At 39.5% G+C, this 72,089-nt stretch overlaps 1 protein-coding gene across 1 annotated transcript; it reads right to left on the bottom strand.

Moving 5' to 3' along the window:
• Positions 1-16,033: 16,033 nt before the first annotated feature.
• On the bottom strand, positions 16,034-19,931 carry LOC123817911 (carcinoembryonic antigen-related cell adhesion molecule 21-like). The gene is made up of 2 exons (XM_045837698.1): positions 19,809-19,931; positions 16,034-16,314 (listed from the first exon to the last, which is right to left on the bottom strand). Exons 1-2 carry the CDS (start codon positions 19,891-19,893, stop codon positions 16,034-16,036), a joined length of 366 nt encoding a protein of 121 aa, XP_045693654.1. The 5' UTR covers positions 19,894-19,931.
• Positions 19,932-72,089: the final 52,158 nt, after the last annotated feature.

The raw sequence follows: 72,089 nt of genomic DNA, 5'->3' as shown, positions 1-72,089 counted from the left end.
GCCCTGAAATGATGGTGCATCTGAGACCAACCAAAGCTGGGATCTGCTATAAAATGTAACCTTAAGTCAACAAAAATGACAATGTCAACTTTTATTATTGAGTATTTCTTGACTCAATGCAAGTCTTCTAAAAATTTTCTACTTCCACAATTAATCTATTTAAAAAGTGCAAAACGCTTATTCAGAGTTTAATAACAGGTGAGGAAATAAGTATAATTTGTATTTAACACCAAGTTTGAGGGGCTCACCTTCAAAGAAACTCTGGGGTTGGTGCCATCACACTGATAATTCCCACACCCTTTCTCCTGACAAGGTCTATGTGAAGGTTCTGTAGACACAGGACTGCTTCATCCTCTTAAAGAGCCATAGGCTATCACTGTTGTAAAATTGTGAGCGGAGCTCACAACTGTGTAGCAGCCAGCAGAACAGTGTCCTTATGCTCTGTGACTGCAGGGTTGCTGGCTAGAACCTTAGCACTCTCACAGGCTCTGTGGAGAAACAGAGGGTGTACCAGATAGAGAGTAGGCTTGGGACCTGGGGCCACCATGCAACTTCTGACATCACTGCCACTCACAGTCCACAGTTAAGTTTCTAAAAGTCACCTGAGGATGATCTAGATCTCTGCAGAAAAGTGATTGCCTTTGTTGAGGTGACAACATGTAAAGAGTGCTAGTCCTCCCTCTGACCTCCTTATTTGTACATTCCATGATGTTGTAAATAGAAAACCTTAAAGATCCACCAAATAAATGAATTAAGCAACATAACAATATAGAAAATTAATATTCCGAAATTGGTAACCACTCTATTGAACGGTAATAAACTATCAGAAAGGGACACTAAAAGACAACCCCATTTACTATTGCAAAGACAGAAATAACAATAGGAAAAATCTAAGGTAAGTAGAAAATATGTAACCAAGGAGGTAAACACCTATTCCATGAAAACTAAGGGAAATTGAGAAAGAAAGGGACACTGTATCAAGAAAGATAGAAATAACTGGAAGTATATACCATGTTCATGTAATGAGAGAATTAACATGATGTAAATAACACAGGTAACAAGAGAAATCTGGGAATGTTCAATGCAATTCTTATTATAACAACAAGGGCATATTTCACACTTTTAGACCATATATTCTGAAAATGAATATAGAACAAAAAGTGAAAGAATCCAAATGGCTTTAGAGAGCTCAAGGAAAGAACAAAGTTGGAGAGATTACAGTACATGAAATGAAACTATAGTACAAGGTCAATTTAATCAAAAGAGGGATGTACTGTTAGGAGCAGGCAGATGAATTAATGAAACAGAAGAAAGAACCCAGTACTTAACCCACACGTATGTGAAAACCTAATATTTAATAAAGGAGACAAAAGCATACAAAGGCATAAACATAGTACTTTTAAAAAGTGGTATTGGGAAATATGAAAAGGTGCATGCAAAAAATGAAAATAAGTCACCAACTTATACTGCAGAAAATAAACATAAAATGGATAAAAAATTTAGTGAAAGTTGCAAAACCATAAAAATCCTAGAATGAAACATATGAAGTAAAATGTCATATATGTCTGTAGCAATGCTATCTCTGATATGTCTCATAGGGAAAGGAAGAGAAACAAAAAATCAACAAACGAAAGTACATCAAATGAAACCCTTCTGCTAAGCAAAAGAAACCATCAACAAAATGAAAAGACAACCCACTATATGGATAAACATATTTGGCAATGACATTTTGAATAAGGGATCAATTTTCAAACTACATAAGGAATTTATACACCTCAACACCAGGAAGACAAACAGTGAATTTATAAAATGGACAAAGGTCCTGAATAGACACTCTCCAAAGAGGACATGCAGATGGCTGAGAGACTTATAAATAAAGGCACAGTGTGAGTAAGCAGATGGACGTAGCCACTGTGGGGAGAAATCTGGGGTTCTTTCAAAAAATTAAAATGAAACTGTCTTTGATGAGAGACCACATTTCTGAGAATAACTATTTTTTAAAAGATGTTTGAAAATTCTTAGAATACACTCATGTTATTGTATGGGCAATAAGACAATCAGAAAAAATAAATCCCCTATGATCTCACTTATTTGTGGAAGCTAATAAACAAAATAGAAACAAAGGTACAAGTACATGGAAAACAATGACAGCTGTCAGAAGGGAAGGGAGGAGGAACTGGAGAAAAGAAGGTGATAGAATTAACCAAAAAATATGTATACAGAACCCATAGACCCAGACAACAGTGTGGTGATGGCCACAGGAAAAAGGTGGGCACTGTATAGAGGTGGGACCAGAAGGGAGAAATGAAGGCATCAGTAATAGAGTGAACACTCAAAACAAGTAAACAAATAAAATAAAAACAATGTCATTTTCAGGTGAGGTATTGCAAACTGGTAACAATGATTGTGTTTTAATTACTGTGGTTTAATTAAATATTGAGTGAAGTATCTGAAAATTCCAGATTGCCCTGAAATGCTTAAGTGACAAAATCATATTGGAATTAAATAGTGCTTATGAATATACAACATTATAAATGTACTTAACTGCAAAAATATTGTGCCTGTAAAAATGATCACAAGGGAAAATTACATTCATGTGTATTTTATCCCAATACAAAAAAAAAAAGATAAAAATTATGACTCTAACTTCAATGAGTTTGACACAACTTATAGAGAGTGGCAGACTGAGGGTAAGTTGACACTTGTGGGATATGCTTTATTGGGAGTTTGAGAAGACAAAGTCTAATTTCCAATCCCTAGATTCAGTGTAATTGAAAAAAACTGAAGTAAGTAAACGATCAAAAAGAACATAAATTCAGAAAATTGTCACTTTAAGTTTAAGGAGGTAGATGGTGGCCAAGACTGCACACACAGGGTCTTCTGAATGCTGGCAATGAGCTGTTCTTTGACTTGGTGCTGAGTTGTCAGCTTGATTCTGTTTTGTTATTTCCTGGGTATGTGGTATCAATTTTTTTCTTTCTTCATAAGTGAGTTAGCTTAGGAATGGATGTTCTTGCTTTTGTTTCATAATCATCTTGGCTTTGAATGTAATTGCTTTATCTTTAATATAAATAATATTTTTATAAAATATAATGTCTCATTTTCAATATATGAAAAATTGCCATCAATAAAGCCATTTATTAAAATAATATTATGTTCTTTTCAAACAAGAATATAATAATATTTATTTAAAATTTTTATACTCATTGTTTTCAAAGTAATGAGCTTGTCCTTAAAGAGTATAAAATGGTCATGTCATCTTATTACTTGTAAGGACATTGTCCTTTGAAAAATGTAATATGCTGTTAAAACTGTAATGGCCTTTCAAAATATCTAGAAAATGTCTTGTAGACAGCCAATGATCCTGTCTTTACTGAATGTGTCCTTTTTTGAGGAAGTGTAAAAATCTAGCCCTGATGTCAGAGAGGAAAATGACCACTTGTGTCAACTAGGATGTGACTCAAAGACATTATTCAGTAAAAAGTAGAAAAACTGATCCATGTGCCTAATCTATGTAGCATGTGTAGGCAGGTACAGAGGACAACAGAGGAGTTCAGCAGGGTCTTGTGCCTTGTTATAGGACAATTCCACTGTGAGCCCTTTATCTCTGAAACACAGAAGGATAAGAGTGCAGATTCCTCAGGGCCATCCCAGAGACTGAGTAGAGTCATAATAACCAAGGAGGACAGACTCTTAAAAGCATCCCAGTGTCCTCTCTCTAGAGAACTTCACCCAGTATTTTGTGTCTTTAGTACCTTGTGAAAGAAATGATAATTTCTCACTGTGATTGAATTTGTTTTCAGGTTATTCACTGTGCCAGTCATGGAACATTTTATGTTTTGTGCCTTGTGTTACATCCCCATTGATATCAGAAAGGACACTCTTCCTTACATGATTTCTAGAGGTTAACAGTGCTGGAATCATTCACATTTTACATGCACTAAAACTGAAGACATTTTACTCACTTTACAATATGCAGTTATTAACAGGCGAGTTAAATGCTTTTTTAAACCATTAGTTCACAATCTGCCCAGGATTATACAGAATGCAGAGACACAAATTTAACCTGACAGTTCCCAGCCCAATGCTGCTGATTTATCAGTGATGAGGTAAAATAACAAAAAAAAAAACCAAACAGCATTTCAGATAGTGATAGGTCTTCTACAGGATGAAATAGTTGGACAGAGGAGATACAAATGGGTGGGTTTGGGGTTATTTTCATATGTAAGATGGTCTGGAAATTTTTTATGACTATGTGACACTGGAGGAAGATATGAAACAGGGACAAGTGGATCAAGGAGATTTCTGGAAAAGTTTATTTCAGGAAGAGAGAATGGCTTCTGCAGTAGAGCTGGACCAGGGGGTTGCTTGCTGTACTTGTAGGTCAGAAAACCACTGTGGCCAGAATGGATGGGACACAAAGAATGACAGGAAACATATAAACAGGAACCAGATTTCCAGGGCAGTGCTATTAAATAGTGATTTCTATGAAATTAAAGAGCCTGGGACAGAAAGAAGACTAAGTACATCACTTAGTGCCCCCTTTCTAAGTTTACATGATCTTCACTGCAAGGCTTTCTAAACCAAAGCACTGACTTCCTTGATAATCTGGTAAAAACTTTGTGTTCTGTGTACATGAGCAGTTTGAGCAGTAATAATGTGGGACCTTTTGGACTGTGGTAAAATAATTGGAATTTTTTGTGATTGAGATGCAAGTGACAGGAGGGCTTTGGGAACAAACAAAGAAACAAAAAATGACCTGGCTTGGCTTTTAAAAGAATTCATCTGTAAAGACTAACAGGTCTTTTTCTGGTGTGATTGATTGTATTTGTGTAAAGGAAACAGCAGAAAGGTCTATTAGAAGACTATTATATTACCTCATGTAGAAGCAATGTTAGCTTGGACCTTAGCGTTGTGGTTTTATCTACACATTGGAAAAAAGACTGCATTTGTGCTGATGGATTGATTAGAGGTGACTGTGAGAGCAAGAGAGGCACCATCAATAATGCCAAGATTTTATTATACCTGAGTGTAGAAAGGATGGAGTTGACCTTGGCTGAAAGAGGAAGAATCTGAGAGAATCACTTGAGAATTTGGGAGAATGAAATTCTTGGTTGTACACATCTTTCATTCAAAGTGCTCAGGGCACTCAACTGAGACTGGTCTCCCTGTGCTGAGTTACTCACATCAGACTTATTCTGAGTGCAGTGACTGTCTGCATAGCTGAAAGTTGGGAAGGGAACTGAGATCTTAACAAGTTTATCTGCATTCTCTGTGAATCCTGCATTAAATGTCAAAATTCAACCAGAAACAAAATGCAGTGAGGTAGAGTCCAGGATTGTCAGTCCTGTGTGTGAAGCAGAAATCACCCCACCCAACACCCAGAGGTCACACAGCAATCACTCACGGTATACATTAAGCCGTTCGAATGCTATTTCTTTTTGTCTCTTAATCTTGAAGGAAGGTTCTACCAAGGTGTACAATCCTACACCATTCATGGTGACCTTCTCTATCAGCAAGGGCCCATCAGAATTTATGATCTCTAGTTTGCTGTATGTAAGTCCTATTCTATGCTGCCTTGATCTTAAGGCAATAAATCAATTACATGATTTCTATGTGGGCCATACCCCCACATGAGAACATCTTACAGCATCAGGAGGCTTATTGTGTACACATAGAACTTTGGCAGCAGTGGTAAACACAATGGGGAGTTGGGCTGTGCGTGGTACACCCCAGATTAAGACTGAGACTAGGAAATAAGAAAAAATCAATATTTATATCTATGTTTTGGTATGAAAAGATGAGGCCCTGAATACTGAGCAGGTCTCATTATCTCTCAACCTTATTCTACATGTGAGTGTGTGTCTCCCATAGTTAAGGTCAAGAGCATGGCCTCCATTACTTCAGCACCTCTGAAACTTATTTTTTCTCTTTCAAATACTCTTCTGCAGTTGTTTGTCTCACTCACCTCCTCACTGTGTGCTCAGACCCCTTCCCACACTCAGGACTGTCTTAGAAAGAAACCTTTGTCTCTAAAGATTGTTTTCACTTTCTGACTTGCCCCTGCTCTGCTTTTTTTTTTTTCTTCATGGCATTTTTGGGTACCCGACATTACTCTAGATCTTTCCTTGCCCCTCTCTCCTCCATAAAACATGGGCTGGAAGAGAGGAGGGCTTGTCTGATTTTGTACCTCCAGTGACTTCAATAGCCTGGAAGTACATGGTGTTGAGTGAATGACTCCTGGGGTTTACTTACCCATTTCTGTGGTTTGTGGTAAAGACAATGCCTGGTTAATTATTGTTCTTGTGTTTCCTGCCATAAATCATTATTATTATTATTTTCAGTTTTCATAATTTAGTATTCAATGATGGATAATAGGAAGAGAGTAGCAGTTGGGGTTTTCCTGCCTGTCACCACTTCCAGATTATAAGATTTGCCTCTTTCTGAGCAGCCTTCCTCATACTGCTCTGCTCTTTTGTCCTTTAGCTTCAGGTCCAATCAAAAACCTTCCCTCTTTTCTCAGAGCACTGGTCTCTTTAGCAGATCCCAACCAGTCTCTGTGTCATATCCTTAGTCTACCACAAGGAATTGTGCCCTACTTACCAACCAGCAGGAGCCCTTGCCAGTGGACAAATCCTATGTGGGTAGAGATTGAAAGAGACTCCATGTTGTATGATGTCCTTTTTGTGGCTGTCTCTTTGAGAGAAATGTGAGGATGTGTAAGGCTCACAGGCACCTCTGTCTGGAATGGTGTCATCTGCTGTGTGTCCTACATGAGCACTGAGCTTTATGGGGCAACTTTACCAATCTTGTCATGAAAGGTTGGAGCAGAGTATGTGCATAAGACTTTCCCCTTATTTTCCCTCCTCATTGTGCCACCCTTGTCCCTTCTTACTAGTACTAATCCTCAATATTTTGGTTGCCTGAGAACTCCTAAGGAACCACACACACATGCACACATGCATATGAACACACAAACATCCACTCTCATGAGCAATTTAGAAAAACACAAGCCTTGGTTATCCAGGTTTTAGGCATTCTCCACAGCTCCCTGTCAGGTGCACAGTAGCCTTTGCCACATCCCTCTCTCTTTCACATTTGACTTGAGCTAAAAATCAGTTAATCTGTAGCTAAACAAACAAACAAAAAATCTGTAACAAGGATGTGACCATCTACTGTCCTTTGTATAACCTGTGAAATTTTGCAAACATTTCAATGCCCAGATGACACCTTAAAAATGCAGCTTCAGCATGTTTCCTGCTAATGTGGATGCCCATTCAGAGCGAGATCTCTTAATGTAAAAGTAGAATCAATTCTCCTGCACTCCTGTGCACAGGGAAAGTCTCCAGGTTCTCTTAAACTGGCAATTCCTACTGGGTACAGTGGGTCAGAGACTGCACCTGACAAGCTCTCAGGAGAGGTGGATTCTACTGACCTGTAGGGTACACTTGCAATTACAAGGATGATGGGGCATGTGTGTCCCTTGCAGGATGAACCACTCATGCTAGCATTGCACTCTGCAGTGAATAGGTCTTGGGTCGTTCATTACCAGAGATCTCTAGTTGTCCTGAAAAAATTGTGAACATTTATGTCTGTGACAAAGAAACCAGCTGGGAATCCAGGCTGCTTCATGTTCTCAAAGGCTCTGAGAAGGTTTTATTTCCTCCCAGCAGGAATCTGCAGAGATGACTCTGTGGATGAGAAGGGCTCTCTTCTTTTCTCTCAGGCTGTCACCAGATTGCCTGTCCTCTGGCCCAGAATCTGGAGCATCTCCATGTGAATACTCAAAAAGGGTCCCTGTGGGTTTTTTCTTAGGGGAAGAGAGGTTCTTGTAGAATCCTTGGCACTCTGACATGGAAGCAACTAGAGATTTTAGGTTTTCCTGTACCATTCCTCACAGGACATGCCCTTTATTTCCCCAGACATCATGAAAGATAGATGACTTCGGAATAAATAGGCTCCTTTCCCACAGACCCTGATTCTGGGAAAGAAAAGTCATCCCTGATTCTTATAAGGTAATTCCTCACCTGGTAGCAACTCTACCAGGGAATGAGGACCCACAGATTCTATCAGGTCTGATATCTGTGAGAACAGGAAGAACAAAGGTCTGGAATGATGAGACATAACTCCCAAGATGGGCCTTTGGAGAGCTGTGATTGTGGGGGATACAAAGTGGGCAAACCCCCTCCCTATCAGGAGGTTCCTTTCCTTTCTCCTGACTGTATGAGAACTAAAAACTTACCCTAGGATGTCCCCAAGCAGGTGGTGGCCTCCTCTCATGCAGACACCTATGTTTATCTATTCACCCCTTTATGGACATTTGTGTTGTTTCCAATTTTAGGCTCTTACAAGTAACCTGCCATGAACTTGTGTGCAGAAAAGACTTTAATAAGAAGAATCAGCACTTGTAAAACCACTGAGTAGCTGTAGAAATAGAAGATAGATAGTGACCCTGGAAGTCTGGTCTCAAGGCTGCATGACCTCAGCTCCACATAGAGGTACAGAAACACCTGCTTCTTCACATGAAGCTGTGTCTGCCACTGCTCACCCATCAGTCAACAAAGTAGCAGAAATAATGGCCCAATTTCCCTTCCAGCTCCTCAAATATGAACCAGTTCACCTCACAGACTTCATTTAACTCACACCTGGATTCTTAAGCACTATGCTTTGGAGAAAATTAGCCTTTCCCCATTCAGTTCCTCTGATACAAAAAAAAAAAAATGAAGAATAGATTGTCAGGTGCCAAAGATAATACCTAGCATGTCTGAGCCCACATGCAGGCAGTATGACCCTGGGTGACTGACTCTGCCTCATTAAGATTTAATTCTTTCCTGTGATGTCATAAAAAATATGTTTGGTGTTCTTTGTTGGATTTTAGTAAAGAGCAACTAAAATGTTTGAAATTTTCTAAGGGATGAGGGTGATAAGTGTTCTTTTTGTTGTGATGACACAACTCTTGGGAGGCCTCTGGATACTTGCAGAGTGAGGGCAGGTCACCAGAAAGACCAAATTCTGATCAGAAGCTTGGAATTTTCAGCTGTCAAAATAAGAAATGCTTCAACCTGAAGATAATTTTTATGAGTTCATTTCAGGCAAAAATGATGGTAATTGCTGGGAAGAAAAATCTCAATGAATTGAGAAAATACTCTGAAGAATGTCAATTTTTCATCTCATCTTGTACAGAACTGTCAAAGCCAGGAGTGCAAGAGCTTACATGAACTCTGTTGGCAATACATTAGGAATGTAGAGAAAAGAAAATTGCAGAAATTTTTGAGATTGTGTTAAAAGTAAAACAAATAAACTCATACAAATAGTAGGTTGGTCAGTACAGGAAAGTTTGCAGTTAACAGCAACCACAATAACCATAGTATTGAGAAGGTATGTTGTATTCATGATGGTGCAGTCTGGGTTTTGGAAATGAAAATTACCCTGACATTTTAAGATATGTTATTGTAGAGGCTAGAAGAAACCCTCAGTTGAGGTTAAGTTTGACCTTTGCCAAGAAAGATGCTGGCCTTAGAACATGATTATGCAGCATCACTTGCTTTTGGTAAAAAGTTTTAATTTAAAATTCTTCTACTTGGTTATTTTAGGTTTCTGAGTTGAACGTGGAACCTTTCAGGCCTCCTTTGAGCTTATCAGTTTTAGTAGGTGGCCCCTTTTGTGTCCACATTGCACTCTTCTGTAATAAATGAACCTAAAGGATGCATTGGTGAGACATCTTATAGTTAGATAACATTGTGTCACAGTGCTAGGAAGGGCTATTTAGGAAGTCTAAGTATCAGTATTTGTCTCGTTGAACCATAAACATTTGGTGATGCAGCAGAAACTTAAACTTGGATGGAAGTCAAAGCCAAATGTTCTCAAAAGTGAAAACCAGGTAAATGGGAGGCAGGTGGTCCCACAAACCTTGATTTGAAAAACACTCTGGATCATTTCTAACCTATAAGCTATTATGATCTAAATTTTCCTGTCTCATGTCTCAGTGTTTTGCATCTTGTATTACATTTACTGACAGTTTGAAGGCACACTATACACCAATCCTGTTTTAATCATCAGTCTGTGAGATGGGTTCTTATTCACTATGGCCAAACTGGTATTAATTATTAATCAGATTTCTTCTAGCTGTAGTCTGAAAGATGTAACCTTAAGATTTGTTGGGGGACCAGGCTATGTTGTAAAGTACAATTACCTTCTAAAAGTTCCATGGATTAGGAGGACCATATGAGTTTCATAAATACCTTTCCTCAGCTTCAGCAGCAGGTAGGAAGGGTCCTGTTTTATAACCACTTCAGCTTCCCTTTAAATTCATATAATGAGTAGTCGTTGTTGTGTTTCAGTAAAAGGACACTCATATAATCAGATTTTAGCATTTATTCATAAAATCCATTTCTCAATATTTTTCCAGTAACCTTCTACCACCTCCCTTGATCTTAGACTGTCTCTTCTACTCATTCAGATATAACTGATTTATAAGGATAAACTACACTATTTTTACCAATTTTAAAACACACACAAACATCACTCTTCTTTGTTTTGCAGTTGCATTTCCTCTGAATTTCAAAATATTACCAGAAAGGGGACCTGGCTCAGGGCAGGTTTGCTGATGGGGAACAAGTCGTGCATTGATTCTTGACTCTGTGCAGGAAGAGTTGCCCAAAGTAAGCCCAGGTGATCCTGAGCATACTTGTATTAAAACTGGGGAGACTGAACCAAGGGTGGGCCTAGAATAAAAAGGGTAGCAGAACAATGTGGGCACACAGAACAATGTGGGCACTCAGGATATCTCCTGATGCAGATGCCAAGACAAAGGTGAAGGAAGAAAATGTAAATCATTCATTTGAAAGATTGTAGCCAGATGAAAAAATTAATTGAAGGTTGGAAACTTTGAGCAGCATTGACACAGTGACTAAAATGACAGAATTAGCTAATTGCAGGTAAGTGTTGGCCAAGTTTAACAGGAGTATAACCAATTTAAAAATGTAAGAAAAATATTATTCAAGCCCACTCAAGATGGCAGTGAGAATGAGCTCAAAATTTCTGAAACAGAAGCCTGGAAGGAATTTAAGAAGAGCACTAAGCATAGGCATCTGTGTTTCTTAAATGGCTCTACACAAAAGAAAATTAAAATTTCTTATGAAACCCTGAAATGAGGTCATTTTACATCTTGGTTGTAAAGTTTCCCATACAAGTTAGGCTTCTATCTTTTTTCAGAGACTGGGAAACAAGAACCCCAGCAGAATTCATTTCAGAAGGATGAAACTAAATCTTCTAGACAGATAGAGTAGCAAGAAACTTTGGAGGATACCTGTGTGTATTTCAGAAGGGCACAGCAAGAATCTGCAATTACAAATTGCATGTCCATTTCCAAAGAAAATGCTCTAAAAAAGGAAGTCAAAGGCCTGTAGTCAGAACGAACATGTCCAATGATTAGTGAATTGGAGAGAACATTCAACCCTCTAGGTCCTAACAAAACAGCTTTTCACACAGTGTGGAAGAACACAACTAAATCTCTTTCAGCCAAGACTCAGTTTGCATTTCCATCAATTCCTGCAATGTATGAAGAGTTCCAAATTCACAGCCTTTAATAAACAGGTTCAAAAATATTTGAGAGGTAAGATCTTATCTTCCAGAAAGCTGTTTCTTAAGTTCTTCATAGAAACATTAAATCTTTTTCTGTAGTGACTTTCCCTTTGATCAAATGTCATCTCCAAGAAAGAAAAGTATTTTTGATCCTACATCATGGCTGGGGACACTGGATTTTCCCTGGTTTGTCACTTAACTACACAGGAACTGACATTCATCCTATAGTGTACTCTGACAAAACTTATTCTTATGCAAACTTAGATTGGAGCTTTTTACAGCCTGTTGAGGGTAGGAAGAAATACCCTCACACTTTACCTGCAGTCTCTCTAGCTTTGTGGAATTCCCTCTTCTCCTAAGAGATACCAAAATACCAATCAGGTCAATCTTAGCTTTTTAGAAGGTGAGGTCATTTCTAATTATGTGGCCATTGTTCTTAACTAGGACATTGGAGCCAAAGCCTTGGTTGTATTAAGAAAGTTTGCAATTATATCCTATTAACAAAGAGTACAGAGTCATGCTGAACTCATGAAAATAATTCTGTTGCTGTGAAAACAGTGTAGCTACCCATATGAGTGTTCTTTAGTTTGTTTCCATTGTTTAAAACAGTGCTCATGTACCCTCCATACATCCACAAGTGGAAGGGTCTGAGCTTAGATTCCTGTGAGGTTATCATGTGCCCCTACCAGTCATCTCAAGACCACTGCTTGTTTTTGGAGAAACTCAGTGTCACTTCCATGGTGAAGATTGTCTTAGAGGAACCTGAGATGGAATCTGATGTGGAATATGACTATAAGTCACAAATATGACAATGTCAGCTCACATTTTTGGGCTTTTACTGACTCAGTGAAAGTCTTCTAAGGACTTTCCACCTCAACAAAAAATCTTTTAAAATGTAAAAAAAAAAAAACCCACGAAAAACATATTCTGAGTTTAGTAACACAGAGGAGGGAGTGGTATCACTCATATATTACATGTAATTTGAAGGAACTGATGTGAGGAAAGGTCACACTGGTAATTCTCAGCATTATTTATTTGGCTGGGTCTTTGAGGAAGATTCTGTTGTGCCAGTGTAACAGAGTAACATGACCAGTGTTGTAATAAAATTTTTGCCTTGGCAGAGCCAGAGAGATGGGCATGGCTCTAAGCCATGATGCAATGTAGCCAGAGGGACTTTCTAAACCTTTAAGAGCAGCTTAGAGGCAGTTTGTGCATCATGGGGCTAGGCATGCTGAGATTAACTATTCCAGATGAGGAAGGTAGAAAGTATGGGAGTGTTAGTAGATGTAGCCAATTGTGGAGGAGAATCCAGGCTAGGATTTAAATGAGCAGGCTGTCTTCCATGTATGATGGGGAGAATGAAGGACCTTGCAGGACCACGCAAGGGAAGAAGGGGTGAAAAAGACTCTCAACAGCTGGCCATGAGGAGATCCTACATGGAATTGGACTAAGAACTGGAGATATCTGCAACATAGCTGATGGTGTTGGAAACTGAGGGAGACCTGCCCAGACAAGCATGGATTATGGGGAGGAACCAAGAGAAGTGAGCTGCAGACTTCAGTTTGTTGTTGTTGTTGTTGTTGTTGTTGTTGTTGTTGTTTTTCTTCCGGAAAGCGGTACTTCGACTGGCATGCTCTGAGACTGGCCTGACTAGACAAAGGGGAGAGGGCATAACAGTGTGTTTGTGGGTCTATTTTTGCATTCTGAAGGGAGTGAGATTTAATGGCAGAATTATGCCATTATTCTAAACCAGTATTTCTTTTAATTAAATACTTCTTTTACTTTTTACCATACTATGGCAATGAGAGCCACACTCCTGAATACAGTAATGGGAGAAACCTAGAGTAACAAAGACCCTGTGGGGAGTAATTTCTGTAACACCAGGACAGATTAATTCTCTCCCTGAGCTTCAGACTCATTCCTTTGAATAATCATTGTGTGGAAATAACATTTGTGTAACAGGTCATGACCATGGGATCCTTGTATTCTGTGACTATAGTTTTGGTGACTAGGAGGATGGTTATTTTCATGGACTCTATAGAGAAACATATGATGTTACTTTTTCAGAGTGGGCTTCGCACCTGGGGCCATGCTGCTTCCTCAGGGATCTCAGCCACTCATAGTATATAGTAGGCTCTGTAAAGTTCATGAGGGCTTGGTCCTGACATGGCAGAATGACCATGGTCATTATTGTGATGACAGTGTATAAACAGTGGACAGCACCTTCTCTCTGATTTGAAATGACCCCAGGGTGACTCCTGACTTGTTCCTGTGAACATCTCCTTAGTACCAGGACAGGAACCACTTCTGGCTCAGGTGTCATACACACTATCAGATGACATATTTTTCTGATAAGCTCTTATTGATTCTGTCCCAGAAGTTTCTTAGACTTCAAAAATGTGCAAGTCAGAATCCTCATGTAAACTTCCATAAATATCAAAGAGGGCAAGATTACCACCTGTATGTCTCTGGGGTCAATGAAACTTCACTGTAATTGAAGAGACATTTACCTCTCATTAAATAATTTATGAGGAAAGAAAGAAAAATCAACCCAATATTCATAATGTTGGATTTTAAGAAGTTTCATCTAAATAATTTCTCAACTCTATGAGACTTTATTTTCTTGGGCAAGGAAATGAATGTCACCCTCAAGTAAAATCCCTAGAGACAAGTTGTTATGATTTTGATAAAAGACAAGTACTGTAGAAATAGAAGGAAATGACTCTATATGTTAAATGCCATGCTTGAAAGCATACAGGTAGCACAATACTATAAGGAGAAACACCAAAATGTTCCTAAGATCATGAATCATATTGAGGGCGGAAGAGGAGATATGTATTGACTGGGTGGAGTGGTGATAGGAAAAGAGACAACTGTTTTTTGAACAATAATAAAAACAAGATGAAAGATAATGTTTAAACACAAACATGTCAGTAATTTAAATAATTTTAAACAAATTGAACCTCCTATTAAAAGAAAAAGATGAAAATGAAACTTTTGTTAAAATCTTCACAGAAGAACCTCATACATCATGGTTGTACAGGTCTTCACCCAAGTTACACTTGTACGTCCCACAGAAATCGAGACATAGGGACACTGGGATGACTAAATTTTATGAGATTGGCAAAGACCCTTTTGATAGATAATCTCTGAATCATAACACTAGCAAGATAATTTTAAGGAGACTCATGTGTATTCCAAGTGGCAAAAAAAGTCTGTAATTACAAACTGCAATTACATTTCTAAAAGAACCCTAAAATGTGGAGGTCAGAAGCCTGCAATCAGAAGGACCCTGTCTGAAGGTTAACAACTCTGAGAGAATTTTAAGGCCTCTGAGTTATAACCAAACTTCTTTCTGCACAGTGGACAGAAACACAACTATATCTCTTGCAGCCAAGACATAATTTGCATCTGCATCAGTTCCTGCAATTTATCAAGAGGTCACAATAACTGACACTCCCTGAACAGAGCCAGAACCTCATCTCCCAGAAGGCTGTGCTTCTGGAGATTTCCATTCAGACATTACATTTATCTCTACAGTCACTTTCCCATTCATCAAAATTAATCATTCAGGGATAAGTGTGTTCTTGACTCTGCAACATGGCTGGTGACACCTTATTCAGCCTGATTAGTTAGTTACCTAAGTTCAGAGGAACTGACATTCACCACACAGTTTGCTCTGATGAGGGTTTTCCATTAAAAAATATTATGGGAGTATTAACAGCCTCTTGAAGTTAGGAAGCGGTAATCAAACACTTCACATCCAATTTTAATCACTTTGGGAAATGTCTTTTCTGCAAGAGGTAACAAAAGTCTGAAGATGTCAAGCTTAGCTCTATAAAGTGTGAAATCATTTAAAATTCCATGGGCATCAATCTGAACTACAACATTTGAACTAAAGCCTTGGTTTTATTACCAAAGTTTCCAAATATACCTAATTAACAAAAAGAACAGAAATGTACTGAACTCATACAAATAATTTTACTAGCATAGAAGGAAGAATACTCAAGAGACTTCAGAAATCTTTTGAAAGACATCAAAGAGAAACACAAGAATCAGTGTCGCTACTCACATTATTGTCCTCTTGTCCATTCCCATTGTCTAGAACAGGTGCCCTCCACATGTGTTCATGGACAAGACACAGAGCTCAGATTCTCTAAGCTCTTTAACTTCTCTCATTTTTTATTACACCACTACTGCTCATCCTCTGAGGGACACACTGTTACAATGACCCCTCCACTGTGGACATGGTACACATGAAAGCAACCCAAAGTGGGGTTTGGTCTGAAATGTGACCTTAAGTCAACAAAATGCCAATGTCAGCTCACATTTTTCTAGTTTATTGACTCAGTGGAAATCTTTAAGAACTAATCACCCTCAAAACAAGTCCACTGTAATGTTGCAAAAAGTACTTTATTTAGAGTTTAACAACATAGAGGTGAAAGGAGAATCACTCAAATATCACATCCAGTGTAACATATGCACTTTCAGCAGAATTCATGGGGTTGGAGCCTTTGCACTGATAATTGCCAGCATTCCTTCTCTGGACAGGGGCTATGGTGAGGTTTCTGCGGTCAAATGACAGCTTCATTCTGTTCGTGTACTGCAGATTTGTGCCATTGAACAACCACTCAATGATGTCAGCGTTTGTGTGGCAAGTCAAGATCACAGCATCCTTATTCTCTGTGACTCTGGTGTTATTGGCTAGCAGGATGGGCACACTCACAAGAGCTGTGAAGAGACAGAGAAAGTGATTCATTGAGAATGGGCTACAGACATGCAGGCACATGGCTTCTTCAGGGATATCAGCCACTCACAGTTCACAGTGACTTATGTAATGGTAAACAGAGGGTGGTCTAGGCATTTGGTGGACAATTTTCTAAGTTCAGGTGAAAATATTAAGGAATGAGCTACAACTCCTCTCTGTTCCCATATAACCACAGGGAAAATATTACCAGAGACTCTTAAACAAAAAACAAACTGACCATAAACAGGGGAAGGGGGAGGAGAATAACAAGGGAAAGAAGGAGGAAAGTCATCAAGGAACATGTATAAAGGACCCATGGACAAAAACAAAGGGGAAAAGGATTGTGGGTTGTAGGTGGGGTTGGGTGGGATGGTGGAAAGTGGTGGCAGGAAAATAGAGACAGAGATACTTGGACAACAACAAAAAAGGATTAACTAATTTTAAAAAGAGAAAAGGCCAGGATTTCATTGGAGAAAATACGATCTTTACAATGAATGGTGTTGAACAGCAATATCCACATACAAATTAATGATGTGGATCCCTATCTGATACTACAAACAATTAAGTCAAAATTATATCAAAATTAATTTCATATTAGTATCAAAACTAACAAAAATTAAGTCAAATTATATCAAATTCTGAAGGATAGACCTTACCCTTTAAGATGATTATAAAAATATTTAAAGAAGCATTATAATATTGAATTTGGCAATCATTTCATGAATGTGACACTAAGAAGACAGGCCAAAAAATAGACAATTTGGATGTTCTCAAAATGAAAATTTCTCTTCATCAAAAAGGACATAACACATTGAAAAGTGACCAATGAAATGTGAGAAGATATTTTGCAAATCATATGAAAAGTAAAATGTTAATATCTAGAAAACACAAAAAACCTCTACACACAACCACAAAACCAAATAATCTGATTTAAAAATGGAACAAAACACTTGAATAGACATTTCTCCAAAGAATATACACAAATGGCACATAGTCACAGAAGAAGATGTTCAACACCACTATTATATACAAAATTTAAAATTAAAGCTCTCAAGGTTGAATTTGTTGCTTGTGATCCTGGTTGTGGTTAACTTTGCTCTGCAGGAAAGAGAACAAAATGCTCCATGTGGTACTTTTGATATCTTGAAAAGCTTCTTCTATCAGAGTCGGTACCTCATACCTCTTAGTCAACTTGAGTATTAGAACTAACAAGGCAGGTTAGCATATCACAAGAACATGTTTAGGAATCAGGGCATTCAGAGAATGCATGTCCTCCAGCTATATGTCTGGGGGAAACTGCAGACTTTCTCATGTGTCAGTTCAGTATCCGTGTTGGAAAGACATAAGACAGGCATTCAGAGAGACCACTGCAATTCTCCTGGTTCTTCACTGACCACCTGAGTGCCTGCCTGACCAGAAGCCATTCCTTCCAGCTGCACAGACATCTATTGCCCAACTGAGGTGTGTTTCTATGAAACTCTATTTCCCAGGACATCCTAGACACTGGGTGGGGTTTGAGCAGAAATAAAACATAGAGACCAGAAACAAGCTGATGATAAGTTGTCTACTCAGGCTCTGGTTTAAGTGGTAGGTTGGGTCCTTCCATGTAAATGTGACTGAAAGGAGTCAGTGAGATGATGAATGATAGAGCAGGGTCCAAGAAATTATTTAGAAAACAGGAAAAAGAACAGGCAGAAGCTGATAATGGCAGCAGAATCATGTGTTTTTCCCCTGACCATAAAAGTCATTCTCTCTCTCCTGAGGGCAGGTGAGGACTTGTGCAAATGTAAAATCAGTGCCTTAGAGTAAGTGGGCAGCATGGACTTGCTGTAGTTCTAGCACTTTTGGACAATTTGTGTTAAGTGGATGTGAGATAAAAATTGGAAAAAAAAAACCCTGAAAATTCTTCTGTGTGTGAAAATTATTATTAATGCCCCAGGGCCTAATACCAATAGCAAGTCATATTTCATTAGAGAAAAGAAAAGGATCTGAGATGATGATCTTAGTTCCTGGGACTACGAAAGACTATTCCCTATGGTGAGGATTCCAAGGACTCTGCATCCACATTCCAGGCTCTGAAGAGATTTTGGATCACTCATTCATTCATTCAATTACCATTTATTTCTTCCTAATTCATCAAAAACAACTGAGTGCTTGTTAAAATTTCTTCCTCGAGCTGATTTCAGAGAATAAGAATGAAAAATCATTTATTTTACATCTGGTGGGAGAGATTGCACCAGAACAGGAAACAAATGAGTTATGTCAAGTCCAGTGAGGGAAGGTGTGGATGGACCACCTGAGAGGATGCCTGGGTAATCTACACTATGACTGTGATTGTTACTGAAGATAATGTTTTTCTAAAGTAAAAATAGATTGCCTCCATTTTTTCCCCTTCACAGACCAAAATGCATTCCTGTGACTGAAGACACCTAAGAGAAAATGATCTGAACCACTCTGTTGGTTTAGGAATCCAAAGACTCCCTCATAATGCCCCAGACATAGAAAAATTAATTCTGTGGATACACACAGAACTCTAGTGACACTGATCACCTGCTCATGGACTGTGTGACTCTCCTTTACTGACCATATCTCCCTGTTTCTCAGTTTCTTCTCAATTAATATTTGGCTGCTGGGTGTCAGGGTAATGACTGTAAAATATTTAGAGTATCTGACCTAAATCTTGAAATAGAAGAGCTGGTCAAAGGAGGCATCTCTTATCGATCGACTTCAAAAGAGGACTCCTGGCTGATCCCTGGTGAATGAGGAGCTTCCAGGAACATCTCTTTTTCTCAGTTTCTTTTAAAGGATTCTGACCTTCTTCTGTACTTTCCTGAGACCCCCAAGTTAGACAGCTATCTACAATAACATTGTCTAACTCCACTCTTCACACAAAACTCAGGTGAGGATAGACCAAATTCCATTTCTGACAAGATGGATTTCTTGGTCAGGAGACCTAACTAGTGACCACCTCATAAGCCTTGTGACTTGGGCACCCATTGAACTTTTACACACTCAGCTCTTCTGAGGAGGCCAAATCCAACCTAGCACAGAATGCATGATGCCAGTAAAGCTCCCTGGGTCAGGGTTCTTGGGAAGGGTTTCTGAGCTGAGCTGTGAACAGAATTCAGGGGACCTCTTAGACTATACTCTGATGAAGTACAACAGAGTCATTCTCAAGGTCAAGTGAATAGGGAGGTGCTCAGGAGGCCGACATTAGCTGGATCTTCCCCTGCTGACATATTCCCATCAAGCTGATCCTTCTGTCTGCATTGACAGTGTGGGAGGGTGAAATTTGAGAAAGGGACTGAGGTTTTAGAAAGTTTGTCTGCATTCTCTGTGCATCCTACATTAAGCACTAAAATCCACCCTGAATCAAAATGCCAGGAATAAAGGAGGTAGTGTTCAGGGTATATTCGTCCTGTGTGTGAAGTTGAATTCACCCCACCTGACACCCAGAGGTCATAGAGCAATCACTCACGGTATACATCAAGCCATCCACATGATATCATTTGCTGGCAGCCTTCTTGTAGGATCAATATTGTGTAGATTCCTGAGTCTTTCATGGTGACATTCTGTAACAGCAAGGACCCATCATCCTCTACTATCCCTTGTCCATTTGGAGGACCTCTTATATGGCTGCCAGAGTTTACTGAAAGATATGCAATAGTATTATGGAAATCAGTGGTTTCTCCCCTGTACCACATGAAGCTTGCTGCATTTTGAGCATTATGGCGGATATGTAGAGTCACATTAGTCCCCTCGAGAGCTTCAGTTGACTCAACTGTCACTTGGGCTGTGGTGGGCTGGCTCCAGAAGTTTAAGAATGAAACTAGGAAATAATAAAAAAAAGCATCATTATTAATATCTACATTTTGGGATGGAAAGATGAATCCCTGAATCCTGAACAGGTCTCTTCATGTCTCAGCCTTGGTCTGCACATCAGTTTGTTTCTCTCAGGTCAAGGTCAGAAACATGGCCCTCTTTACTTCAGCACCTCTGAAGCTTTTATTTTGGTGAGTTTCAAATACTCTTCTGCAGTTGTTTGTTTTGCTCACGCCTTCACTTTGTTCAGGCATCACCTCATACTCAGGGTCATTTTTGAAAGGCACCATGCTAACCACCTTATATAAAGGTTCTCTGCTTTCCATTTCTCACCTGCCCTACTCTCTTTTTTCATGGCTATTGTGGGTACCTGACATCACATCTAGGCCCTTCCTCGTTCCTCTCTCCTACATAGAACTTGGGCTCGATCACAACAGGGCTTGTCTTATCTTGTACCTCAGTGACTGCAACAGCCCGGAAATGCATGGAGTTGAGTGAATGCATGATGCCAGTGTCATGTACATCTTGGAATCTATTGGCCCATTTCAAAGGTGGGTGATAAAGACAATGCCTAGCACTCCTTGTTAAATATTTCTGGTACTTCCTGATAAACAAGTATATCAGCAGGACAAATAACAGAAAATGCACAGCAAATGAGGGTTGTCTGCCTCTCACTACTTCCAAATTATGAGATTTTCCTCTCCTTGAGCCCCCTTCCTCATCCTACTCTGTTCATTGTTCCTTTAGCTTCAGGTCCAATAAGAAGCCTTCTGTCTTGTCTCAAGGTACTGGTGTCTTCAGCAGACCCCAGCCAGTCTGTTTCAGATCCTTAGTCTACCCCAAGGAATTGTGTCCTACTCACCAACCAGCAGGAGCCTTTGCCAGTGGACAAGTCCTCTGTGGGTAGATATTAAAGGTGACCCCATGGTGTGTGTTGTCTCTTTTGTGATTGCCTTTCTGAGAAAAGCTTGAGGTTGTTTAAGACTCACAGGCACCTCTGTCCAGAATGGTGCAATCTTCTCTGTGTCTTACCTGTGCAATGAACTTTATTCTGGGGAATGTTTACTACTCTTGTCATGTGGGCTGTGGGCGGGGTCTGTGCACATTACCCTCACTCTCCCAGCCCTCATTTTTGCCACCCTTGTACCTTGTAACCAGTACTGTTCCCCTACTTTGTTCCCTGAGAAATTCTAAGGCCTCTCAATACCACACACACACAAACACACACTCCCATGCTGTTTCATCAAAAGCAAAAGCCTGGGGTGTCTGGGTTTCAGGCATTTCCTACAGCTCCCTGTCACGTGTACAGTAGCCTCCCAAACAGCTCTCTCTGTTTCACATTTGACTTTTCCCTTCAAAGCAGGAGTTCTAGAGCTAACTCTGAAAAAGCTTTCAAAATGATTTCACCTCTCTTGTGCATTAGATCCCCTTTGAAACTTTTTCAACATCTCTATTTCTAGGTGAAGTCTTAAAAATGCAACTTCAGCAGATCTCTAGGTAAGGTGGGTGCCCATTCAAATTGTGATGGTTTCATATGAAGTTAGAACCTCTTCTCCTGGTCTCCTGTGCACAGGGTAAGTCTCCAGATCCCATTATACTACACTTTCTGAGGCACAATGAGGTACTGCATCTGACAAGCTATCAGGAGAGGTTGATCCAACTGGCCTGTAGGGTACACTTGCAATAGCAATGTTGATGGGGGCACATGTATCCCTAAGAGGATGACACACTAAGGGCAATATTGACCACTCCTGAGACTTGGTCTTGGGACTGTCAGCAACACTCAGAGAGCCACAAGTGTCCTAAAAACCTGGATTATTTTTGTTTGTGACACAGAAACCCAGCTTGGCACTGGGTCTTCTCCATGTTCTCTGATGCTCTGAGGTGTTTTTTCCTCCCAGCAGGAAGGTCACAGAGATGATTCTGGCTGTGAGAAGGTGTCAAACTTGGTGATAATTGCACAGGGGACCCTTCTTGTATCTCAAGTTGTCACCAATCTGGCTTTTGCTTCCCAGGACAAACATGTAAATCCAGGAGTCTCAGTAGGACCTGCAGTTTTGTGGTGTGAATTGGGATGTGTCCTGCATGTGCCAGGAAGAAAGGAGTCTGGGGAATGTTGGGTGGCTACGGGCTTTCTGTTTTTCAGTGGACAGCTTCATGTAGACCACCCCTCTCTATGTCTGTTTCTTGGATTTGTCCTTGTGTTGCCTGGCTGTTAGAAAAACCTCTGATTTCTGCTTGGCAGGCTTTCTTGTGGTCACCTTGCCTTGCCATAGGTGATGCCATTCTTGAGGTACAGAACAGCACAGAACCCTGTGAGTGACTAGGTGCTCCAAGACCCTCTCAAAATAAAATATATATATATATCCAAACTTATTGATCAATTTAATGAATTTATCTGAGCCAAACTGACCTCATATGTCTGGTAGTGAGGTATCAAATCCTGTGAATGCAGTTTTGTGGCTTATTTTATACATAATAATCAAAGTAGCAGGTGCACAAGGTTACATAAAACCTATTCAGAGGTAACAGAAAACATAGCAGGGAAATCTCCAGAATTGGGTAAAAGGCAAAATGGAGAAATATACCTTTTTATCTTGATGAGTAATTCACATTTATGCTAATTCACATGATATGCTAGTTCACCTTTACAGGACACAGAGAAGGTGTGCAGGGGATCTGATAACATAAAGGGTCTCTGGTCTCATACACTTGTTCCAGACTCTGTGCTATTAAATGGTCCAGTGAAGAAAATCCCTCTGATATGTCCAAGTTATGCTATCCAAGAGGGAAAGAAAAAGTAAAAGAAGTCAAGGCTCACTGAAGGTAAAGATTGACCTTTGCTAAGGAAAATGGAGTCTTGTGATGTGTCAATCTGCCATCACCTGCCAAATTAGAAATTTCTGATCGGAACATCCTATGAGGCTGCTCAGGTCTTCCATGCAGCCCCCTCAGCTTGTCAGGGTTACTGCACAGTCCCTTTTTATCAACTGTCTCTAGAAGTTACAGGTGGGACAGAGCAGACAAGAGGGAGGGCCGAAGAAAGGCCTGTTGAAGCAGCAGATGAAATCAGGCTACTTCTCCATCTTAGCCAAATCCAGGTTCATGTGTCTATTTCATGTTTGTCTCAATATTGCTCCCTAGAGGACAGAGGTATACCTGTAGCCAATGTCATGTGCTCCACAGAGATGTTGTGGAGTGTAAGGTGAGCTCAGTGAGAAGGCAGGCATTGACCCGAATATTATGAGTGCAGTGTCAGAAAAACTATCCCACCGGGGGATATACTGTTTTTCACAGAGCTCTCTGCTTTCAAGTGTTCAAAGGAAGGGTCTGGTGAAGATTCTTCTGAGGCTTCTGGAGGAGGGTGCTGGCCTGGAAGGCTGATCCCCAAAATGCCCTGTGTGTCCATCATCACTACATTGGGATATTGAATATAAGTCAAATCTGTGTCCCTGTGTGCCCACAAGGCTCAGAAGCTGCAGCATCTCCAGGCGAAGACTCAACCACGGGTCCTGTGTGTTCTGTTAGGGGAAGAATGTTTCTTGTAGTAATCTTAGCCCCTCTGAGATGCAAGCAACCAGAGTTTTGGGGTTCTCCTGTTTGTTACTGCACAAGAAGCTCCCCTTGCTCCCCAGGACATTATGACATACAGAGATGTCTTCAGAAAGAACAGACAGGTGTCCCACACACCCTGAGCCTTGTGAATGAAAATTCAGTCCTTATTGTTATCAGGTCAGAGTATGCTCTCTCCTTCCCTGACAGTAACTCTTCCAGGGGTTGAGGATCCAGAGTTTCTGTCCAGTCATGGATCTGTGAGAACTTAAAGAATACAGGCCTGTGGTGATGAGACATAACTCATAAGGTGGGATTATGTAGGGATATGATTTGGAGGAGAATAAAAAGCAGTCAAACCACTTGCTGTTAGGAGATTCCTTTCCTTCCTCATGACTGTATGAGACAAAACCTGACTCTATGGTGTCCCAAAACATTCGGGGGCCTCCTCTCATGCTGACACCAATGCTTGTGTGTCTATAAGAAACATCATTTGACTGCAAGTGTTACCAAGGGTGACAGTCTTCCATTGTGTGATTTACTTTATTGATTTAATGAGTGTTTATGGAGCATCTGTGACATGTCAGGCTCCTGGCTGGGTCCTGGAAGCTCCAAAGAGAATAAGACATATGTGGACCATGTGCTTATTGTGTTTGTTGTAACAGATACAGGGTCTCAGGCAAATCATGGCTCTAGGGATTTACTTATAATCCAGTGAAGGGCAGTGAAGGAGAACTTTGGTTGCATACCCAACATGTACTTGAGTCTCAGCTGGTCTGGAGATCACAGAGAACACTTCTGAGAAAGTGATTTCTTGGCTGCAACCTGTACAGTTAGTGGCCATTTCCCCTTTGATAAATAGAGGGTATTAAGAAGAAACCAGCCTACAGTAGACTTGGGGGTGATGGTTTGATTGTTGGTTGGATGGAGGAGCAGACTCAGCCCACTGTGGGGAGCGTGGAGAGCTAGACAGACTGTAATAATTGATGCTGGTGAGGTTGGGCTTGGCTTGGCTGTGGGTTGTGGTGAACAGGGTCAGCATTGTCCAAAAAAGAATTTAGCCTGCAGGGTAATTCTGCCACACACTGTGGGCAAGCAGAAAAATTGGCAAGAAAATGTCATGTTATAATTAAGTATTTTTCCTTTTAGTGTAGTACTTTTTATTCAACTTATACTTTATGTAATATTTCATGTCCAATTTTATATATATTTATTGGATTATAGTTGAATATAATCAGATTAACACATTGAAAGTATACAATTTATGAAGTTTTCTCAGATCCATGCACCAGACCTGTTTTACCACGAAAATAGAGACCATGTCCCATACTATTAAAGTCTCCTCATGCCCTGTTGTAATCTCCTTTTTCTTCACCTCTACACCTCCTTTTTAGTGTTAAGGAAAGTCTCAGTGGATTTTTTTCACTATAAATTCCTTTGCATTTTCTGAAGTTTTCACAGTTTTTATCATAAAATGTATAATTTTGAGCTGAGATTGGCTTCTTCACTGAATACAATTGTTTCGACATAGCTCCTTCTTTTTATGGTCTAGTTATATTTCATTCCACGGGTGTATTAATTTTGTTTACTAATTCACCATTTAATGGACATTTGTGTTATTTCCACTTTGGGACTATTACCAGTAAACCAGCCATAAAGATGTGTGCAGAAAACTCTATAATGCAAACAATTATTAATTATAAAACCAATAAATAGGTAGAGAAATGGGAGGTAGAGAATTTACCCTGGATATGTGGTTTCAAGGTCGCAGGACTACAGCCCAACCCAAAGGGACAGAAAAACCTACTTCTTCACATAAAGCTGTGTCTGCACAACCTGCCCATCAGTAAACATGGCAGTAGAAATAATGGTTCCATCTCCATTCCACCTGTTACGGAAAAGACGACTCAGATGGCCTCAGAGTTTGCGAAGTGGGATTTACTCACACATGCGGACAGAGAGGAAATAAAAAATCCAAATTCTGGGCATTGAGCTCAAGCTGGAGTTTCCTTATATGCTTGTTACACAGGCAGAAGAAGGAGGGGAAGGAGTGCAGCTGCTAAAATGGGGGTTAATGTACGACTTTGAGATAACTGCTTAACTGGGAATGGCTGCTGTCTGGGAACGGCTGCTGATCAGCTCCTACCTAAGAATAGCTACTGCTCAGATATGTCCTGTCACATTCCCTCTAAATTTTGAACCAGTGAACCTCAAAACTGCATTTAATTCACATCTGGATCTCAATCACTAGGAATAGAAGAAAGATAGTGTTTAACTTTTAATCCCTCTGGTACAGGATGAAACCTAAAAAAATGAAGGATATATGCCAAGTGCCCACAGATAATACATGACATTTGTGATCCCACATGCAGGCTGTGTGACTCTGGGTGAGTGACCCCACCTCAGTATGCATCAGTTGCCTCATGTGATGTCAGAAAAATATGTTTGGACTTCTTTCTTGGATTTTAGACAAGGACATCTAAAACTCCTAGAATTTTCTAAATGATATGGGTGCTGAGAGTGCCTTTTCTTGTGATGAGACAACTCTTAGAAGGCCTCTGGATAGTTGCAGAGTGAGGGCAGGTCACCAGAAATACCAAGTTGTGATCAGAAGATTAGAAGTTTCAGCTGTCAACATAAGAAATGCTTCAACCTGAAGAGAATTTTTATGAGCTTATGCCAGCCAAATAGGATAATTGCAAGAAACAAAATCACAATAGATTGAGAAAATGTTCTATAAAATGACATTTTTGCACCTTATTTTATGGAGTACAGTGAAAGGCAGAGGCCTGCATGGTTATATTAAATCCATTGGAAAAAGATTAGGGAGGTGGGAGAAAGCAAAGTGCTCAAATCTCTGAGACTGGGTAAAAAGTAAAACAAATACACACATACAATTGTTAGGTTGGTTGGTACAGACTCATAGTGGTTAACAATGAAGACAATAACAATAGTGAAGCAAAGTTATATGATCTCTGCCATGGTGCAGTGGGGGTCAGGAATAAAAATTCTTCTCACCTTTTAAAGGTACGTTATGCTGGAGGCAAAAAGACAATAACACACTCAGTAACATAAAGACTGAGCTTTGTCAGGAAAGATACCAGCCTAGGACATGACTACCCACCATGAGTCACTTTGGATTAAAAGTTTTAATTTCAGACCATTCTATGTAGTCACCTCAGGTTTCTGAGTTTGTAAGTCCCACCATGCAGGCCTCCCCTGAGCTTGTCAGGTTTAGTATGTGGGCCCTTTTTTGTCCACACTGACCCATTTGGTTATACATCAACCTAAAGAATGCATTGGTGACCAATTTTTTGGTTAGATAATATTGTCACAAGTGCTAGGGAGGGATTCTTAGGAAGTCTTGGTGGCAGCTTTTGTCTAGCTGAACCACAAACCATTGGTGATGCAGCAAGACTTCAACTGTGAATGGAAGTAAAAGACGAGTGCACTCAAAGGAAAAAGCAGGTAAATGGGAGGCAGTCATGTCCCACAGGCCTTATTAGACACACTCTGGAACATTTCTAACCCATAAGCTTTCATGATCTAAGTTAGTGCTAATGTGCTGTCTCATTTCTCCCTGTTTTGCATCTTGTATTACTTTAACTTGTAGTTTGAGAACACACTATACACCAACCCAGTTTTAACCATCTGCCCCTATGATGGGTTCTTATTTACTAAGACCAATCTACTTTTAATTATTAATTATTAATCTGATTTCTGCTAATTCTACACTTGGAGGGTGGAACCTTAAGGTTTATTATGGCAGCAGGCTATAAGAACAGAACACTCTCACAGCCAATTACCATCTAAAAGTTCCACAGATGAGGATGTTACAGAATGGACCTGGAGGTTATGGGGTCCCTCTGTCACTGTGGATTCTTTGCCCACCACCATTGAATTAGAATTATGACTCTCAATGCCAGAGTTTGGTGGAAAAGAACGGGACTATTTATTACAAAGTTATACAGACTTAGAGTAATGACTTAATGTCTGCCTTAAAATCCCAAAGTTCCTTAAAACACCCACAAACACATACAGTCCTTCCTTCCCCCTGGTAAGCAAGTGTCAGAATCTGACAATCAGAAGTATCCATCATCTAGAATTAAAAAACAAACAAACAAACAAATAAACAAACAGAAGTCTATATCTCACTTCTCCCAGTTCCTCTCAGTAATCTCTGCTCGGCTGACAGATCTCCCCTTGTTCCCAGCACCATCAGTGGTATTGCCTAGATCTCCAGTTTTTAATCCAAAACCATATGACACCTTCTTGTGGCCCACCAGCAAGAGTCCTTTCACCCCTTTCTTTCCCTGCAAAGTCTCGCATTATCACTGTCCCTAGCCCTTCGTTGTCTCTCCTGCTTCCTAAGCCATGTAGTATAAGTAGCTCCACACCCCTATATTTTTGGACACCATGAGTTCTGTACTTCATTAAAAACTGCTCTTTAGGGGGACCTGGATTCACCCCATTATAAGAAATACAGTAAGAGTTTCATACATAAATTTCCTGTGCTTAAGCAGCAGGTATGAAAAGCCATGTTGTGTAGCCACTTCAGCTTTCATTTGAATTAATATAGTGTAATCCTTGTTCAGTTAGGGTATAAGGACATTCACCTCATTAGGTTCTAGTATTTACTCATAAAATTCTTTTTTCAATTTTTCTATTCTAGCAAACTTCTACAACTTCCTTTGATCTCATTTTGCCTCTTTTTACTTACTGGGACATGACCAACTTATTAAGACAAAGCATTTACTTTTCATGCCTCTTAACACTTACACATCTCTTTACTTCTTTTTTAAATACCATTTCTTCTAAATTTCAAAATGTTACCAGAAAGGGGGCCTGGCCCAGAGTGAGTTTGCCTAAGGGTAGCCAGTAGTGCAAGGATTCTTGACTTTGTGCAGGAAGAACTTCATGAAACAAGCCCAGGTAATTTTGAAGGTATGTTCATTAAACCTGGAAACACAAAAAACATGGATGGGCCAGAATAAAAGAAGAAGCAGAAGAGAGACTGGGTGGGGCTGCTGTGGCTCTCTGACAACACTATGGGAAGGATGTGAGACTAGGAGTAGCTGCTGTCAGCTTATTGCAGAATCACATAGATGATTCTGCAATCATCTTGTGGAAAGATCTAGGGGGTTTGTCTGGGATGAGCTGCTGCTGCCCATTGGTCTCCTGGTTGCAAGTCTCATGGAGAACCCTTAGAGATTAGAAGAAAGATAATTTATCTCCCAAGGAAAATATAGAAAGGACCCATGGAGATAGCCCAGGAAGGGGTAGGGTTGAGGGTGGGAGGTGGGTGTGGGTGTGATGGAGGAAAATGGTGGCAGGAAAATGGAAACAACTATAGTGAACAACAATAAAAAAAAAGAATTCAGTAGGTGTGCCTCAAGAAGAGTACACACTGATTTCTTTGTCTTGAGGAGTTTTTTTTTGGTTTCAAAAGGTAAAAATTTCAGGTGAGGTCTCAGGGAAGATCTACATCAAGATAATATTCATCAGCTTTTTCAGGTGTGCCCTTTCAGGGTTGTTGTCTCTTTTCTGTCAGAGTCACTCAAGAAACCAAAAAACACAGTTAAGAAGCAAGGTTTATTAGCTGGCAATAAAAGGAAAAATGTAGCCAACCTAGGGGGCTTGGGGAGCCAACCAAGGGAGGATAAGACTTGTTTGGTTGTTCTTAGGGCGGGGTTTTTAAGAGTGAAAATCCAGGAAGGGTAACTGGTTGGAGTGTCAGAGTCTGATTGGGCACAGCTGGTTGCTGGGTGCCATTTCTGCTGACCACTGTTCTTGATACATCTTGTCAGGCTCAAGTTACAGCTGCATTCTGTTACACCAAATAGACCGACTCCAGACCCCATTCTTAGCCTGGCGTGTGTCTGCCCTGGGTAGGTCGGTAGCCAGTTTCCCAGGCAGGCATTTTTCCAAGCTACAGTTTCCCACAGTACTGTTTTATTGCTTGGTGATTTTCCATTCCTCCTAGGCCTACCTAGGTCTGTCACTCCTCTGACAGCCACAAGGTGCTGACAATACTGGACCAGAATCTCCAGGAGAACATAAGGACATCTGGGCAGGATCCTTCTAGTTTGTACCAAAGCGGCAGTGGCATAGAGAATTTACATAAACCTAAAAACTCCAATGTATGTGAGGCAAAATAGGGTATATAAAATGATTTGGACAAAGGAGAAAAAAAGGAGGAATGGCATCTTCTATTATTTCACAAGTCACAGTGAGAACTTTACAGGTAGTTGAGAAGATTAGATCCTACAAGGCTAGAGGATTTTTCTGGGCAACAGAGAATTAGTGAGACACAAGGGGTATCTAGGCAACAGGTACCTTCCTGAAGCCCTTGTATTTATCATGGCATCCTCACTTCACCACAGGTGCCCCAGTGGCCCCTCCTGCAAAAGGTAGGACAGACCCTCACTCATATTATTCAGCTTCATTCTGAGCTTCCAAAATAAACCCTCCTGCATGGCACGTTTAAGGTCCCTGGAAACCATAGAATGCCTAACACCATCTTACCCCCCAGGCTTTACAATTTCTCATCTGACACTGAGTAGAACCGATTCCTCTATGACTTCACTCTGTGTTCATCTCTTCTCACACACAATCCACCTGTGGACAGGTCCTCAAGGATCTCAGCCAAATACAGGACAGGCTACAGGGATCAGGAAAAAAATTGAAATAGAGAAGAGATTTATTATCCATTTGCTAATTCTGGTGGAAGGATTTGAGGACAGGCCTGTGGAATTGGTTAAAAAGGAAAAAAAAACACTAAGAATGAAGACTATATCTGCCCTGAGCTGCACGTCAAACAGGGCTTGAGAGCAGAAACCTGCATGTTCCCTGGAGTAGTTGAGATTAATGGCAGAATATCTTTTCAAATCTCTGTGATCTTGTTTCTTGAAGACGTATGTGGAATGAGTACACTGTTGATGCTAAGGGCGCTGTGGAAATGTGCCCTTTCATTCTGGCAAGTCCCCATGGATTCTGAGGCAAGGCTGCTTTGAGGCAATGTGGGTCTCCAGAAGAATCTGGGAACTCACGTCATCTCCTGCTGTGAACATCAAGTCAGAAGAGAGGGAGAAAATTGCAAACCTATTTTTAAAAAATTAACAAGATAAGGAAAACATTAGAACATTTGAAAATGTGTTAAGGATTGACACTTTGAGTAAAATGTCAAGATCAACTAGTACAGGGAGGTTATGTTAAAGAGAAACTTTCATAGAATCAGTTAAAAATAAAGATAAGACTTTATTAAAGACAATGCAATAGGGCAGTGAGAGAGAACTCAACACCCCTGATACAAAGCCTGGAAGGTTTTACAACAGAAGAAACCATGGGAATGTGAGTTTGCTATCTGACTTTAGACAGAGAAAAGCATAACTTTGCATGTAACCTTAACAGGAGGTCCTTCTTTGTTTTGGCTGAAAAGTTCCTCAACTAAGGTAGGTTTCTTCTCCTCCTTAGAGACTGCCACACCAGGAAGATTAAAAATCAAAGTAATGGGACTGGTGTTTGAACAGATATTCTTCAGTCTTAACACTGGCAAGAAGATTGCAAAACCACTTAGGTATGTTTCAAAAGACCAGATACAAAATTGACAATAACCAAATTGCTATTAAATTTGTAGTGAAATGGTCTAAAAAAAAGACAGATTTCAGAGGCCTACAGTCAGAAAGAACCTGTGTTAAGATTCAGGACTCTGAGGGAACATAAGGGACTCTGTTCATAACACAAATCCTTTCTTCACAGTGGAGGGACCCACAACTAAATCTCTTTCAGCCAAGAGCCAGTTTGCATCTCCATCATTGCCTCATATTTATCAAGAGGTGTCAGTTCCCAGCAATATAGGCAGAGGGGCTAAATAGCTGGGAGTCCTTGAACAGAGCCAGGATTGCATCTCCCAGGATGCTGTACTTTTACATATCTCTGCACTCACCTTTTATTGCTTTTGTTGTTGTTGTTGTTCACACATCATTCAAACAAACAAGTGTATTCTATCCCTATGACATGGCTACTATAATTTGCATTGTCCTGATCAGTTACTGAAGGGAAGAGGAACTGACATTTACCACATAATTTGTTCTGCTGCAGGTTTTTCTATAAAACATAATATGGGAGTTTTAACAGCCTCTTCTTTTTATTTTTTTAAAGATTCTATTTATTTATTTTTAGCGAGGGAAGGGAAGGAGACAGAGAGAGAGAAACATCAATGTGCGGTTGCTGGGGGCCGTGGCCTGCAACCCAGGCATGTGCCCTGACTGGAAATCGAACCTGGGACACTTTGGTTTGCAGCCCGTGCTCAATCCATTGAGCTACGCCAGCCAGGGCCTTAACAGCCTCTTGATGTTATAAAGCTTCACTCTCACAACCCACCTGCAGTAACCCTAGTTTCGGGTGATGGCCTGTTCTCCAAGAAATACCAATATAAACATCAGGTCCAAATTAGCTTCATAAAGTGTGAGGTTATTTTTACTGCTGTGGGCATCAGTCTGAACTAGGACATTAGAACCAAAGCTTTGTTAGTATAAGAAATAGTTTGACTTATATTCTATTAATAAAAGGGACACAGTCATCCTAAACTTATGCAAATAAACCTACCGCCATGTAAATAAGAAGACTCAAGATGTTAGAATTTAGCAAAAGAAGTCAAACACAGATAAAGAGATCAGTGTTATTACCCACATAGGTGTCTTTTAGCTTCTTCTTGTTGTTCACATAGTGTCCAGGTACTCTCCACATGACCCCTAAAAAAGGACAGAACTTGAATTTCTGCAAGCTCATCACATGTTTCCACTGGTCATCACATGACAACTGCCCATCCTCTGAGGGGACTCAGTGTCTCCTGCACTGTAGAGATGGTTATCATTGAGCATTTTGTGACTCAATGCAAGTCTTCTAACAATTTTCCACTTTCACAACTAATCTATTTAAAAATTGCAAAAGATTTATTCAGCATTTAATGAGAGGTGAGAAAAAAGTATCATTTATATTTTACACCTAGTTTGTGAGTCTCACCTTCAAAGAAACTCTGGGGTTGGTGGCATCACACTCATAATTCTCATATCCTTTCTCCTGACAAGGTCTATGTGAAGGTTCTGTAGACAGAGGACACCTTCACCCTCCTAAAGAGCCGTGGGCTGTCAATGTTGTAAAACCCTGAGTGGAGCTCACAACTGTGTAACAACCAGCAGCACAGTGTCCTTCTGCTCTGTTACTGCAGTGTTGGTGACTATAACATTGGCACTCTCACAGTCTCTGTGGAGAAACAGAAGGTATGACAGATAGAGAGTGGGCTTCGGACCTGGGGTCACCATGCACCTCCTGATATCTCAGCCACACACAGTCCATAGTTAAGTTTGTAAAGTTCACCTGAGAATGATCTTTACCTCTGCAGAAAAGTGATTGCCTTTGTTGAGGTAACAACATGTCAAGAGATGGTTGGATCTTGCCTCTGACCTTACTATTTGTACTTTTCATGATATTGTAAATAGAAAACCTTAAAGCTTTTTCACAAATAAACTAGATCAAATAAATGAACTCAGCAAAGTAAGAGAATACAAAATTAATATTCTGAAATTGGTAACAACTCTATTGAACAATAATAAACTATCAGGAAGAGAAACTAGAAAACAACCCCTTTCACTTTTACAACAACAGAAACAAAAACAAGATAAATCTAAGGTAACTAGAAAGAATGTAAGCAAGGAGGTAAAGATGTCCAGGAGATAAAGGTCCAGTGAAATTCTTATTACAAGAACAATGGCATCTTTCACACTTCTAGACCATATATTCTAAAAATGTGCTCTGGCTGGTGTAGCTCATTGGATTGAGCACCGGCTGTAAACTAAAGAGTCGCAGAATTGATTCCCAGTCAGGGCACATGCCTGGGTTGCAGGCAAGGTCACAAGCGGAGGTCACATAAGAAGCAACCATACATTGACGTTTCTCTCCCTCTCTTTCTCCCTCCATCTATCAAATATAAAATAAAATTTAATTTAATTTAATTTAATTTAATTTAATTTAAAAATGTATATAGAATCAAAAGTGAAAGAACCCAAATGGCTTTAGAAAGCTTGAGGAAAAAAGAACAAAGTTGGAGAGTTACAAAATCTTAAATAAAACTATAGTATAAGGCCATTTTAATTGAAACAGGGATGGACTGTGATAGGAGCAAAGAGATACATTAATGGAACAGAAGAGGGAGCCCAGAAATTAACCCACACCTATGTGAAAAACTAATATTTAATAAAGGAGACAAAAGAATACAATAGAATAAAGATAGTCCTTTTACAAAATGGTGTTGGGAAAACTGAACAGGTATATGCAAAAAAATAAAAATAAGTTACCAAATTATACCTCAGAAAATGAACTCAAAAAGAAAAAAAAGACTTTAATGAAAGTTGTAAAGCCATAAAAAAATAGAAAAAAAACATAGCCAGTAAAATGTAAGATATTTCTGTAGCAACGATTTCTCTGAAATATATCATAGGGCAAGGAAACAAAAGAAAAAAATGAACAAATGAAAGTACATCAAATGGAAATGCTTCTGCTCAGCAAAAGAAACCATCAACAAAATGAAAAGACAACCCACTGTAGGGATAAACATGTTTGGCAGTGATATATTAGATAAGGGATCAATTTTCAACTATATAAGGAACTTATACACCTCAACACCAGGAAGACAAACAATCAATTTAAAAAATGGACAATGGTCCTGAATAGACACGTCCCCAAAGAGGACATGCCGATGGCTGTTAGACATATAAAAAAAGGCTCAGTCTGAGTATGCAGATGCAGGTGACTACTGTTGGAAACAATCTGGAGTTTCTTCAAAAAAAAAAAAAATGAAACTGTCTTTTGACCAGAATCCACACTTCTGAGAATACTTATTTTTTGACTAGATGTTTGAAAATTCTTAGAATAAACTCATGTTGTTGTGTGTGCAATAAGACAGTCAGAAAAAAACAAATACCATATGATCTCACTTATTTGTGGAAGCTAATAAACAAAATAGAAATAAAGGCACAAGTACACGGAAAAGTCTGATGGCTATCAGAAGGAAAGGGAGGAGGAACTGGAGAAAACAAGGTGATAGAATTAAATGAAGAGTATGTATACATAACCCATAGACCCAGACAACAGTGCAGTGATGGCCACTGGAAAGAGGGGGTTATTGTGTACAGGTGGGACCAGAAGGGAGAAATGAAGGCACCAGTAATAGAGTCAACAATCAAAACAAGTAAACAAATAAAATGAAAACAATATAATTTTCAGGTGAGGTGTTGCAAACCAGCAGCAATGATTGTGTCTTAATTACTGTGGTTTAATTACAAATTGAGTAAAATATCTGAAAATTTTAGATTGCCCTTAAATGCTTACGTAACAAAATCATATTGGAAATAAATAGTACTTATGGATACAAAACATTTCAAATATACTTAACTGAAAAAATATTGTGCCTGTAAAAATGATCACAAGGGAAAATTACATTCATATGTATTTTATCCCAATAAAAATAAAGATAAAAAGAATGACTCTAATTTCAATGAGCTTGACACAACTTAATAGAGAGTGGCAGATTGAGGATAAGTTGGCACTTGGTGTGGGATATGCATTATTTGGAGTTTGAGAAGATGAACTCTAATTTCCAATTCCTAGATTTAGTGTAATTGAAAAAAACTGAATTAAATAAATAATCAGAAAGAATATAAATTGAGGAAATTGTCACTTTAAGTTTAAGGAGGTAGATTGTAGCCAAGACTGCACACACCGGAACTTCTGAAAGCTGACAGTCAGCTGTTTTTTGACTTGGTGCTGAGTTGTTAGCTTGACTCTGTTTTGTTAATTCCTGTGTATGCAGTATCAACTTTTTCTTTATTTATAAGTGAATTAGCTTAGACATTGATGTTCCTGCTTTTGTTTCATAATCATTTTGGCTTTGGATATAATTGCTTTATCTTTAATGTAAATAATATTTCACAAAAATATAATCATTTCAATAAATGAAAAATTGCCCTTAATAAAGCTATTTATTAAAATAATTTCTTGTTATTTTCAAACAAGAATATAATAATGTCTATTTAAAATTTCCATACCCATTTTTTTCAAAGTAATGAGCTTATCCTTAAAGAGCATGAAATGACCATGTCATCTTATTAACTGTAAAGACATTGCCCTTTTAAAAATGTAATATGCTCTTAAAACTTTAATGGCCTTTCAAAATATCTAGATCATGTCTTGTGAATAGCCAATGATCCTGTCTTTAATGAATGTGTCCTTTTTGGAGGAACTTCAAAAATCTAGCGGTGATGTTGGAGAGGAAAAAGACCACTCGTGTCAACTAGGATGTCTCTTAAAGACTGAATATTCAGTAAATGTAGAAACACTGATCCATGTGTCTTATCCATGTAGCATGTGTAGGCAGGTACAGAGGACAACAGAAGAGTTCAGCAGGGTCTTGTGCCTTGTTATAGGACAATTCCACTGTGATCTTTTTATCTTCAAAACACCATGAGAGAAGAGTGCAGATTTCTCAGGGCCATTCCAGAGATATAATAGAGTCATAATAACCCAGGAGGACAAACCTTTAAAAAAGCATCCCGGAATCCCTTCTCTTAAGAACCTTGACCAGCATTGTGTGTCTTTAGTGCCTTGTGAAAAACATAATAATTTCTCAGTGTGATTGAATTTGTTTTCAGGTTATTCACTATGCCAGTCATGCAAAATTTTAAGTTTGGTGTCTTGTGTTACCTCATCACTGATATCAGGAAGGAGGTCCTTCCTTACATGATTCCTAGAGGTTAACAGTACTGGAATCATTCACATTTTATATGCACTAAAACTGAAGAGATTTTAGTCACTTTACAATGTGCAGTTATTAACAGGTGAGTTAAATGCCTTATTAAACATTTAGCTCACAATCTGCCCAAATTATAGAGGATGTAGGGACACAAATTTATTCTGACAGTTCTGGGCTCAATGCTGCTGGTATTTCAGTGATGATATAAGATAATCAAAAAATAAACAAATGGCATTTCAGATGGTGACAGGTCCTCTACAGGTTAAAATAGTTGAATGGATGAGATAGAAAATGGGTGGGTTTGGGGTTATTTTCATATGTAAGATGGTCTGGAAAAGTTTTCATGACTATGTGACATTAGAGGGAGATATGGAACAGGGACAAGTGGGTCAAGGAGATTTCTGGAAAAGCTTATTTCAGGAAGAGAGAATGGCTTCTGCAGTAGAGATGGACCAGGGGGTCGCTTGCCATACTTGTAGGTCAGAAAACCACTTTGGTGAGAATAGATGGGATACAAAGAATGACAGGAAACATAAACAGAAACCAGATTTTCTAGGGAAGTGCTATCAAATAGTGATTTTTATGAAGTTAAAGAGCCTGGGACAGAAAGTAGACCAAGTACATCACTTAGTGTCCCCTTTATCTCAGTGCACATGATCTTCACTGCAAGACTTTAGGAACTAAAGCACTCACATCTTTGATAATATGTTAAAATTATTTGTTAATTTTGGTGTTTTATGTGGATCAGCACTTTAAGCACCACTAATGTGGGGCCCTTTGGACTGTGATAAAATAATTGTGTTTTGTTTTTTTTTTTGTGATTGAGACGCAAGTGACAGGAGCACTTTGGGAACAAACAAAGAAACAAAAAATGACCTGACTTGAGTTTTAAAAGAATTCATCTCTAAAGACTTACAGGCCTTTCTCTGGTGTAAGTGATTTTTTTTTTCAAAGGAAATAACAGAAAGGTGTTAGACGACTATTACAGTACGTGATGTAGAAGCAATGTTGGCTTGGACCTTAGTGTAGTGGTTTCATCTACACACTGGAAACAGACTGCTGGTGTGCTGATGGATTAGAGATGACTGTGAGAGCAAGGGAGGTATCACCAATAATGCCAAGATTTTATACCTGAGTGTAGAGGGGGTGGAGTTGACCTTGACTAAAAGAAGAAAGATTCTGAGAGGATCAGGTTGAGATTTTGGGAGGATGAATTTATTGGTTGTGCACATGTTTCATTTGAAGTACTCAGTGCTCTCAACTGAGACTGGTCTCCCTGTGACGAGTTATTTCTATCCGATTGATCCTTCTGTGTGAAGCGACTGTCTGCAGGGTGCAAGTTGGGAAGAAAACTGAGATCTTAACACGTTTGTTTGCATTCTCTGTGAATCCTGCATTAAATGTCAAAATTCAACCAGAAACAAAATGGAATGAGGTAGAGTCCAGGATTATCAGTCCTGTGTGTAAAGTAGAAATCACCCCACCCAACACCCAGAGGTCACACAGCAATCACTCACTGTATACATTAGGCCATCTGAATACTATTTCTTTTTTTTTAACATTGAAGGAATGCTCTACCAAGGTATAAATTCCTACACCATTTATGATGACCTTCTCTATCAGCGAGGACCCATCATATTTTATGATATCTCGTTTGCTGTATGTAGATCCTATTCTATGTTGCCTTTATCTTAAGCCAATAAATCCAATTACATGATTTCTATGTGGGTCATCCCCCCACACAAGAAGAGACCTACAGAATCAGGAAGCTTATTGCGTACACGTAAAAGAACACATTTCCCTTTGGCAGCAGTGGTCAACACAATGGAGAGTTGAGCTTTGGTGGGCACACCCCAGAAGTTTAAGACTGAGACTAGGAAACAAGAAAAAAAAACATAAATATTTAATTATAGTTTGGGTGAAAAGAAAAAAAGATGAGGTCATGAATCCTGAGTATGTGTCATTATCTTTCAGCCTTATTGTACCTGTGTGTCTCCCATACTCCAGGTCAACAGCATGGCCCCCATTACTTCAGCACATCTGAAACTGTTATTTTTTCTGTTTCAAATACTTTTCTGCAGGTGTTTGTCTCACTCACTCCTCACTGTGTTCTCAGACCCCTTCCCACACTCAGAAGTGTTTTAGAAATACACCCTTGCTGACCACTTTCCCTAAAGATTCTATTTTCAATTTCTGACTTGTCCGTTCTCTGTTTGTTTGTTTGTTTTTTTGTTTGTTTGTTTGTTTGTTTGTTTGTTTTTCATGGCACTTTTGGGTACCCAACATTACATCTAGATCTTTCCTTCTCCCTCTCACTTCTATAAAACATGGGCTGGAAGAGAGCAGGGCTTGTCTGGTCTTGTACCTCCAGTAACTGCAACAGCCTGGAAGTACATGGTGTTGAATGAATGACTCCTGAGGTTTATTTACCAATTTCTGAGCTTTGTCATAAAGGCAATTACTACCACCCCTGGTTAAATATTGTTCTTGTGTTTGCTGACATAAGTCGTTATTATTATTTTCAGTTTTCATTATTTAATATTCAATGGTGAATAATATGAAGAGAGCTGCAATTGAGCTTTTCCTGTCTGTGACCACTTCTAGATTATGAGGTTTGCCTCTTGCTGGACTGCCTTCCTCACCCTGCTCTGTTCCTTTTTCCTTTAGCTTCAGGTCCAATCAGAAGCCTTCACTCTTTTCTCAGAGCACAGATCCCATCCAGTCTCTTGGTCAGATCCTTAGTCTATCATAAGGAATTGTCTCCTACTTACCAACCAGCAAGATCCCTTGCCAGTGGACAAATCCTCTGTGGGTGGAGATTGAAAGAGACCCAATGGTGTATGTTGTCTCTTCTGTGGCTGCCTCTTGGAGAGAAGCGTGAGGTTCTGTAAGGCTCACAAGCATGTCTGTCCAGAATTGTGCAATCTGCTGTGTGTCCTACCTATTCACTGAGCTTTATTTTGGGGCAAGGTTATTATTCTTGTCATGAGAGCTGGGAGCAGAGTATGTGCATGAGACTCTCCAAGATTTTCCCTCATTTGTGCCACACTTGTTCCTTCTTACTTGTACTGCTCCTCTATATTTCAGTTCCCTGAGAACTCCTGAGGAACCATACACATATGCACACATGCACATGAACATGCAAACACCCACTCTCATGTGAAATTTCAAAAAGCACAAGCCTGGGTTGTCCACTTTTCAGGCATTCCCCAAAGCTCCCTGTCAGGTGCACAGTAATCTTTGCCACATTCCTCTATCTTTCACATCTGACTTGAGCTAAAAATTAGGCAATCTTGAGCTAAACCAAAAAAAAAAAAAGGAAAAATACTATAACAAGGATGTAACCACCTACTGTGCTTTGGATAGCCTGTGAAATTTTGAAAATATTGCAACTCCCAAGTGACACCTTAAAAATATAGCTTCAGCAAGTGTCCTGCTAATGTGGGTGCCTATTCAGAGCAAGATCCCTTGATTTAAAAGTAGAATCCCTTCTTCTGCTCTCCTGTGCACAGGGAAAGTCTCCACATCCTCTTAAACTGCCAGTTCTTACTAGGTGCAGTGGGTCAGAAACTCTGAACCTGATAAGCTCTCAGGAGAGCTTGATTCTACTGGCCTGTAGGGTACACTTACAATAGCAAGGCTGATGGGGGCACATGTGTCCCTGACAGTATGACCCACTCGATGCTGGCATTGTCCTCTGCAGTGACTTGGTCTTTGGTCTGTCCTAACCACAGAGGGACCTAGTAGTCCTGAAAAAATGATTATCATTTCTGCTTGTCACAAGGAAACCAGCTAGGAATCCAAGCTGCTTCATGATTTAAAAGGCTCTGAGAAGGTTTTATTTCCTCCCAGCATGAGTGGGCAGAGATGACTCTGTGGATGAGAAGGGCTCTCTTCTCTCTCAGGCAGTCACCAGACTGGCTACCCTGAAGGCCTAGAATCTGGAGCATCTCCATGTGAATACTCAAACAGGGGCCCCACCAGTTCTTTTGTTAAGGGACAATAGTTCTTTGTAGAGTCCTCAGCCACTCTGATATGGAGGTGACCAGAGATTCTAGGTTTTCCTGTTTTATTCTTCACAGGACATACCCCTTATTTCCCATGACATCTTCAAGACAGATGACTTCAGAAAAAATAGGCACGTATCCCACAGACCTGGAACTCTGGAAATTAAAACTCATCCCTGATTCTTACAAGGTTTTTCCTCACCTTGTAGCAACTTTACCAGGGGATGAGGATCCACAGATTCTGTCAGGTCAGATATCTGTTAGAACAAGAAGAACACAGGTCTGGGATAATGAGACATAACTTTCAAGGTGTGCCTTTGGAGGTCTGTGATGGGGGGATATTAAGTGGGGCTCAACCACAAACTATCAGGAGGTTCCTTTCCTTCCTGCGGACTGTATGAGAACTAAAATCTTACCCTAGGATGTCTCCAAGCAGGTGGTAGCCTCTTTTCATGCTGACACCAATATTTATCCGTTCACCCCTTTATGGACATTTGTGTTGTTCCCAATTTTGGGCTCTTACAAGTAAACCTGCCATGAACTTAGGTGTAGAAAAGTCTTTAATGCAAAGGATCAGTGCTTGTAAAACCACTGAGTAGCTGTAGAAATAGAAGTTAGGGAGTTACCCCTGGAAGTCTGGTCTCAAGGCTACACGGCCTCAGCTCCACATAGAGGTACAGAAACACCTGCTTCTTCACCTGAAGCTGTGTCAGCCACTACCCACCCTTCAGTCAACACAGCAGCAGAAATAATGGCCCCATCTCCCTGCTAGCTTCTCCGTTATGAAAAAGTGCACGTCAGAAACTGCATTTAATTCAAACCTGGATTCTCAATCTCTAGGAGTAGGGAAAAGGTAGCCTTTTACCACTCAGTTCTTCTAAAAAAATTAAGAATAGATTGCCAGGTGCCAAAGACAATACCTAGCATGTCTGAGCCCACATGTAGGCAGTGTGACTCTGGGAGACTGACTCCACCTCATTAAGCTCTCTCCTGTGATGTCATAAAATATGTTTGGTCTTCTTTCTTGGGTTTTAGAAAAGAGCAACTAAAATGTTTGAAATTTTCTAAGGGATGAGAATGATAAGAGGTTTTTGTTGTTATTGTTGTGATGAGGCAACTCCTGGCAGGCCTCTGGATAGTTCCAGAGTGAGTTGCAGGATAGTTGCAGATCACCACAAGGACCAACTTCTGATCAGAAGCTTGGAATTTTCAGCTGTCAAGATAAGAAAGAAATACTTCAACCTGAAGAGAATTTTTATGAGTACATTTGAGGCAAAAATGGTGATAAATGTCTAGAAGAAAAATCTCAATGGTTTGAAAAAATGTTCTGAAGAATGCCAATATTTCATCTCATTTTATGCAGAACTTTCCAGAGGCCCGAGAGTTTACATGAAATCAATTGTCAATACGTTTGGGACATGGGGAAAAGAAAATTACAGAAATCTTTGAGATCGTGTGAAAAGTAAAACAAATAGAGTCATACAAATAGTAGGTTGGTTGGTACAGGAAAGTTTGCAGTTAACAGCAAACACAATAACCATAGTAATAAGAAGGTATATTGTCTCCATTATGGTGCAGTGAGGGGTTTGGAAATGAGTAAATTACCCTGACATTTTAAGACATGTAACAGTAGAGGCAAGAAGAAACCCTCAGTTAAGGTAGAGTTTGACCTTTGTCAAGACATACTGGCCTAGAACATGACTATGCAGCATGACTTGCTTTTGGTAAAAGTTTTAATTTCAAACCCTCCTACTTGGTTATTTTAGGTTTTTGAGTTGGATATGCCACCTTTCAAGCCCTTCCTTAGCTTGTCAGTTTTAGTATGGGGCCACTTGTGTCCACATTTTTGTGTCCACATTGCCCCTTTCTGTAATAAATGAACCTAAAGGATGCATTGGTGAGCCATCTTAGAGTTAGAGAATATTGTCCCACAGTGCTAGGAAGGGATATTTAGGAAGTTTAAGTGTCAGTGTTTGCCTTCCTCAACCATAAACCTTTGGTCATGCAGCAAGAACTTAACTTGGAATGGAAGTCAAAGCCAAATCTTCTCAAAAGTGAAAAAACAGGTAAAAGGGAGGGAGTTGGTCCCACAGGCCTTTATTTAAAAAACACTCTGGATCATTGCTAACCTATAAGCTATTATGATCTAAGTTTTCCTTTCTCATGTCTCTATGTTTTGCATTTTGCATTACATTTACTTATGGTTTGAGGGCATACTATGCACCAAACCCATTTTAATCATACGTCTGTGAGATGGGTTCTTATTCACTATGGCCCACCTGTTATTAATTCTTAATCAGATTTCTGCTAGCTGTACACTTGGAAGATGTAACCTTAAGATTTATTTGGGAACCAGGCTATAAGAATACAATGTTGTGAAGTACAATTACCGTCTAAAAGTTCCACAGGTGAGGAGGACAGTAAGAGTTCCATAAGTACCTTTCCTCTGCTTCAGCAGCAGGTATGGAGGTTCTAGTTTTATAGCCACTTCAGTTTCCCTTTAAATTAATGTAGTTAATACTTTTGTTGAGTTATGGTATAAGGACATTCAAATAATTAGATTCTAGCATTTATTCATAAAATCCCTTTCTTAACATTTTTCTAGTATCCTTCCACAACCTCCCTTAATCTTAGTTTGTCTCTTTTTACTCATTCAGAAACCACCAACTTACAAGGATAAACTACACTATTTTCACCGTTCTTAAAAGACACACATGCGCCCTGGCTGGTGTAGCTCAGTGGATTGAGTGCAGGCCTGCAAACCAAAGGGTTGCAGTTCGATTCCCAGTCAAGGCATATGCCTGGGTTGCAGGCCAGGTCCCCAGCAGGGGACACGTGAGAGGCAACCACACATTGATGTTTCTCTCCTTCTCTCTCTCCTTCCCTTCCCCTCTCTCTAAAACTAAATAAATAAACTCTTAAACACACACACACACACACACACACACACACACACACACACACACTTCTTCCCTCCTTTTACAGTTGCATTTCTTCTAAATTTCAAAATGTTACCAGAAAGGAGACCTGGCTCAGGGCAGGTTTAGTGAAGGGCAGCCAGTAGTGCACGGATTTTTTGCTTGTGCATAAAGAGTTCCCCAAAGTAAGCTCAGGTGATTCTAAGCACATATGTATTAAAACTGGAGAGAGTGAACCAAGGTTGGGCCTAGAATAAAAAGGGCAGCAGAAGAGAGAGTAGGTGGGACTGCTGTGGTTCTCTTACAACTTTAAGAGAAAGGTGTGAGAGTTGGAAGAGCTGCTCTCTGCTTATTGCAGAATCACATGAAAGGGGCTCTGGGGAATGTTTTAGGGGATTTTCTGAAACTAGGTACCACTGCCCATTGCTCCCCTTGTTGCAAGTCTAATGGGAACCCCTCAGACATTAGAAGAGAGAAATTTACTAAAAAAAAAGATTTCAGTAGGTATAACTCAAAAAGACTACATACTAGTTTATTTGCCTTGAGGAGATTTATCACTGTCAAAAGGTAAAAGTCTTAGGTAAGGCCTGGCAGGATCTCAAAAAATATTCATGAACTTTTTCAGGTGTGCCATTTCAGGGTCATGGTCTCCACTAATCAGTATCGGGCCAGAATATCTAAATTACATGACAAAGTACATGGCAAAGTACATGGCTATATGTCAAGTGGACCTGAAGAAAGTGGGAACTGTGTTTGGGCTCCATGTCATATTTGGACAAATAGAACATCTGCCATATACTTTACGAGCTACAGTGAGAAGTTTCCAGTACTATTATTTATTGCTTGAAATCACATTTTAAAAAATATTTTATTTATTTTCAGACAGAGAAGAAGGGAGGGAGAAGGAGAGGGAGAGAAAGATCAATGTGCAGTTACCTTTCATGCGCCCCTTACTGTGGACCTGACCTACAACCCAGGCATGTGCCCTGACTAGGGAATCAAACCACTGATCTTTAGGTCCACAGGCCGGAGCTCAGGCCACTGAGCCATACCAGCCAGGGCTGAAATCACATTTTTAAACATCAAAGGTCTTAGCTCATGTACATGTTAAAATATCAATAATTGAGTCCACCATATAAGTAAGATTGGTTTCTGTTTGACATAATATATGTTTTTCTGGTTCTAAGTTCCCCCGCTCTTTTGTTTCCAGACCCGATTTTCCTTTTCTGCAGTGGTCCACTAGAACTGTAAAATATAGCCTTTAATTGATTTAACAGGAAGCAACAAGCATTCTCTGGTCGAAATAATTTGTCTATTAAATACTGCCCACCTAGCTGCAACATCAGCTGAATGAATTCTTTTTGCCTTCATGGCAACAGATTCAGAAGTTTTCAAATTCTCATAATTACCAACTGTTTCAATATCTGTATAACATCTAATAATTCTGCAACCTATTTTCTGTCTTTAATGCACTGCTCTGAAAAAGTTCAAAAGGATTGCTGTTTCCACAACATTTATAGTTGTGAGCTGCACCAAGGGCATAGCTACCATTAGTGCGAACATGGGGAATTTGATCTTTTCAAAATTGACAAGCCTGAGTTAGAACAATTAATTCAGATTATTGGGAGTTTCTCACTTGGGTAAATAAAAACCTCTACCTGTATCCATCATGTAAGTTATTCCCTATCCAATATGGTAATATTAGTTTTCATTGCTCACAGATTCATATGTAAACCACATTAAGTCAGCCTCAGCAAGGAGTTTCCTGTGACCCATTCCTAGAAGCAAAGGGGTGGTCAGTGGGCAAAACAAAATCACAGAAGTCTTTATTCTGCAAAGAAGCCAGCAAACTTGCTGTGGTAAGACTATTACATAAAGTTTAAAACAATAGGTGCAGAAAATGACAAACTTACAGAAGTGTTGAGTGTCATGGAAATTCAATGGAAATTCAAAAGAATGAAGATATTTGAAAAATGGAGAGCCCATCAATCTCTTTTCTGTCTGTTTGCAAAGCATGTCTACCACCAAAATGACTGTCATGCAGAGATGGAGTCCTTTGGCTTCTGAGTCTAATTGTTGATAATAATATCTTATAGGTCTATGATAAACTCTATGGTTTGAGTTAAAACTCCCAAAATACTTTGCTATAAAAGTTAGAAAGTTTATACTTAATCTGTGTCATAATGTGAAGAGCTTTATATAATTCTTTAGAGATTTTACATCTTACTTCTTTTTTGGAGGGTGGGGGTAGGGCAGTTCCATGACTTTGATCAGGTCAGTTCAGCTATATTAGAGCAACTAAAAATTGGAAAGATTATAAATCCTATTGTGACAATTATCCACTGAAACCCAGCATCCTCTAAGTTTCTTTCCCTATTTAAAAAGAGGAAAAACTAAGATCCTTCTGAGCCTTTCAAGATTAAATAGTATCCATCTTTAGATATAAGATGACCAATGTATTTTACTTGAGTTTGCAAAATTGAAGCCCATCCTTTAAAACCTGAAGCCTTTATTTTTTTTTGCTAGTTGTTGTAAATGGCAAGTTGTGTATTCTTGTAAGTTTAGTAATGTCCTAGAGCATAAAATTATATCACCCACATATTGGATTAAAGTGGAAACTTTAAGAAATGTAACATTTTTTAAATCAAATCAGCTTTTAATATGTGGGAGAAACAGGTGAGGCTCTTTGTATATGCCTGGGTCATTTTTGAGTAAGTAACTTAAAAATCTTCCCAAGTGAAGACAAAGAGATAATGACTTTGCATTATTTTTTATTGAATGCAGACCAAAACACTATGTAAATTTATTACTGAAAAATGTTTACAGTACACAGAAATGGCTGATAATAAGGAGTGTGAATTTGGAATCACAGAATACCTGGTAATAACTATTTTATTTATAGCTCTGTGACTATGTACAAATCTTGATTTTTACCAAGTTCCTTTACTAGCAAGAACAGAATTACAGAAGCTTCTATCTAGATTATGTCTTCCTTTAAAGTAATTTTGTATAATGGGCATAATTCCAGCTAGTGCATCAGATCTTAAAGTAAAATGGCAAATATTAGGCAGAGGCAAAGTATTATCAGCATTTATTTTAATGAGAGTGACTGATAGATCTCAACAGTATCTGTACTGGACAGGGCTCAAAGTTGTATTGAAACATCCTGCAAGAAACATTAAGTGTTAAGATTTTTATTTTCTTCATGTGAAAATTCCTCTATAGTTTTTATTTTCCCAATTGTTTCAGTATTCAAATACATTCCACACTTCCAGTAAGAAATATGTGGGTGCCAGATTTTTAAAAAAAATCTCTCTCTGTCAGGTATACTGAGGCTGATTAGACCAGTGAAAAAATATGTTGGCTTGTAATGTTTTATAGTTGTAAGGGGAGAAGTTTTGATGTAAGACCGGTCAATAGTTGAAAAGATATCACTACCATTTGCACCAAAGCTTTACTCTTAGTTGGGTTTTGTTAAGAACAAATAAAGTAGTCCCAGTACCTACAAGTGCCTTAGTAATTTTCCTCATTATAGTAATTTTAATTTCTATGTATCTATTAGTAAGGAGAAAGGGAGACACCATTATAGACCTCAGCAACCATATGCTTGCTTTTGTATGTTTTTGTATCTAAATCTTATTTCACTTTTCTAAAATTTTTAAAATTTATTTTAATTGTTGTTGCAGTACAATTTTTTATCTTTTACTCCCATCCCAACCCACCCACCCAACCCTCCTTTCCTCCCTCCCATTTCTACCCACCCCTAATGTTTATCTATGTGTCCTTTATACTTGTTCCTGTAAACTCTTCCCCTTTTTCCCTGAAGTTCCCCTGAAATTCCCTCTCTTCTCCACTCTAAACTCTGTCAGTCTGTTCTGTATCTGAGTGTCTTTGGTTATATTTTGCTTGTTTCTTTGTTTTGTTGTTTAGGTTCTTGTTAAAGGTGAGATCATATGGTATTTGTCTTTCACTGTCTGGCTTATTTTGCTTAGCATAATACTTTCCGGTTGCATCCATGCTGTTGCAAAGGGTAGGAGCTCCTTCTTTCTTTCTGCTGCATAGATTCCCATTGTGTAAATGTACCATAATTTTTTGATCCATTCATTTACTGATGGGCATCTAGGTTGCTTCCAGCACTTAGCTATTGTAAATTGTGCTGCTATGAACATTGGGGTGCATAGGTTCTTTTGGATTGGTGTTTCAGGGTTCTTAGGATATAATCCTAGCAGTGGAATTGCCGGGTCAAAAGGCAGATCCATTTTTAATTTTCTGAAAAAATTCCATACTGTTTTCCATAGTGGTTGTACCAGTCTGCAGTCCCACCAACAGTGCACTAGGGTCCCCTTTTCACCACAACCTATCCAACACTTGTTTGTTGCTTTGTTTATGATGGCCATTCTGATAGTCTCTTCAACAAATGGTGTTGGGAAAACTGGACAGCTACGTGCCAAAAAATGAAACTCTAGCACCAACTTACACCATACACAAACATAAATTCATGGTAGATAAAAGACTTAAATGTAAGCCTTGTCACCATTAAGTCCTAGAGGAAAACATGGGCAGGAAAATCTCAAATATTTCATGCAGCAACATTTTTACTGATAGATCCCCCAGAGCAAGGGACATAAAGGAAAGAATAAACAAATGGGATCTCATCAAAAAAAAAAAAAAAAAACTTCTGCACAGCTAAAGAAAACTGTATCAAAATAAAAAGAGAACCAACTCTATGGGGAAACATGTTTGCCAATGATACATCAGACAAGGGTTTAATCTCCAAAATATATAAAGAACTCACACGACTCCTCTCTAAGAAGACAAGCAACCCAATTAAAAAATGGGCAAAGGACTTAAAGAGACACTTCTCCAAGGAGGAATATACAGAGGATCCAGAAACACATGAAAAGATGCTCAATATCACTAGCTATCAGAGAGATGCAAATTAAAATCACAGTGAGATATCACTTCACTTTTCTGTAATTTGAACTTTAGTTGGCCATAGTGTTCCATTACTTCCAGGAACCACTAGGTATTAATTGAACTAGGTCAGAATAACCATGATTTTATATTTTGGCCATTAAATTACTTTTTTCTGCAAACCCATGAGGGTCCTGGAGAAAATCTTTGAAATATTTATATAGATGTTTAAATTCTTTTTAGTTTTAGTCATAGGTGTATAATCTCAATTCTCCTCTGCCTAAAACTGGCGTTTTATTTCCCTGAATGAAATTGCAAGAATTCTGGATTATTTTTGTCTTAATTTCTATTTTCATTTTCTTCAAGTTTATTTGGGAATTGTAGTGGAGAAGATATAAAGGATATTAAAAAAGGAAAAAAAAAGAAGGAATAAAGAGGACAATTACAGGCAAAAGAAAAATAAAAACCCTCAGAGAGCACAGGAAAGAGTCCAGGAACTATAGAAGGAGGACTAATTAAGTGCTGGCATTTATTAGCTATACAGGCCTTCTTTAATTCAGTGACAGTCCTTAAATTTTTTTTATTATTTTTTAAAGAGAATTTATCTGTTCTCCTCCTAGAAGTTTCCAATTTCCAATAAAGATATGTTTGTCATTTATTCAAATTTTAGAGCTGTCTTTTTAAATTTGGCATGGAATACTTAATTAGATGTCAAAAGAGGTCTTTTCTGGCCATCATAAATGGACACCTACTATATTAAACTCTTTACATTTCTCTAAGTACTTGAACATATAGCCTTTTTATTTATTCTCTATCTGCCAGCATGGTAACAAGGAGACTGGGGCTGAGAGTATTCGCCTTGCATGTTTGATTTCTCATATTAATTTATTTTACTTTTTTTTGGATATTTGAAGAGTGTGAGTAAATTTCCAGGGATATTGCATGGTAGCTTTAAGTGGGCTGCTTATGGGCTGAGCTCCAAGGAGCTGTCACCTCTTCAGTCACATCAAAGTCTCCTTTGTGTCCCAGTTTTCCTCCCAGGAGGTAGGTAACCAACTTTTATGGACATATCCTCATACAATCATTTACTGAATTACTTCCTAGTTGAAATTGTCTATGAGGTCTTGCACATTTGGGGGGATTTCTTCAGACACCTGCACAGAGATTCTTAGTCACCCAAGAACACCAGACTGGACCTTCAGGGAGGAAGTGCCTCTTGACTTTAGAGACAAAGAAGGACAGTCTCTCATTTATCCAGCAAAATGTTTTTTGTTTTGTTTTGTTTTGTTTTTTTCAGACTCTCAAAGAGCAATTCCACTTAAAGCCAAAGTGAAAAAGCAGTTATCATTTGTTTTTTGTTTTGTCTGAGTTTTCAACTCTCATTGTTAGCCTAGTTTCTTTCAACTCTTACCTTTTAGGTTCATTTCAAGGACTTTAAAAAATACTCAAAGATATTTAGGCCTTTTACTTTAAAACAGGGAAGTCTAGACTTCTAAGAAATAACTCCTACAAGCTCACTTGATCCAATTCCAAGAGTTACTGAGCAACAATGGGTCCTGAGCTGGTGTCTAGCAAGGTGGTCCTGGGTGGGCTTCTCTAGAATCCTGACACAATGTGCAAGTAAATGTTAAAGTAATAAATGTTTAAATATGTAGAGAAATTTTAGTACTTTACTTTCTAAAAAGAAACAATATACCAACAAATCAAGAAAGTGCTCCAGAGAATGGCAGTTACGTACCTCATTTTATACATTACAATAAAAAAAAATCATAGGTATTACATAAAATTATTGGTGATGTATTAGGGAGTCTGGAGAAAGCAAAACATATGAAATACCTGGGATTGGATAAAAATTAAAACAAAAGACATAACCTTTTTACATTGATGGTTACAGTAGAGTTAGCAGGGAATCTATATGATAACAATAACAATTAAATGTTTTCACCTGTAATGACAAAAATAGAGTGGAAAAGCAAAAAACTCCTCCACATCCCTTCAGAGTCCCTCCAGGTTTCCTTATGTTGATATCACCCTCTGAAAGTCATATTGCAAACTACATTTTGAATTTGATCCCAAAACTGTCACAAAAAACCTACAGACCTACAGTTAATGTCATCCTTAATGGTGAAAACTAGATGCCTTCCCACTAAAGATGTCCAAAACCAGTTTCATAAATTCCTTAGACATGTTCTCTCAAACATAAAAAATGATTCTTGCTATTGTTGATGCAGTAAAGACAATCACATCTGTGATGACAGTGACACCAGTGACAGGATCAGCTCTAGTGATCGGAAGTTGAAACAAAGCTTGAGCTGTATCAACAACCACATCCATGACCATTCAGGGATCTGCTACATCTATGAGACTTTCATGACTTCAATAGTCTGAGACATTCTGAACTTATCCTCCAGAGTAACCAATAAGTGGCTGTGCTTGATCACTCCATCTCTGTGGCCTGTCACATAGCTCTTCTGTGTATAATCACAGGCAGTCCACTCTGACTGGAAGAAAAGGATCCACTCACTTTACATTTATCCTGGCCCTCAATCTCACCCCTCACCTGCACACTCCATTAGCCACCTCCTTGGCTGTCCCCAGGCTACTAGTCAGACTTTGCCCTTAACAAATAAACATCCTGGGATAGGTAAGCTTGTTGACTCAGCTGGGTGATGTCTTGAGGCACAAGGCTGAAATTCAGGTTTTCATAGCCTCCCAGTCCATGGGATAACTACAGTCTTCAGATCTTGCTTTGAAAGCTGCCTGCACACATTCTACTGTGGCCAGAAGTAGAAACTGAACACTTCTGCCTTCCAATTTTGTTTTCACCCTAAAGGCTGTCCTGTGATCCCCACCTTCCTTAGTCAACTTCCCTCCCCTTTTGTAGTCTGACTATACCGCACTCCAACCACCTTCCAGAACCAAATCCCCTAACTCCCTTTGCATGTATCAAGGTGTCCCCTTCTACAACATTTTATTGCCCTCCACACTCCTAGCACCCCACAGAATGCTCATTTTCATCTCTCACTTATCCCATGTCTCCTACCAACTTGTACATCTGATGCTTCATTCTGTCCCATTGTCAGGGAACTAATGTGAGTCCCCAAGACATTACCTTTTCTCCCAACATTGTGTTTGAACTTTCATGCCCATTCAAACCTGAGAAAATAGCTCCCCTGCTTCAATGAACCATCTCTGTAAATCAGCCTTTCACTCATTTTTAGACTTATACTAAGATTCCCTGAAACCCTTATTTGTGGCACCCTGAAGTCATCTTGAACTTATACTGCTGCACAACCTCAACATGCCAGGGTTTGCAATTCTCATCCTGACTATATGCAAAACTCATGCTCAAGCAGCCCCCCTCTATGCATACCTCTGCTTACCAACAATCCTCGTTTGGTTGGATCTTCAATGATTTCAGCCAAGTAACCCAGATGCCAAGAGAAGCAGGAAAAGAAAGAGCCACAGAAGAAATTGATTACCTATTACAAGGTTCTCATTGCAACACCCTAAGGATAGACATGTGAAGTGTGTGAAAAGAACAAAGAATCAAAACAGTGATCTCTGGCCTGGGGTCCCCATGATGGAGGGTCCAAAATAGGGACTTTTAGTTGCAAGCCTGCCCATGGCTGTTGTGACAGGGCTTGGATTATTTACTAGATAGGTTTAGTTCCATGACAGAATATCTCATATTTTTGAGCATTTCTTGATTAAATGCAATTCTTCTAAAAATTATCTACCTCATACACAAATTTATTTTAGAAGTACAGACATTTTATTTAGAGTTTATTTACATAGAGAGTGGGGTCAGTCATACTTCCCATCCAGCCTGAATGACACACACTTTCAAAAAAAAAAAACAAACCTAGAGGCTTGACTACTAAAGATAAACACAATATGAAGGTTTCTAAATGTCCTAGTAGGATGAATGTGCTCAAAAAGGGGTAAATAAATGCCTCCTCATGTCAGTTATCTAAGATAATGATATCAGTGATGACAGTGACCCCAGTGATAATGTCTACTCTAGTGATAGCAATTTCAGCAAAGCATAAGCTATGGTGACACTCACATCTGTGGCCATTCAGGGTTCTGCCACCTCTATGAGCCTACTATGGCTACAATAGTCTGGGTCATGCTGGTCATATCTTCCAGACTAAAGAAGAAGTTGCTGTACTTATACCTTTATCTCATCAATGAGAGAAGAATAGAAAGTAACTTGTGAAGCCTTTGGTGAGACCTGCTAGGAAAATTACATGCAGATTTCTAGGATTTGTAGCAAGGATGTGACTTTTACAAAAATAAAACCTCTTTTCAGACTGGTTCCTATGCCTCAGGAAAGATGGAGAGTCTGAATGGGGGAGGTTATGTGACAAGGTAGCTAGAACTACTCATCATGACCTGGGTCCAATCACACCCACTAACATAATATCAGGTGGGTAGAGCAGCATCTATCACAGATAAAACTAATATATGCTGGATTGGACTAGGACAGGAAGTCCAGATCATTAGCATCACTACCACAGCACTGTAACTTGTTATAGAGCTGTACCTGTGGAATCAGAGAAAGGTTACTTTGACTAGCCAACAAAGGAATGAAAGACTCCACTCACTCCAAAATCATGACAGGCCTTAATCTCCCCTCTTACACACACTTTTTTAGCCACTCCCTTGCCTGTCCCATGATTTTCAGTAAGCTTTAATCACTGACACACAAATTCTCTAAGACCTGGGTAACTTGTTGACTCAGTCAACACATACCTTGTGGTACAGGAATAAAATTTTACTTTTTACACCAACCCCAGGCCCTGAGAAATCTGTTTCCCCAGACCAATCTTTCAGAGGCAGCTTCACACATCCCTCCCCTGTTGTACAGGAGACTGGACATCTCTAGTCATTCATTTGATTTTCATCCCCAAGATTGGCTTTTTTTCTTGCCGTCCATAGGCATCACCTCAAACCTTTTTCTAGTCTGACTCATCTTCACTCAAAATTTCTTCCTGACACAAATATTTACACTACCTCACCTCACATTCTACATTCATGGTGCTTCTAATCTCACAACCTTTCATCACATTCAAGACTACTACTCCACCTCCACTGGATTCTCGTTGATTTTTCTCCCTCTCCTTTATCTTAAGTTCTCTATCCCATGACTCCTGTTACCCTGTAAACTCAGTGTTTCCCCTTGTCCCATTGTCAAGACATTAATCTCAGTACTTAAAAACTGTCTCACCCTTCACACCATACAAGTCTACAACTTGGGCACCTCCACTTTCCTGCACTGGCTCCAGTTGTTCCTCTATCAACAGGTACTCAGCTCATCATTCATATTTTGAACCACAAACTGACCCCTGAAAGAGCTCTTTTGCATAGCTCCCCCTCATCCCCTTGATCCTATACAGTGCCTAAAACCCCCAAACCCTTCAGGCTTTACAATTTCTAATCCTGACTCCAAAGACTTCATCAAGCTATGGCCCGTATTTTTATCCACCTCTGCTTACCCACAATCCACTTCTGGCGGCACCTTAAAGGATTTTGGCCAAATGCCCCATTGGCAATGAGAAACAATAAAGAACACTGAAAAAAAGGAGAGATTTATTTCCCATTTTCCAGGTTCTGCTTGTGAACTATCTAAGGAAAAACATGTGGTTTGTGAAACCAACAACAACAAAAATGAACGGGGACACTGATGTCTGGCCTAAACTCCAGGTGAGAGAGAGCGATCAAAACAGGGTCACCCACTTGGGGCATGAGGGTAGCTGACAAGATAGGAACATGCATGTTCATTAGATTTGTTGAATTTCATGACAGAATAATGTTTAAAATCCCTGTAATCTTGCTCCTTGAAGGTGCAATGAACAAGGATGTCAAAAGAGAACACTTAATGGTTAGTCCCCTGTGGAGGTGCACCTTTTGCAGCCTCTCCCTCTTCTCAGATTCTGGTACCAGGGCTTTTTGGAGGAAACCTTAGGCCACAGAAGAATGTGGGCAGTCAGGATATCTCCTGATTTGGATGCCAAGTCAAAGGTGAAGGACAAAATAAAAATTGTTTATTTCGAACATTGTAGCCAGATAAAAAATTTAATTGGAAGGTCGAAAAATATGGGAAATATTGACACAGTGAGCAAGATGACAGAATTAGGTAATTGCAGGTAGATGTTGCCAAAGTTTAACAGGAGTAAAACCAATTTAAAAATGGAAGAAAAATATTATTCAAGCCCACTCAATATGGCAGTGAGAATGATCTCAAAATTTCTGAAACAGAAGCCTGGAAGGAATTTAAGAAGAGCATGAAGTATAGACATCTGTGGTTCTTATCTGGATCTACACAAAAGAAACTTAAAATTTCTTTTGAAACCCTGACATGAGGTCATTTTACATCTTGGCTGTAAAGTTTCCCATGCAAATTAGGCTTCTGTCTTTTCTCAGAGACTGGGAGACAGGGACACCAGCAGAACTCATTTCAGAAGAATGAACCTAATCTCTCTAGACAGATAGACTAGCAAGAAGCTTTGGAGGATACCTGTGTGTATTTCACAAGGGCACAGCAAGAATCTGCAATTACAAATTGCATGTACATTTCCAAAGAAATGCTCTAAAAAAGGAAGTGTTTTTGACTACAGAGGCCTGTAGTCAAAAAGAACCTGTCAAATGATTAGTGAATCTAAGAGAATATTCAACCCTCTAGGTCCTAACAAAACTGCTTTTCACACAGTGTAGAAGTACACAACTAGATCTCTTTCATCCAAGACCCAGTTTGCATTGCCATCAATTCCTGCAATGTATGAAGAGTGGCAAATTCACAGGCATTAATAAACAGGTTCTAAAATATATGAGAGGCAAGATCTGATCTTTAAGAAAGCTATGTTTCTTAAGTTTTTCAAAGAAACATTATTTTTTTTTCTATAGTGACTTTCCTATTAATCAAATATCATCTCCAAAAAAGAAGAGTATTTTTGATCCTACATCATGGCTGGGGACACTGGATTTTCCCTGATTTGTTACTTAACTACACAGGAACTGACATTCGTCCTATAGTGTACTCTGACAAAACTTATTTTTGTGCAAACTTAGATGGGAATTTTAACAGCCTGTTGAGGGTAGGAAGAAGTACCCTCACACCTCACCTGCAGTCTCCCTAGCTTTGGGGAATTCCCTCTTTTAAGAGATACCAAAATACCAATCAGGTCAATCTTACCTTTTTAGAGGGTGAGATCATTTCTAATTATGTGGCCATTGTTCTTAACTAGGACATTGGAGCCAAAGCCTTGGTTGTCTTAAGAAAGTTTGCAATTATATACTATTAACAAAGAGGACAGAGTCATGCTGAACTCATGCAAATAATTCTGTTGCTGTGAAAACAGAAATACTCAAACAGACTAGAAAATTTGGAGGGGAATCAGATATTGAAACAAAGATCAGTGTAGCTACCCGCATGGGTGTCTTTAGTCCATTTCCATTGTTTAAAGCTGTGTCCAGGTGCCCTTCACACACTCACAAGTAGGAGGGTCAGAGCTCAGATTCCTGTGAGCTTATCATGCGCTCCTACCAGTCATCTCAAGACCACTGCTTCTCCTTGGAGGAACACAGTGTCACTTCCATCGTGAAGATCATTTTACAGGAAACAGAAGTGGAATCTTGTTTGGAATATGACTTTAGGTCATCAACAAAGATAATGTCAACTCAGATTTGTGAGTATTTATTGATGCATTCAAAGTCTTCTAATGACTTTCCACCTCAACAAAAAAAAACTATTAAAATTGCAAACAACAAATTCTGAGTTTAATAGCACATAGGAGGGAGGTGTGTCACTCATATATTACATCTCATTTGAAGAAACTGATGTGTGGAAAGGTCACACTGGTAATTCTCAGCATTATTTATGTGACAGAGTCTATGATGAAGATTCTGTTGTATCAGTGTAACAGGGTAATTTTGCCAGTGTTGTAAGAATATTAAAACTTTTGCTTTGGAACAGCCAGAGAGATGGGCATGACTCTAAGTCATGATTTAATGTAGCTACAGGGACTTTGTGAGCCTGTGAGAGCAGCTTAGAGGCAGCTTATGCATCATGGGTCCAGGCCTTGTGGGATTGACTTTGGCAGCTGAGGAAGGTAGAAAGTATGAGAGTGCTAGCAGGTGTAGCCAATTGTGGAAGGAGTCAGAAATGAGGTTATGAGGGGGATCCAGACTAGCATTTAAACAAAAACTTGGTCTGCTCTGTAAGACAGGAAGAATGAGGGACCTGGCAGAACTATCCAGGGAAAAAACAGGTGAAAAAGATACTCGACAGCCAGCCATGAGGAGGTCCCAAATGGTTTTGGATTAAGAACTGGAGATGTCGGCAAAATAACTGATGGTGTTGGAACTGAGGGAGACCTGCCCAGCCAAGCAGGGATTATGGGGAGTAACCAGGAGAAGTGAGCTGCAGACTTCAGTTTTCTTTTTCTTTTTTTTTTTTTCCTTCTGGATAGCAGTATTTTTTACTGGCATGCCCTGAGACTGGCCTGACTCGACAAAGGGGAGAGGGCAGAACAATGTGTTTGTGGGTCTATCTTTGTTTTTTAAAGGGAGTGGGTTTTAATGGCAGAATTCTCCCATTATTCTAAACCTGTATGTCTTTTAATTAAATACTTATTTTCCTTTTTATCATGCTATGGCATTGAGAACCACAATCCTGAAGAGTAATGGAAAGAACCTGGAGTAACAAAAGACCCTATGGGGAGTAATTTCTGTAACACCAGGGCAGATTAATTCTCTCCCTGAGCTGAAGACTCATGCCACTGAATAATCACTATGTGGAGATCACATTTGTGTCATAGGTCAGGACCATGGCATCCTTGTATTCTGTGATTGTAGTGTTGCTGCCTAGGGAAATGGTCATTTTACTGGACTCTATAGAGAAACTTATGATGTGACTTTTTGAGAGTGGGCTTGGGACGTGGGGCCGTGCTGCTTCCTTGGAGATCTCAGCCACTCATAACATATAGTAGGGTCTGTAAAGTCCACCAGGGCATGCTTCTGACCTGTGCAAGATGACCACTGTCATCACTGAGATGACAATGTATAAAAAGTGGACAGCGCTTTCTCCGTGATGCCAGATTTCTCCAGGGTGAACCCTGATTTGTTCCTGTGAACGTCTCTGTAGTACCAACACAGGAATCCACTTCCCAGCCCATGTGTCATCCTCTAGCCACATTATCACATAACATGTTTTTTTTCTCAAAAGCTTTTAGTGATTCTTTCTTAGAAGTTTCTTAGACTTCAAAAATGTACAAGTAACACTCCTCATGTAAACTTCCATAACTATCAAAGATGTCAGGCTTACCAACTCTATAAGTCTCTGAGGCCAATGAAACTTTACTATAATTGAAAAGATATTTACCTCTCATTAATAATTTATGAGGAAAAATTAATCAACCCAATATTCATAATCTTGGATTTTGAGAAGTTTCATCTAAATAACTTCTCTATCCTATGAGACTTTACTTTCTTGGCCTACAAACTGAATGTCACCATCAAGTAAAATCACTAGAGATAAGTGGCTATCGTTTTGATAAAAAACAAGGACTGTAGACAAAGAAGAAAACCATATTATTTGTTAAATGTCATTCATGACAGCCTATAGCTAGCACAATACTGTGAGGAGAAACACCAAAACTGTTACTAAGATCATGAACCATATAAAAATGCTTCTCTCCCCACTTATTCAACACTGTACTAGAGGTTTGGCTGAAACAATTAGCCATAAAGATAAAATAAAGGTATCAAATGGGGAAGTGAAAAAGAAAATTATCTATTTTAACAGACAAAATAATAATACATGTATAAAACATTAAAGATATCATGCACAACCCACAAAACATGTTAAAGGTAATAAATTCAGTGCAGTTGTAGAAGAAAAACAACCTTATTTCATACCTTGCATCAACAACAAATATCTCAAAATTGAATTAAGAAAACAGTTCCATTTATAATACCACTAAAAAGACTAGAATACTTTGGAATAAGCTTAACCAAGCAGGTGGAAGATGTATACACTGGAAACTACCAAAGATTTCTAAAAGGATGGAGTATTACCAAGCAGAAAGAAGGAGTCCCTACCCTTTATGACAGCATGAATGGAACTGGAGAGTATTATGCTAAGTGAAATAAGCTGGGCCATGAAAGATAAATACCATATGACATCACCTATGAATGAAAGTTAATGAACAAAACAAGTGAGCACAATATAACCAGAGAGACTGAAATAAAGAACAAACTGACAATGACCAGAGGGCAGGGGAGAGGCGGATAATGGGGAGAAAATAGGAAGGGTCATCAAGGAACATGTATGAAGGACACATGGACAAAGACAAAGAGGTATAGGGTTGAGGGTGGAAGAGGAGATATGTGTCGAGTGAGTTGACTGGTGGTAGGAAAATGGAGATCACTGTACCTGAACAATAATAAAAACAAGATCAAAGATAATGTTTAAACACAAACATGTCAGTAATTAAAATAAATTTAAACAAAATGAGCCCTGAATTTCAAAGAAAACAGTAAAAGTAAAACTCTTCATAAAATATGCACAGAAGGTCTTATTACATCATGGTTTTACAGGTCTTCACCCAAGTTACACTTGTACGTCCCAAAGAGATTAAGACACAGGGACACCGGGGTGATTGAATTTTATGAGATGAGCAAAGACCCTTTTGATAGATACCCTCTGAAACATAACACTAGCAAGATAATTTTAAGGAGACTCTTGTGTATTACAAGTGCCAAAAAAATCCGTAATTACAAATTGCAATAACATTTCTAAAGAGAACTCTAAAATATAGAGGTCAGAGGTCTGCATTCAGGAAGAACCTGTCTGAAGGTTAACAACTCTGAGGGAACTTTGAGACCTCTGGGTCATAAGCAAACTGCTTTCTGACTAGTGGGGGGAAGGAAACACATCTACATCTCTTGCAGCCAAGACATAATTTGCATCTTCATCAGTTCCTGCAATTTATAAAGAGGTGCAAAATAACTGAGGCTTCCTGAACAGAGTCAGAACCTGATCTCCCAGAAGGCTGTGCCTTTGGGGATTTCCATTCAGACATTATATTTACCTCCCAGTCACTTTCCCATTCATCAGAAGTAATCACTAAGGGAGAAGTGTGTTCTTGACTCTACAACATGGCTGGTGTCACCTGATTCAGCCTGATTAGTTAGTTACCTAAGTGCAGAGGAACTGACATTCACCACATAGTTTTTGCTCTGATGAGGGTTTTCTATGAAAAATATGATGGGAGTTTTAACAGCCTCTTGAAGTTAGGAAGCTTTACCCAAACACTTCACATTCAGTTCGCTCACTTTGGGTGATGTCTTTTCTGCAAGAGGTACCAAAAGTCTGAAGATGTCAAGCTTAGCTCTATAAAGTATGAGATCATTTCAGATTCCATGGGCATCAGTATGAATTACAACATTTGAACTAAAGCCTTGGTTTTATTACCAAAGTTTCCAAATATACCTTATTAACAAAAAGAACAGAAATACTGAACTCATGCAAATAATTTTATTGGCATAGAAGGAACGATACTCAACAGACTTCAGAAATCCTTGAAAGACATCAAAGAGAAATACAAAAATCAGTGTGGCGACTCACATTGTTGTCCTCTTGTCCATTGCCATTGTCTACAACAGGTGCCCTCGACATGTGTTCATGGACAAGACACAGAGGTCAGATTCTCTAAGCTATTTACCTTTTCTCATTTGTTATCACACAACTACTGCTCATCCTCTGAGGGACATAGTGTCACAATGACCCCTCCACTGTGGACATGGTACACATGAAACCAAACCATGGAGGGGGTTGGTCTGAAATGTGACCTTAAGTCAAAAATAATGACAATGTCATTTCCCATTTTTGTAGTGTTTATTGACTCAATAAATCTTTAAGCTATTCACCCTTAGAATGAATCAATTATGATATTGCAGAAACTATTTTATTTAAAGTTTAACAACATAGAGGGGAAAGGAGAATCACTAAAATATCACATGCAGCTTAAGTGGAGCACTTTTAGCAGCACTCCTGGGGTTGGAGACTTTACATTGGTAATCACCAGCATCCCTTCTCAGGACGGGGTCTATCATGAGGCTTTTGAGGTCAGGTGACAGCCTTCTTCTCGCCGTGAGCTTCAGACTTCTGCCTTTGAAAAACCACTCGATGGCATCATGGTTTGTGTAGCAGGTCATGACCACAAAATCCTTTGTTGCTCTGACTGTGGTGTTACTGGCCAAGAGGGTGGGCACACTCACTCGAGCTGAAGGGAAACAGAGAAAGTGACTCATTGAGAATGGATTTCAGACATGCAGCCACAGGGCTTCCTCAGAGATCTCAGCCACTCACAGCCCACAGTGACTTATGTAAAGGTCCCCAGAGGGTGGTCCAGGCATTTGGAGGACAATTGTCTAAGTTCAGGTGGCAATATTAAGGAAAGAGCTGTAACTCCTCTCTGTCACAATATAAACTCAGGCAAAATATAGCCAGAGACACTGAAATAAATAACAAACTGACAGTAACCAGAGGGGAAGGAGAAGGAGACTAACAGGAAAAAGAAGGAGTAAGGCACATCTAGTAACATGTATAAAGAAACCATAGACAAAGTCAAAGGAGGGAAGGATTGTGGGTTGGAGGTGGTGGTGGTTGGGATGGGGGAAAGTGGTGGCATGAAAATAGAGACAGAGATTCTTGAACAACAATAAAAAAATAATTAACTAATTTTAAAAACAGTAAAGGCCAGGATTTCAATGGAGAACATACAGTTTTTATGATGAATGGTATTGAACAGCAATATCCACATGAAAGTTAATGATGTGGATTCCTGTCTGATACTACAAACAATTAAGTCAAAATTTTATCAAAATTGATTTCATATTAATATCAAAACTTACAAAAATTAACTCATATTATATCAAATTCTAAAGATTAGACCTAACCCTTTAAAATGCTTATAAAAAGTATAGAGAGAAGCATTATGACATTGAATTTGGCAGTGATTTTATGAATGTGACACTAAGAAGACAGGCAAAAAAAATAGACAATTTGGATATTCTCAAATTGAAAATTTCTCTTCATCAAAAAAGACATAATATATTGAAAGGTGACCCATGAAATTTGAATATATATTTTGCAAATCATATGAAAAATAAAAAGTTAATCTTTAGAATATACAAAAGAACCTATACTCAACAACAACCACAAAACCAAATAATCTGATTTATAAATGGAACAAAACACATGAATAGACATTTCTCTAAAGAATATATACAAACGGCACATAGCCACAGAAGAAGATACTCAATACCACTATTATGTACAAAAATGAAAATCAAAACTTTAAACGTTAAATTTGTTGCTTGTGATCCTGGTTATGGTTAACTCTGCTCTGCAGGAAAGAGAAAGAAATTGCCCTGTGTGGTACCTTTGATATCTCCAAAAGCTTCTTCAAGCACAGTTGGTACCTCTCATCTCAGTCAACTTGAGTCTTAGAACTAACAAGGCAGATCAGCATATCACAAGAACACATTTGGGAATCAGAGCACTCAGAGAATGCATGTCCTTCAGCTATATCTCTGGGGGAAACTGCAGACTTTCTCAGGTGTCAGTTAAGTATCAGTGTTGGTTAGGGATTCAGAGAGACCACTACAATTCTCCTGGTTCTTCACTGGCTATCTGAATGCCTGCCTGACCAGAAGACATTCATTCCAGCTATATAGACATCTATTGCCCAACTGAGATGTGTTTCTATGAAGCACTATTTCTCAGGACATCCTAGACACTGGGTGGGGTTTCAGCAGAAATAACATATGGAGACCAGAGGCAAGCTGTTGATAAGTTGACTACTCGGGCCATGGGCTAAGAGGTAGGCCATGTCTTTCCAGGTAAATGTGACTGTAATGAGCCAGTGAGCCAATGAATGATAGAGCAGGATCCAAGAAATGATTTAGCAAAGAGGAAGAAGGACAGACAGAAGCTGATAATGGCAGCAGAATCCTGTGCTCTGCCCTTGACCATGAAATTAATTTCTCTCTCCTGAGGGCAGGTGAAGACATGTGCAAATGCAAAATCAGTGCCTTAGAACAAGCGCGTAGCATGGACTTGCCGAAATTCTGGCTCTTGTGGGCAATTTGTGTTAAGTGGCTATGAGACAGAAATTGGAAAAAAATGAAAATTCTTCTGTATGTGAAAATGATTATTAATACCCCAGGGCCTAAGGCCAACAGGAAGTCCTACTTTATTAGAGAAAAGAAAAGGATCTGAGATGATGCTCTTAGTTCCTGGGACCACTAAAGCCCTTTCTCTGTGGTGAGGACTCAAAGCACTCTGCATCCAAGTTCCAGGCTCTGAAGAGATTTTGGATCATTCATTCTTTTGTTCATTCAATCACTATTTATTTCTTCCTAATTCATCAAATGCAACTGAGTGCTTGTTAAATGTTCATCCTGAGCTGGTTTCTGGGGTAGAGTGGAGAATACGAAAGAAAAGCCTTTTCCTTTACATCTGCTGGGAGAGACTGCACCAGGACAGCAAAGAAATAAGAGATATCAAGTCCAGTGCAGGGAGGTGTGGATGGACCACCTGAGGGGGATGCCTGGTCAATCTATGCAGTGATTCTGATTGTTACTGGAGATAATGTTTTTCTAAAGTAAAATAGATTGACTCCATTTTTTCTCCTTCATAGACGAAAATGTATTCCTGTGACTGAAGACACCTATGAGAAAAGAATATGAACCACTTTGTTGGTTTAGGAATCTGAAGACTCCCTCATAAGTCCCCAGAGGTAGAGAAATTAAGTCTGTGTCTACAAACAGAACTCTACTGACCCTGATCACCTGCTCATGGTTTGTGTGACCGTCCTTTAGTGACCGTATCTCCCTGTTTCTCAGTTTCTTCTCAATGAATATTTGGCTGCTGGTTATCAGGTTAATGACTGTAAAATACTTAGAGGATCTGACCTAAATCATGAAGTAGAAGAGCTGCTCAAAGGAGGCATCTGTTATTTATCAACTCCCAGAGACAACCCCTTTCTGATCCCTGGTGAATGAGGAGCTTTCAGGAGCATCTCTTTTTCTCAGTTTCTTTTAGGGGATGCTGACCTTCTTCTGAACTTTCTCTAGAACCTCAATATAGCCAGCCATCTACAAGGACATTGTCTTACTGTGCTCTTCACACAAAACTCAGGTGATAGACCAAACTCCATTTCTGGTAATATGTGGCTCTTGGTCACGAGCCCTGACTGGTGACTGCCTCAGGATCCTTGTGTCTTGGGCACCCTTTAAACTGTTACACACTCAGCCCTTCTGAGCACTCCAAACCCAACCTAGCACAGGTTCACCAGGGTTCTTGGAGTAATGATTCTTGGGACAGGGCGTTAGGAGGGGTTTCTGAGATGAGCTGAATAAGAATTTCAGGGAGTCTCTCAGACTGTGCTCTGACAAAGTACAACAGTCATTCTCATGGTCAAGTGAATAGGTAGTTGCTCAGGAAGTTAAAATAAGTCTGGTCTCCCTCTGATGACTTACTCCCATCAAACGGATCCTTCTGTCTTCATTGACTGTCTGCAAGGCTGAAACATGACAAGAGAACTGAGGTCTCAAAAAGTTTGTCTGCATTCTCTGTGTATCCTGCATGAAGCACGAAAATTCACCCTGAATCAATATGCCAAGGGGAATGGAGGTAGTGTCCAGGGTATATCAGTCCTGTGTGTTAAGTTGCATTCACCCCACCTGACACCCAGAGGTCAAAGAGCAATCACTCACAGTATACAGTAAGCCGTCCACATGCTATCATTTTTTGGCAGCCTTGTAGTTTGACCAGTATGGTGTAGATTCCTGAGTCTTTCATGGTGACATTCATTAAAAACAAGGACCCATCATTGCTTACTATCATTCGTCCACCCGGAGGACCTCTTACATAACTTTCTGGCTTTACTAAAAGATATGCAATATTATGATGGGTGTCAATGGTTGTTCCCCTGTACCACAGGAAGGAGGCTTCATTGCTAGTGTTATGGCGGATACGTAGAGTCACATCCGACCTCTCGAGAGCATCATTTGACTCAACTGTCAGTTGGGCTGTGGTGGGCTGGCTCCAGAAGTTGAAGAGTGAGACTAGGAAATGAGAAAAAAAAAGCATCATTATTAATATCTACATTTTGGGATGGAAAGTTGAGGCCCTGAATCCTGAGCCTTGGTCTGCAGGTGAGTTAGTTTCTCTCAGGTTAAGGTCAGAGCCATGGCCCCTTTTACTTCAGCACCTCTGAAGCTTTTATTTATTTATTTATTTATTTTGTTTTAAATACTCTTCTCCAGCTGTTTGTCTTGGTCACCCCTTCACTGTGCTCAGGTTCCACCTCATACTCAGGGGTATTTTTGAAAAGCACCTTTGCTGACTGCCATTTCTAAAAGTTCTGTGCTATTACTTTCTTACCTGCCCCTACTCTCTTTTACCGTGGCTGTTGCAGGTACCTGATATCACATCTAGATCCTTCCTTGTTCCTCTTTCTTGCATAGAACATGGGCTCCTTGAGAACAGGACTTGTCTAATCTTGTACCTCCAGTGACTGCAACAGCCTGGAAATACATGGGGTTGAGTGAATGCATGAGCTCAGTGTCCTATACATCCTGGGATCTATTGGTCCATTTCAAAGGTTGGTGATAAAGACAATGTCTAACACTCCTTGTTAAATTTTTCTGATGCTTCCTGATAAATCAGTATATCAGCATGAAAAATAACAGCAAATGCACAGCAAATGAGAGTTTTCTGCCTCTCAACACTTCCTGATTATGAGATTTTCCTCTTGCTGGGCTGCCTTCCCCACTCTGCTCTATTCCTTTTTCCTTTAGCTTCAGGTTCAATCAGAAGCCTTCTCTCTTTTCTCAGAGCACTGGTCTCTTAGTCAGATCCCATGCAGTCTCTGTGTCAGATCCTTAGTCTGCTCAAATGAATTGTCTCCTACTTACCAACCAGCAGGAGCCCTTGCCAGTGGACAGGTCCTCTGTGGTTAGAGACTGAAGGGGGCCCCATGGTGTATGTTGACTCTTCTGTGGCTTCCTCTTTGAGAGAAGCTTGAGGTTCTGTAAGGCTCAAAGATACCTCTGTCCACAATGGTGCAAACTGCTCTGTGTCCTACCTGTGCAGTGAGCTTTATTCTGGGCCATGTTTACTATTCTTGTCATGTGGGCTGGGGGCGGGGTCTGTGCACATTACCTTCCCTCTCCCAGCCCTCATTTTTGCCACCCTTGTACCTTGTAGCCAGTAGTGCTCCCCTATACTTTTGTTCCATGGGAACTTGTAAGGCCTCTCAACACCTCACATGTACAAACACAGACTCCTATGTTGTGTTATGAAAAGCAAAAGCTTTGTGTGTCTGGGTTTCAGGCATTTCCCACAGCTCCTTTTCAGGGGTACAGTAGCCACCCCAACAGCTCTCTCTGTTTCACATTTGACTTTTCCCTTCAGAACAGGAGTTCTAGAGCTGACTCTGAAAAGGCTGTCAAAATGGTGTCACCCATCCTGTCCATCAGATCCCCTGTGAAACTTTGTTAACATCTCTATTTTTAGGGGAAATCTTAAAAATGCATCTTTAGCAGCTCTTTAGGTAACGTGAGTGCCCATTCAAATTGTTATGGCTTGATATGAAGGTAGAACCACTTCTCCTACTCTCCTGTGCACAGGAGAAGTCTCCAGATACAGTTGTACTACAAATTCTGAGGTGCAGTTGGTGAGATTCATCTGACAAGCTGTCAGGAGAGGCTGATCCAACTGATCTGTAGGGTACACCTGCAATTGCAAGGCTGATGGGGGCACATGTGTCCCTGAGAAGATGATACACTAAGGCCAACATTGGCCCCTGCTGAGACTTGGTCTTGGAACTGTCAGCACCACTCAGAGAGCCACAGGTGTCCTCTAAAATCTGGATCATTTTGGTTTGTGACACAGAAACCCAGCTGGGCACTGGGTCCTCTCCATGTTCTCAATGCTCTGAGGTTTTGTTTTCTCCCAGCATGAAGGTCACAGAGATGACTCTGGATGTGTGCAAGTGTTAAACTTGGTGATTATTTCAGAGGTGGCCCTTATTTTATCTCAAGTTGTTACCAGACTTACTTTGGCTTCCCAGGACAAAAACACAAACCCAGGAGTCTCAGTAGGACCTGCAGTTTTGGAGTATGAAGTGGGACATGTCCTACATGTTCCAGGAAGAAAGGACTATGGAGAAAATTTAGTGCCTACGGACCTTCTTTTTTCTGGGTGGGGGCAGCTTCATGTAGACCACCCCTCTCCATGACTGTTTATTGGACCTGTCCTTGTGCTGCCTTGCTGTTGGGAGAACCTCTGATTTCTACTTGGGTTGCTTCTTGTGGTCACCTCCCCTCCATGGATGATGACATTAATGAGGTATAGAGCAGTTCAGAACCCCATGTGGGAGGAGGTGCTCCAAGGTCCTATCAAACTAAAAAGTGGTTGAAACCTATAGATCAATTTAATGAGTTTATCTGAGCCAAACTGATAACATATGTCTGGGAGTGAGGTCTCAAGTCCTGTGAAGGTAGTTTTGTAGCTTATTTTATATAATTTAATCAAAGTAGATGGTGAACAAGGATGCATAAAACTTATTAGAAGGTGAGAGAAAACATGGCAGGTAAATTTCTATGGGTCAGTAAAAGGCAAAATGAAGAAATATGTTTTTATGTTGGTGAGTCCATGTTAATTCACTTTTACAGGACACAGAGAAGATCTGCAGTGGACCTGATAACATAAAGAGTCTGTGCTCTTACACACTTGTCTCAGACTCTGTGCTTTTGAACGACCCAGCAAAGAAAATCCCTTGGATGTGCCAAAGTTATGCTATCCAAGAAGAAAAGGAAAAAAAAGACATCAGGGCTCACTGAAGGTAAAGACTGAACTTAGCTAAGGAAGTTGATGGCCTGGGATGTGGCAACCTGCCATCAGCTGCCCATCTAGAAAGTTCAGATCAGATTATATTGTGATGATACACAGGCTTGCCATGTAGCCCCCTGAGCTTGTGAGGGTTGCTCAACAGCCCCCTTTTGTTAACAGTCTCTAGAAGTAGCACACCAGACAGAACAGGTAGTAGGGAAGGCCCAAGAAAGGCCTGTTAAAGCAGGGAATGAAAATCAACCTCCTCCATCTTCTTAGCCAAAGCCAATTTCATCTGTCATTTTCATTTGTGTCTCAGTGTTGCTCCCTAGAGGACAGAGGTAGACTTGCAGCCAATGTCAGGTGATGCCCAAGTTGTTGACCAGTGCAGGATGAGCTCTATGAAAAGGTAGGCATTATCCTGAATATTATGAGTCCAGTGGCAGGAGAACTGTCCCACCAGAGAGATATAGTATTTGAGACAAACCTCTGTGCTTTCAAATGTTCAAAGGAAGGGCCTGGTGAAGATTCTTCTGAGACTTTTGGAGGAGAGAACTTGCCTGGAATGCTGATCCCCAAAATGCCCTGTGTGTCCACCGTCACTACATTGAGATGTTGCATATGAATCATATCTATGTCCCTTTCTGCCCACAAGGCCCAGGATTTGGATCATCTCCAGGTGAATACTCAACCCAGGGACCCTGTGTGTTCTGTTGGGGAGGAAAGGTTCTTATAGAAATCTTAGCCACTCTGAGATGGAAGAAACCACACATTCTGTGTTCCCCTGTTCCTTTCAGAACATGAAGGTTCTCTTGTTCCCCAGAGCATCATAACCTAGACAGATGGCTTCAGAAAAAACAGTCAGGTGTCCCCCAGACCATGAACTCTGTGAATGAAAAGTCACTCCTTATTCTTATCAGGTCAGACATAAGACCAAAACTGAAAGCTCAGTTTTAGTACATCTAGTGGTTAATTGAAGCTTTAAGTACCTAATTTATTACCACATCTAGTCATTAATTGAAGTTATTGAGTACCTAATTTATTACCAAATATCTCTCTGATGACTAGAGATGCTAAGCATCCTTTCATATGTCTTTGGGACACTCTGTATGTCCTCTTTGGATAAATGTCTGTTCAGGTCCTTTGCCCACTTTTTAACTAGGTCACTTGTCTTCGTGGAGTAGAGTCCTGTGAGCTCTTTTTATATTCTGGAGGAAAAACTGTGTCCGAGCTGTCATTGACAAATATGTTTCCCCATACAGTTGTTTCCCTTTTCATTTTGCTGATGTTTTCTTTCATCTTGCAGAAGCTTTTTATATTGAGGAGATCCAGTTTGTTTATTCTTTTTTTTTATGTCCCCTCCACTAGGGGACATATCGCTGAAAATATTGCTGAATGGAATTTATGAGATTTTCCTTTCTTTGTTCTACCCTAGAACATTTATAGTATCACATATATTGAAGTCTTGTATCCATCTTGAATTTATTCAAAAACTGTGGTACATTTACACAATGAAATACTATGCAGCAAAAAGAAAGAAAGAGCTCCTACACTTCACAACAGCTTGGATAGAATGCTAAGTGAAATAAGCCAGGCCGTGAAAGACAAATACCATATGATCTCACCTATAATTGGAACAAATCAACAAAACAAACATGCAAGCAAAATATAAGCAGAGAAATTAAAATTAAGAACAAACCAACAGTAACCAGAGGGGAGTGTTCAAAGAGGTAAGAGGTCTAGGAGCAAGGGGCACGAAGAAAAATGGTCTTCAAGGAACATAAATAAAGGACCCATGGACAAAGCCAAAGGGGATAGGATTGAGGGTAGCAAGAAGAGGTAGGTGGGGTGGGTGAAACTGGTGTTGGCAAAATGGAGACAACTGAATTTGAAAAACAATAAAAAATAAATAAAATATTACCAAACCAGTTAAAATATTGACATTGTTTTGTGAATCTAAGTATATCAACTTTTCACTTCTTATTACAGAAAATTTAAAATATGTATTTAAATCTGTTCATAAAAATATTTCATTCTATATTATTCACAGCTTTCCACTCCTGGGGAACATAATTCCAGGGAAGTAACTGAACATGTGTGTTATGATCTTATCCATGACCATTCAGGTAAAACTAGAAGCCCTGTGACCCTGACTCATGTATCAGATTAGTCTTTATGCTATCAGTACTTACTGTTTAATCAGATATTTCATTGTATTTTTACATGTCCCTAATTTTAATTAGTATTTGCTGAGCTTGTTGCTGCCTGAGAGACTCCAGTCCCATTTCTATTGTTGAGACACTGGGACCAGGAAGTCTCCCAGAGGGTGCCAGGTTAGTTTCATTATCATTCAAATACTCCTACATTTAACTTAATTAAGTTTCTAAATTTCCTACAGCAGAAATTCTCCAGAGAGGTCCTTTTGTGACTATAACAACAATGGGTTTATAAGGGCCTCTGCAGTCATGGTAACTTTGTGGTATTGGGGTATTTTCCTAGTCAATAAGAAATATTCTGTATGGGTGCCCAGGAGGCATTTTGATTCTTCATTGCTTGTTCATTTGTAGATTCTATAACTGTGTGATGAATGCACACTACAAACCTACCAGACACTATCTGAGGCACTGGGGACGCAGTAGTGGATGAAAAAGACAAACTGGACATGATTGCTGATGTCCAAGTATTTTCTTGACAAGTCATATTTAAAAGGCACTTCATTATTCCTTTAGATTTTTAATCCCAGCCCAATTTTTTTATATTAATGTCCTCTTGCAGAATTTTTCTGAATCTCTTTGTATTTTCGCAACTCTTCTTTTTTTTCTTACAACACACATTAAACTCTTCAGGCAATTATTTGATTCTAGATGATCAGAAGAAATCCATAAACTGACACTTTTTTCATGCTGGTCCAACCATACTCACTGGTCACCTAGATGATGCACTTGTCTCCACACTGAACTCCCTGCTTGCAACCCAGCAGTCTCACACATCCTAGCTAACCTGCAAGCTAAATGATAGTAGTACTGTCCTTATCACCTTCTAAATATTTTTTTTTACTTGGCTAATCATCAAAATAAGAGAAACAGATTGGGTGGAAGAAATGCAGTTTTTAATATATGGTCCTAGAGAATTAACATAAACCTAAAAATTCTAATGTATATGAAGCAACATTGAGTATAGAAAACACTTTGGACCATTAGAAAAAAAGGGGTAATGGTTTCTTTTATTATTTCATATGTCACATTGAGTACTTTACAGGTTGAGAAAAGTAATTCTACGAAGCAAGAGAGTTTTTTCTGGGCAACAGAGAATTAGTGAGACACAGAGGTATCCAGCTAACAGGTGATTTCCTGAAGCCCTTTTATTTACCATGGTACCCTCACATCACCACAGGTGCTCCAGTGGCCCCTCCTACAACAGGTAGGATAGCCCCTCACTCATATTATTCATCTTCATTCTGACCCTCCAAAATAAACCCACCTGCATGGCATCTTGAGGGTCCCTGAAAGCATAGAATGCCTAACACCCTCTCACCCCCAAGGCTTCATAATTTATCATCTGACTCTGAGCAGACCAAATTCCTCCATGACTTCACTCTGGGTTCACCTCTGCTCATACACAGTCCCACTGTGGACAGGTCCCCAAGGATCTCAGCCAAATACACCAGAGGCCACAGGGATCAAAAAAGGAATATAAATAGAGAAGAGATTTATTTTCAATTTGCTAACTCTGGTAGCAGGTTTTGGGGACAGGCATGTGGGATGTGTAAAAAGAAAAACAAAAAAAAATGCACAAAGATTGAAGACCATGATGAATGCCCTGAGCTACACATCAAAGAGGGACTTGAGAGAGGCTCATTCAGTACATGCCTGTGGCTGGCTGAGGTAAGAGAGACCTGCATGTTCACTAGAGTGGTTGAGGTTAATGGCAGAATTTCTTTTCAAATCTCTGTGACCTTGTTTCTTGAAACCATATGTGGAATGAGCACACTGTTGACACTAAGGCCGCTGTGGAAATGTGCCCTTTCATGCTGGAAAGTCCTGGCGAATTCTGAGGCAAGGCTTCTTTGACACAACCTGGGTCTCCAGAAGAATCTGAGAAGTCAAGTCATCTCCTGCTATGAACATCAAGTCAGAAGAGAGGGAGACAATTGCAAACCTTCTTTTAAAACAATTCACAAAAAAAGGAAAATATTGGAAGATTTGAGATTTGTTAAGGGTTGACACTTTGAGTAAGATGTCATGATCAACTAGTATAGAAAGGTTATGTTAAAGATAAACTTGCATTAAACCAGTTAAAAATAAATGTAAGATTTTACTAAACACAATGTAATAGGGCAGTGAGGGAGAACTCAACATGCCTGATACAAAGCCTGGAAAGTTTTACAACAGAAGAAACCATGGTACTGTGTGTTTGCTAATTGACTTTAGACAAAGAAAAGCAAAATTTTGCATAAAACCTTAACAGGAGGTCCTTTCATGTTTTGGCTGCAAAGTTCCTCAACTAAGGTAGGTAGGTTTCTTCTCTTCCCTAGAGACTGCCACACCAGGAAGATTAAAAGTCAAAATAATGGGACTGGTGTTTGAAACAAATGTTCTTTGGTTCTTAACACTGGTAAGAAGATTCCAAAATCACTTTGGGTATATTTCAAAAGATCAGACAAAAATTGTCTATAACCAATTTCCAATTACATTTGTAGTGAAATGGTCTAAAAGAAAAAGAAAAAGACAGATTTCAGAGCCCTATAGTCAGAAAGAACCTGTGTTAAGATTCTGGACTCTGAAGGAACATTAGGGCCTCTAAGTCATAACACAAATGCCTTCTTCAC

This window comes from Phyllostomus hastatus, unplaced genomic scaffold, assembly GCF_019186645.2.
Source record: "Phyllostomus hastatus isolate PE091 unplaced genomic scaffold, TTU_PhHast_1.1 phas_contig_236, whole genome shotgun sequence".
Lineage (NCBI taxonomy): Eukaryota > Metazoa > Chordata > Mammalia > Chiroptera > Phyllostomidae > Phyllostomus > Phyllostomus hastatus.
Note: the sequence above shows the minus strand (reverse complement) of the source record. Positions and strands in the feature narration are given on the sequence as shown.

Excerpts from the sequence above, each read along its gene's own strand:
- LOC123817911 (XM_045837698.1), bottom strand. The coding sequence starts at position 19,893 with ATGAAAGACTCAGGAATCTACACAATATTGATCCTACAAGAAGGCTGC. Across the intron at positions 16,315-19,808 it reads TGGATGGCTTGATGTATACC|CTCTTGTGAGTGTGCCCATC; the intron begins GTGAGTGATTGC and ends GTCTCTTCACAG.